This window comes from Megalops cyprinoides, chromosome 20 (assembly GCF_013368585.1).
Source record: "Megalops cyprinoides isolate fMegCyp1 chromosome 20, fMegCyp1.pri, whole genome shotgun sequence".
Taxonomy (NCBI): Eukaryota; Metazoa; Chordata; class Actinopteri; order Elopiformes; family Megalopidae; genus Megalops; species Megalops cyprinoides.
This window is the reverse complement of record NC_050602.1, coordinates 7,327,513-7,399,601: the sequence shown is the minus strand read 5'-3', so window position 1 is coordinate 7,399,601 and position 72,089 is coordinate 7,327,513. Positions and strand designations below refer to the sequence as shown.

General features: G+C 40.9%; 4 protein-coding genes across 4 annotated transcripts; 1 reads left to right on the top strand and 3 right to left on the bottom strand.

Annotated features, from left to right (window-relative positions):
• Positions 1 to 28,243: 28,243 nt before the first annotated feature.
• On the top strand, positions 28,244 to 32,934 carry adipoqa (adiponectin, C1Q and collagen domain containing, a; the record flags this gene model as incomplete). Its single annotated transcript, XM_036554888.1, has 3 exons — positions 28,244 to 28,302; positions 31,272 to 31,486; positions 31,579 to 32,934. Coding segments are annotated over 3 exons (813 nt in total), but the record flags the coding sequence as incomplete, so codon positions are not given.
• Positions 32,935 to 37,847: 4,913 nt separating this feature from the next.
• On the bottom strand, positions 37,848 to 43,692 carry and2 (actinodin2). Its single transcript, XM_036554887.1, is given in 5 exon segments — positions 37,848 to 39,305; positions 40,130 to 40,266; positions 40,707 to 40,837; positions 41,823 to 41,913; positions 43,572 to 43,692. Coding segments are annotated over 5 exon segments (1,938 nt in total).
• A 2,108-nt stretch (positions 43,693 to 45,800) lies between these two features.
• cops9 (COP9 signalosome subunit 9) lies at positions 45,801 to 49,865 on the bottom strand. Its single transcript, XM_036554779.1, has 3 exons — positions 49,697 to 49,865; positions 48,916 to 48,988; positions 45,801 to 46,491 (listed from the first exon to the last, which is right to left on the bottom strand). The coding sequence occupies exons 1-3, from the start codon at positions 49,790 to 49,792 to the stop codon at positions 46,454 to 46,456; spliced, it is 207 nt and encodes a 68-aa protein (XP_036410672.1). The 5' UTR covers positions 49,793 to 49,865; the 3' UTR covers positions 45,801 to 46,453.
• Positions 49,866 to 51,346: 1,481 nt separating this feature from the next.
• otos (otospiralin) lies at positions 51,347 to 53,024 on the bottom strand. Its single transcript, XM_036554886.1, has 3 exons — positions 52,964 to 53,024; positions 52,526 to 52,576; positions 51,347 to 51,534 (listed from the first exon to the last, which is right to left on the bottom strand). Exons 1-3 carry the CDS (start codon positions 53,022 to 53,024, stop codon positions 51,347 to 51,349), a joined length of 300 nt encoding a protein of 99 aa, XP_036410779.1.
• Between the last annotated feature and the right edge of the window lie 19,065 nt (positions 53,025 to 72,089).

Below are 72,089 nucleotides of genomic sequence, written 5' to 3'. Positions count from 1 at the left end.
GTAGGACGTACCAGCACCCTTTTAGTACCCAAAGTGGCTTGACCTTTGACATGGTAAGAGCCAATGAGAAAACCTCACCATGGAAAATGCCGGCTTGAACCTAGGAGATATATGTGCAATGTGGTGAGCCATCAAAGTGTGACCAAGCATCATCGGGTGACCTCGGAGAGGTGTCAGATATCAATCCACTGCTTTAGTAGCAAAAAAGCTTCATAATCTATAGCACCTGTCAAAAAATCCATCAAAAATATAACTTCATAGTATTAACTTCCCAAGCTGCATCATCTGCAAAGGTAAGACAAGTATAACTTGTAACAGAAAATATTTAATGCACACTTTCTTACTCATATTTGCATAATTTTGGCATCAGATAGGTGTTTTGCATTAAAATGAAACTGATCTTAATGTACCTGTCTTATCATGGATTTGCACAACTGAAAAACAAATAGCATGAAATTCAATAGATAAGGTATCAAGAGAGGCTCAAAATTAAGTCAATACTGTGATAACATTATGTGACTTTTTAAGTCACTCAAAAACATTATGCGCTAGATCAAGGCATGAGGCCACATAATGGATAAACTTGTTTGTAAGTCAGATCATGCTGTCCTATATACTTTAGTTCTCAAACTTTCCTTTTGCCATCCAGGCAGGTTCTCATCATGATAGATTTCCATTATATGTTTACCCATCAGAGAACAAACCCACTCCCTTTTTTTGGATTTCTTATTACAAACCTAATTTGGCAGATTGATAGACTCACAGGAACAAGGAAAGACAGTGGAGAATTGAATGGCATCCATAACACTTCTCAAAGAATAAAAGTCATTGATGAAACTTTTAAATGAAAAAAAGTTTTAATTTCAATGATTGTTCAGTGCTGACAAGAAACACGGGTGTCAGAAATTTCAGATAAAAAAGATTTCAAAAGTGATGTCACTGACTGAATTCCCCTCCCTCGTATGCTGACAGACAAGCTAATGTCTGGTGCCCTGGGGGTCCAAATGGGATTGAGTTTTTTTTAACAGCCTTGGAGCAAAAGCAATAGTAACCATCAACTATACAGTCCAAAAGAATGACAGGGTTAGCTTGAGGTCACAAACTGAATCTTTTTGTTTTCATTGATGATCAATACCTACAGTATGTCAGTGTCATTGCTTTTAATAGCTGTTGGAATTATTAGTAGTGTTAGGGGCTGGTATAATGGTCAATGTCTTACTAAACATTGCATCACCAGTTTTCTGCAAATCAATATGTCATAGTTGATGAATACATTCAAATTGACATTGGACTGGTGAAGCCTGTGTTCAGTTCAGCATTTTGGCCAGCCATGTGTCAGTTTCTGTGGTTTCTTCATTAAAATCGTAGCAGGTATGTATGCATTTACTTCCTTAAAGTTTATTAAAAGTAATTGATGTATATACTTCAATAAACTTTTTTCAATGCATCTACTTCAACTTTGGCAAATGTAGGATCTTGGCTGGCCGGTATTCTCAAGACACGTTATGGTGCAGTAAAGAAAACATTTTATATCCAAGAGCTAAATACCCCAAAGTACTTTATGTTAGCAGTGCTTCTCTGGCACGGCAGTAAACTTTAAAAAGGCAGCAACACTTTGACCACAGTCTCCCCCAAGAGGAGCAGCGCCTCCCACCACTGTCTCCGAACGTGGTATGAAAGATCACAGCTTCCTTTTGGGGAATCCTCTCAGCACAGCCTGGGGCATTAAAATCAATGGTTGAATTCTTAAACAAAATTATTTTTTACCCTTGTCAAGTCTCTGCTCCACAGAGAGCACTCTGTCCAGGTTCTAACTCCCTGCTGTTAAAAATAACAACAGTTCAGGTGTTAAACATTCTTTGAGGCTCATGTCTGTGAGCCAGGGACGTGCTTGCTTTTAAGGCCACTTCCACAGGTTTAGGTGAAGTGAGGTCAAAAGATGGCTGCACCAGGTACAGGTGGTTGCCTTGTAACTCTATGCAGCCAGGCCATGGATACACTACATTTAGCGGAAATATGAATGTTTAGAGAACTGACAAGAGAAGGAAGCAGCCTGCATGGCAGAATAACAAGTAAATAGTGATATTCCTTCACAAGCAGAAATTGAACGTATCCATGACTGGTCAGACAAAGTTTGAATGCAAAGGAGAACTACTATGCACTACTAAACTACACCAAGGAGATCATCTTACCATGCCCCTTATCTCAGAGAACAGTCAACATTAAGGCATGGTTGGAAAATCATGAAATCATGAAATCAATCACACATACAAACACACATATATACATAATAGATCCAACACAGCCATACTTTGCCGTGCCTTTTACTGTGAGTATACTATTAGACGAAAAGTATTCCTATCACTAATAGCTCAAAAACAGAAGCAAAAAAAGGGACACTGGTCAGCCTGAACCTAACCCTACAGTATCTGGCATTAAAGTATTGACTATCCATGGTTTCTAGTGTGGCTATATATCTTTGTAGAACATTTCCAGCAGATACAGGTTGATGCATGAAGCAAATTAAAGCACATCCTCTTCAGCCACAATGCAACAAGCTGCAGCCAGCGCCTCTCTGAAAAGATCTCTGAGGGTGGTGGCTCAAGAGTTAAGCAGTAGACACCTTAAGTACAGTTAATTCATCTGCTAATTAGAGTAATGGGTTTATCTATCTATCGAGTGGTGGGAAGCTGGTAATGGGATGCCTTGTCTAATGATTTTCAAGTAGGCGATAAATCAGGGGAGACATGCGCCGCTGCACCCCTGAGTCTCCGCGCTCTCTGCAGAGCGGAGGAGTCCTTCTGCCAGGTCTATTCTCAGCATTTCGGGTTCCATCCATGAATCAAAGGGACTAACTGTAAATTTGCTGGACTCCACCCAGGCGGTAACTCGAAAAGCTCCAGGGCACATGGCTCCTCGATTTTTCATGGCGAGGGGCCAGCTGCACTGGGAGGAGGTGCGAGGCTAGAGGCTCAACATCACAGAGAGATGGTCTCTGCCAAAGGCTGTGGTAAATGCCTGCCATTCAGATGGCACTGGATTTCTCAAATGAAACTGTGTACATGAAAGTATATGTTTACCTCCAATAGGATTCATATTTTTAACAAGTGTGTCTTTGGATGGAACCATTCTCTCCTCTATTAAGGGCCCCTTGGTAGCTGTGTGGAAGACTTGGCATTCAGATCGTCCCTGTCCTTTTGGGGTGCCTTTGGGGGCGGTGTCCTGTATGCCAATGGTGACTGTGTGACGCTTCATTGGGGTGCAGCAGGAGGCTGAAATGTCTGGGTCTTTGGCACAAGGAAACTGTAAGTTCAAATCCCATGTGAGAAGCTGCTGTGCCCCAGAGTGTGGCTTTTTTCCTGCAGTGCTTTAGTAAATACCCTTCGGCATGAAAAGGTACTGTGTGAGATGTGTGCTGCAAATCGTACGTGATGGCGTTAGGAGATAACGGAATGCAATGCACAACCAGCCAGATGTGGCTGTTGCAGCTTTCAAGGAGACAGGGAACTGTTTTGCTGCTTTAATCCATTTTAACATATGGTACACAGAGCATAACAGAGTCTGTGTAACCTCCAACACTAATTCCAACTATAGTGCAGTGATGCTCCACAGAGGTCAAACTCTTCCTGACTCTACGGTAAGACTCTCATCTGTTTCCATTGTGTGCCTGCATGTATATATTTGCTCCCAAGAACACGGATAAATGGAGAATTATCTGACCTATAAGAATGCAACAGATGCCCGGGAGCCAATCATTACACTGGCCCCTCCCCACCGTGCTCCCAGTATCTTTAGGAGATTTCTTCACAGCCCTGTTGATTGTTTTTCCTCAATGTCATGGCCGATTGAATGCCTGTCATGTGTAGGATGCCTTTTAAATTCTCTTTTAAATGTCCTTAATGGGTTAATAAGTTCAAAAAGACCCCTTTAAGGCAAGTCTGAGTCATTAGCTACACCAATCATGAGTCACTTGGTGGGAGGCTTTTGTTTCATATAGCATGTCATAGGAGCAAATGGGGCAGTATGCTGGGAGGTGGCATTTGCAATTGCAGGCCTAATCTCCTACACTCTGTATCTCGAAGTGTATCAATACCTCCTCCTCCATCCCATGGTTACGCAAAGCTATAAACCTTTAAACTACAGATATCCCTCAGTGCAGAGGCCAGGGATGAGCTGAACTCATTCTGACCTTTGTGGATTCGGTCTTGAGCCTTGAAGTCCACACATTCTGCCGGTTACAATTAGAGAAATGCAGCAGAAAGGGACTGCCAAATAAAAGTTGAACTATGGTTGTCATTTAACACCCACAGAGAGGCAGAATCCAAGGCCAGGTCGTGCTCATGGCTGAGCAAGCGTGAGGGAAGACCGAGAAGCTTGGCGAGACACAGGTCGCAGTCACACACACGGCGGGAACAGGGACCAGGGGGAGGATTTACAGGCGATGAAGAGTGCAGCCGGACACGTAATGAGGCGCCTTTCACTCCCGCGTCTTTCATCCCACGTGGCGAGGCTTCATTTTCCCTCCCCGAAAGAAGAGGACACGGGGTACCTCACAGCGGTGGCTCGCCCAGGACAGTGGAGGCACCAGCCTCACTTGGCGCCACGCGGCGGAGGTTGACAGCTCATTTATAACCTCTGCTGTTCACGTTTTGGTCTTAAGAATCGTCGGACACTTGATATTTTATTCCCAGCATTATCGGTCATAGAGAGAAAGGATAAGAGAGGGGTATAATAAGAACGCGTGATGCACACAAAGTTAGAAGGTGAGAGGGTAGGAGTGGGGGAGGTGGGGGAGTGATGTCACCCATCAGAGGACACAAGGGTCACTCCTCCGGTCTCTCACAGCTACCGAAATCTCGAGGTCCCACCATCCGCACGCGGGGTGCGCCGGAGGGGTCCGAAGGTGACTTCAAGATGACTCCCCGCAGCTTGCCTTTGCCGCATGGCGCAGGCCTGTCATGTCCATGCATGGTTTAGCTGTGACGGTGCCGCAGTGCCATTAGCGACAGCTGCACCACGTTTCTGATTATTAATACTGCTGCACAGACACTAGCGTGCCATCTGGCTTAAGTGAGTTTTTCAGATTAGTGTCTGTTTGCCTTTGAAGTTTACGTCTGTTTAACACTGAATTCATTTGCAACAGAGCCACTGCTTACACTTCCTTTATGAAAAAGTGAAATAAATCCAAATTTTATGGATTAATATAGCTATGTAATAAATGTCAAATGTACTGCATAAATATGTCAGTCATATCATTCGGTGACACTCATATATGTATTTTTGACATATATTGTAGAATACATTGCATAAATACTTTAAAACATTTTCAACAATATCTGTGAGAAGTCATATTTTACCATATAGTGACATTATGTTTCCATAACAGCATTTATCAGAGGTATTTACCAGAGGTTTGCCATAACCAAAGGAACGTAATGATCACCACTCGCAAGCACAATTTCACATCATCAAATTACACATACTTAAAACAAATTAATGAAATTAATGCAGGCAGACTGCTTGTTGAATACAGTGCACACATTATTGAATATTAGATAAAGGAAAGAACAGTTCTTTTTTCCAAAAAAGAAAAACTTCCTATAGTGTCCTTCACTGGAGGTGTCGTGAGTGTTTCCATTTTTGCCTCAAGGGCAAAGAGGGTGCATAGTGCAGCTCTCATCACACCTGTTTGTGTGAATCCACTGAGTGAGCAGGGGCTGAGCAAATAAGGAGCAGTGTAACACAGAATGATGAATATTGAATTATATCTATTACATAATGAATGTAACCATAAGCATATACAATCAGTATCATAAATAATGGGCTTCTTTCTGTTCTCGACTGCATTTGTATGTTTAATAATTTCATCACTTTTAGTAACACAATCTTTTTTTGCATCCAAACTGATTGACATGATTTGGGTACCAGTTATTCCGATCACTTCCGGTTGTTATTATCAGAGCTATTCAGCGGGCTTTGTTAGCGTAATTGCTCCCATTAACCGAGATTTAAAAGGGAATTTTCAGCAAAACGTGAACTGTATAAGTCAAGTTTCATTTTTCTGTGTTGCTTTGGGGCTAGGGCATCTGGGGCTGGAGAATTGGTGAAGTATCCCTTTAAACATGCAACGGTGCTACTTCTGAACCTGGTACGATTCCTCTGAGCAGTCAGGGGGTCCCCTCAGTGAGCTTTAGTCTTGCCAGCTATCATCCCAGCCAACAGAACAAGAGGCGTCCTCTTCACAGATGTGTCCCTCCTTTGATGGATTAACACAGCCCCTGTCCCACGGAATGCAACTTCCCAGCATCCTCTGCAGATGGATTTATTTGCCCAGGTCTTCTTCTGCATTGGTTTCTGTAGAGTTTTGTCTCAGTTGTTCCACTGGTCAATTCTTTTTTCCCCTCTAAAGACGCAGCCCTGTTCGCTGGTGTTGAACAGGCGGCTCTTAAGCTCTAATCGATATTCTCTTGGTATTCCTTTGTCTGTACTTAGGGCAGGGGTGGGTGACCAGCCTCCCTTTGTCCTAAATATTTAAAAGTTTCCTTCCTTTTAAAGTTTTAACGGGGCTTAGATTGTGTTTGCAGCTGACCTGCAAAATGGCCCACGGCAAAAAGAACCCCAGAACAATGGAAAAGTCCCTCAGACTCTACCGTCAGCTGAAGCTAAATAATTAAAGGTCGGCCCAGAAGAGGAGGTAAGATCCCACAGCCGTAGCCAGCGGCAGAACAAACAAACTCAGCAGTAACGTCTACCGACGGGGTGGCAGCGTACAGTAAAATGATACATAACCTTGCTGGCTGTCCGCGTTTTGTCTCCCCGAGATCTGGCAGCACAGCGATCCCATCATGCGCATCTGAGGGGTCGATGGTGGCAGATGGGCGATAAGATTTATGGGGTCTTCACCCCTGGAGGAGCGGCGCGGTTTAAGGGGCCATTGTCGGAGATGATGAATGTGTGGGCTGTGCACGTGGTCAGAGGTGGAGGTGTTGGAGGACACCGTGCCAGCAGAAAGCCTGCACTGTCCAGCGTCAAAAGCCCTGGAGTCTTCCCATGGCATCCCATTTAAGAGAGAGTGCCAGCGCTGAGAATGGAAAGGTCCCATGTTTCAAAGCAGCTGGACGCTGCAGTCAAGCCAGGTGCAGATCAGTTCTAACACAAACAAAAACTCCTTTTTTATTATGTTTATTTCATGTCTTACTATTTGTTTCTGACACCGATTCATTCATTTCCGTGTTGTCGATGGTGCTCCTACTATCGCCTCTTTTTAGCACAAACACAACTATGTCGTTTATTGAATGTGAGCGGTTGGACAGACTTCGATAACTTGTCGGAAAGTTTGGGGTTTGTGGGCTCGTAAATTTATGTGGTTCTTAGCTACAGCACACACATGTCGAATGTTATAGGTGTCCAAGATTTATGCCTCTATTACCCTGCTTGCAGCCATTACAAACCCAAGGAGATACAGGGTTGTTCCAGTTGACCTAGCCATTTATTCTGTGTGTTTAAAAGCCTGCTCAAGCATGTATTTTTTTGTACCAATTCTAATATCCACGTCTCCATGTTTCATACTTCCTTAGGCTATTAGCATACAACTCTGCATTTATGACACATTTAAATATGAATCCAATGTATGATGAACATATTTGATTTTACATTTCAAAAAGATATTGCTTATAGCTTCAGAATTTTTAAAACTCAGAACTCTGTGCATGTAAGTAGCCCCTTTTCCCAGGCATGGTTTTGCCATCATGCGGTTTTCTCTTTGTATATTTGTTAGCGGTGGCAGGTGAGTTGAATGCATTCTTGGTTTAGCGTTCTTTCGGCCTCTGTGAGTGTTAGTAAAAATGGCAGGTCAGACCTGGTCGTGAATACAAAGCTGAAACAACTGGCTCTTGAAGAGAGATCAGCATAATATTCTGTCCTCTGACCGGGGCTCCGAGTGACAATGTGCAATAGGCACATGGGTGTAGTTAATTCTTTTATGCCCCTCTGACTACTGCATTTTGTGGAACGTAACGTTTAAAGCGCAAATATGGTGAACTTGGACCCAGTCTCAGATTCCATCATTATGGTCACACCCCGGACTTTTCAAATGCTGTGTAACTGAGAAGTGCTGGGAAGTCAGCAACTAATGATCTGTCAAAACTCATATGCAAGACTGCTTGTTTCTAAAGAATCTGCATCATTGTATTTAAATAAATTGCATTTTTATAGGTATAGGTATTATAAGTATTTTTATAAACTGTAGTCCAGCCACCTCTTAAGTGCAGCTAGACAGCTAACCAGTTTACTAACTGGTTGATTAAATCTGAAGTATGTTAGCCACCTAAGTTATCCAGAGCTGATGCAAAGTTATGTCTATCTTTGTGTGTTTTTCTGGTTTAAAACCGTAGACTTATAAAATAATTATAATAATAGTAATTTTTGTGATTCCTTGCTGACTTGGCAACATGTTGGCAATATGCCTACTATTTCTATTATCTGTCAGTTGGCGTCTGTACATTTTTTTAACTTTATTGTGTTTTTAATGAACAAACAGGTAGCAATTAGATTTTGATATTCTCAACTTGGTTCTGTACCAATACGTGCTGTTAATCTTTGCCAGCTGCAGGGGTTTTCAAGATTATGATTTACCGCGGTTGGTGAGACAATGATGTACTAGAGAAAAGATAAATATCATTTAAGAATACATGTACATATACAACATGTGCATAAAATCTATAAAGTCTGGCTTTTAATGAGGGCACTGAGGTAAAATACCGCTCTAAAAGTTAAAATTGTTGTGACTAAGCAAGAGATTAATGCCCACAACTGTAAGGCTCTCCCAGTCCAGTAACTTGATCACTGCTCCCCGCTACTATTTCACACAAAACCGCATCATTAATTCTGAGGTGCAAAAAGGTTATATCTCTGAATAATTTATCATTCATTCACACACTGTGTTATTATATTACAGCTGTATCTCAGTAAGAGCATGGAGTTTCCCGGAGCAAGTTTTTAAGCATTAGAAAATGAAACCCAAGGTGTGGAAGAAGAATGTGAATGTGAATGCTGATGACTCATGAAGAATCTAAATGACCTTTGCTCTATCTCTTGAAGCTTTGCTCTAGCTCTTGAAGCACAAGGGAAGTGTCTGGTTGGACAACTGCCAACACCATGGTGATTTTCTGTGTACATTTGGCCAATACTTTGCCTTGGTTCAATATTGTAGGACGAAGACCCTGTACAGCAGGCATTGTCATAGAAAATACCCCCTGCAAGCCTCTGCCCTTTAATACAGTATGACCAGCAGACAACATCCACTCTGTACCTGTCTGTTATTTTCTCTACTAATCTATGGGGTGTTTTACCTACTGGTGAATATCCAGTTGAAAAACAACAAAAAGTTTCATTCCTCCCCATCCCTTTGGGAGATAGATGTTTGTTGTCAAATAAACTCTTTTGTACCCTTTTGTGCCCTTTCTTTCTTGGTCAGTAACAGAAAATGGATGAGTCGACACGAAACTCTTACTGAGAGAGGCTGGATATGGTCAAAATAAGGACTGGGCAAAACACCAACTTCCTGTGAGTTTATACAGTGCATCTCCTTCGCATAGAGATGATGGTGCGTCATTCCAAAGACTGCAGTGCCTGTTGGAAATCTGTTTACTTTCTGGGAATTGAAACCCTTGTGACAAGAACCCTGGTCTTTAATCTCTAGATGACAGTGCTGCTTGCATCTTTGTTTCAGGGTGAACATTTAAAATGGCAATGCTAAAGTGTGGAGTAGGAAGGTGGTGTATGGTAACACATTCAATGAAGGGTTCTGCACAATATTCACAGTGGTATTCGTAAGTGGGACATGACACCATAAAATTAACCATTCTGATTTAGTATGGCTAATCTTTTGAGGGTGTCATGTTACACTTATGAACATATTATGTGTTACATGTAAATATTATGCAGTCCTCTTCATTGAAAGTCTTACCATCTTATGATAGTGTTTGTTAAAGGGCATAAGTCTCAAGGAATGTTTATGCGGTGCATATGATGCAGTTATATAGTGTTTATGCTTTTTCAGGCTTTCAGGACCTTGGACAGCCACAAACTCACAGGCTGGCACCGTCCAAGCTGCGGTTGATAGCCAGTCAGCCCTGTTTGATGCCTTTGTCAGGCCTACTATAAAACTAGAGCCTAACGTGCCTATTGGTCAGTGCTACTGAGAGGCAGCACTGATGGAGCCCGATTTCTGCTATGCCACAGGACACCCCCCTTCCCAATGCAGATCAATGTATGAGCTCACTCTCTTCCATTGTTTCAGGGATTTCACCAAATCAAACCCTGTAAACCTGTTAATTTTCCCATTTCGAGGATAATTGTATTTGCATTTTCCCTGCGGAGAAAGCTGTGGGGCTTAGTAATGTCATTACGGAAAGCACGCAGAGAGATTTCCTTTCCCGGACAGGCCGAGTGGCGAAGGGCGGATTGGCTAAGCTGGAGATTTTTCTGCAGACCACAGGAGATTTTATAATGGCTAAACAAATAGCCTTTTAATTAGCCTGCTGAGGCACTTCAAGACAACCAGCACAACCTCTGTGAGTACTGAAAGCACCTCTCAGAGCAGGTTGTACTGACTTTTTTCTTTAAGCACACCAGGAGTGAGTATTTTTGTGAGTGGTATTTTACTGTCATCTATAGTACGTGATGTTGCAATGGCAAATTTGTAAGCAAAAAGCTACTTAACATTTCTGACAAGCTGTGAGTGCATGTTTTAGCAAAGTCAGAGGGTCAAAGATAAATGTTTAATATTGTAAGCATCCTGAGAGAATAGAATGTTCTCCAAGAACAACTGATTGCAACTCTGATTATTAAACAGGCAGGTTGTGTGCCAAGTTTTTAAAATTATCTATCACCTGGAGAAATGGTGAAAGTTCTAACTGACCATTCTGGAACACTATGTTGCGTTACTCCTCGGGCTCATAGGTTATCAACATACTTATTTAAATGAGAAGTTGGATTAAAATCGTGTCACAAAATCGTGTCACAACTATAAAGCAAGCACTTAAAAGAACAAACAAAAGAAAAAAACTCCAGAACTTTTCACCTTCCCCACCCTTCCCCAGAGGTGTGTGTGACTGACAGGACAGTAACCAATAATCACACACCCTGTACAGAGTACAGTAGTGTGACCCTCTCCAGATGGAGGTGGTGAGTGTTACTGCTGGCAGGTCACCTCATTGGGCGAGCTGCAGCTGCACACCCAGAAAGAACAAGGATTAAATTCCATTTAAGTTAGACAGATCTCCGTTATGGGCCTCATCAGAAAGTCTGGCTACTGCCAATAAAGTTACTAAGGCACCTATTGATCTCATTAAACCACAGTATTAAGTCCCTTCCTCCAGATGAAATATGTCCAGATTATTAACACCACATGCATATTTCTGTATGTGATACTGAGCAGACAGGATAGATTTTTGCAGGCATGTTTTTATTTGTTTTGTTTTGTTATTAATATTTTGGAATTTTAAATGCTTTAGCTTTTTTGAGTTAATTTCTCAGTGAACCTGCTTATCCATCTTTAGTCATGGTGTATATATTTTTTTTCCAAAAAACAGGATAGTCAGTGTGATCCAGGGAGTACAGTTTCAACACCACAGGTGCCACCTCGCAGCTAAATCATTTATTAATATTTTATCAATGACACGTCGGCCCTCTTCTGCGCTGAAATCCCCTTCCCCCTTGACTGTTTGAGATGAATGGAGGCATATCAAGGAGATATCAAGATAAACATTAGAGCGGTCCAAGGATGACAGGAAAATGGGAGCCATCCATCAAACCTTGGCTTCTTTTATAACTTGTCAGAGTAATATTGGCGCATCATAATGCCCGGCCTGCCACTGCTTAAGACGCTACCCAGACTGTGGTGGCCAGACCAAGAAGCCGCAGCGATCAGAGGGTAATGTACGCCTCGTGGTGGAACTTGGCCGGCTGCGAACGCCGCTGCAAGAGTGAGTCGTCTTTGGAGAGTTGCCAGGAAAAGAATGACGGCCGTTTTCATCTCTTTCCGAAAATCGCCTTCCTGAACGCCGGCACCCTGCCAAAATGTTTTCAGCCCACACATTTTTACAGACTCCCTTGTTGAAAGCAATGCATTGTGTTGTACTGACATGTAAGCTGTGACTATGTTTTGTTGTTGTTGTTGTTGTTGCCGTTTCTTAAAAAAATAAGATGTTGTGTATGCTGCTAATAAATGTAACTAACTTTACAGCCACTTATACATCTGCAGGTTCAGCAGACATACAATATTCTGTCATCTGCCAGCTGCTTGAAATACCTCAGTGGTAATTGCTCGCTGCTCTATGCATTCTGGGGAAAGAATGCTTTTGTGAATAGTAATTTTCAAGCCCGACCAAGGATCATCCTGCTCAGTGGATTCGGATACGAGGCTTGACCAGCGCTGGTGGTTCAACTTGTTTGCCCACTCTGGGTTTACAGATAACATCTGGAGTTGGGGAGAGACTAGCCTTCGTTGGTTCCCTCTGTGCCTTCACTTTCAGAAGTGGGAGTCGGACTCTTAACGTCTCTCTCTCTCTTTCTTCCCTATGACAGTGCAAATTTCAGGTCCCCATCTGCTCTCCTGAACTCGGATGCCACTCTATCAGCATTCATGTCACACCATGTCAGCTCACCGAAACCAAACAGGAGTCAAGCAAAGTTTTCCCCGGTGGGTCCGGCTATTATCTCAAAAATGTCAAACGTGAACACAATACAGATCTCAGAATTGAAAACTGACAGGCAGATGGGCGATAAGGATCCAGTCAAAACCACCTTCTCCCGAAGGTGGGACTGTCCCTCTGGGCAGAGAGAGACAACTGCCAGCTGACAAATATCTCAGCTGAAATGATGGTTTCTGAAACGGCGGGGGAAGGGGGGAGTCCTGAAATGGGGCCATGGGGAACCGGCTCTGTGTAATTAGGATTCAGCATACAGCGCAGTAAAGTCAGAAAATGAGGACTCAGGATGGATCTGACTCTCTCTAGGGAATGGCGACTCACTGATTGAATGCACTGCCTCGTGATGATTATGTGACATTATTCATCAGCTTGGCTGACGTCCTAAACCAGTAACATTCACTGTGTTCGGGTTTGACACGTTATCCATCGATAGAGCTGGGTGCACTTGAGGACGGGTACCATATTCATGAATGCAATGGCTCTATTTCACCTGTGAGGGATTAAAGGGAATTGCATTTATGCAACACCCTCACGGTCTGTCCCCGGTCTCCATGTATTCAAGAAACTCCTGCTAAAACTTGGTATGCAGTGTTTAATCCCCAGAATACAGTGTAATTTCTCTTCTGTCGAAATTTTTCATCAATCAATTAAATCTTCTTTGATATAGCACTCTTAACACTGAAAATGTTAGCTTTTCACAGAGAAGTTCTCACAGTAATTGTAACAGGCAATCAATATCATTGTCCTCTTGGGAACGACCGGGCCCTGCGAAAGCTTTGCCATGAGCCAGCTGAGATCTGATCTTCCTAGGCTGTTCTCGGTGGTAGTCCACCTGACAGCACAGGCAGTGGAGACCGTGGGTCCGGCCCACCTCGCATGAGTAAATGTTTGGACGGATCTACGCCGTCCTTTGATGGCACTTAAGTAATTTGAACCAGCCGCGGAGGGCAAACAATTCATCAATGCCACGCCACAGCTCACCTTCAATCAGTTATGTAGGACACCGTCGCCCAACAGCTTTCTCTGTGAAGCACGACGCTTGCAGCGGTCGAGGCATCGCTTCAAAGGATCGCATTTTTATGTGCAGGTTTCTTTGTAGATTAGGGCCCTGGAAGACCACATAAAAGTGGGAGGTTGATGGAAGCAGGTCTTGCCAAAGCCTTTCTTTTTGAGTATTGCATCACAACCTGTGTCATATGTTTTATGTATGTCATACATACAGTTTTGCATTTGTTGATTGCTGCCTACCACCTACTGCCTTCACTTCCTTGTACCTTGTACTTGTACATTGTACTTAACCTTCAATCTCAGGCTAGTCCATTGGTGATTGGTGGTGGTAAAATCCTGAAATGTTTATCTAGAGATAAGCAACTTATCCATTCCTCCCAAAAATATGCTATCAGTGAATCATCATAGGAATGTAATCTAAACTGCTCACTCCAGGAAGAGGCAAGATGCAGTGCAAAATAATTCTGAGCTGTCAAACACTTCAAAGTACATTCACTGATTGAGAATGCATGTGTTTGACTTCAAGTAAAACTCTTAAAATAAGCAGCTAAGAGACACACTGCATTAATTAACTTTAATCATTTTTCTTTGCTTTTAATCTTACCCAGCAAGCAAGACGAATATGATTGCTCTCCTAGTCAGCTCTTCCATTGTTTTTTCATGCTTAGATGTGGAAAAATTAAGATGCATGCCTTTTATTAGCCAGTGTGACGTGGAGCAATACATCACGCTGAGGGCTTTTTCCCTGTGCTAAGCCTTTTGTAGGAGGAGGGTTCACACGTGACTATTTACAGAAAATGTAATTCAACCAGTCATTAAAATAAGTAGAAATGGCTCTTTTCCAAATTGGCTCTGCTTGATCACATTGCAGCCAGGAAGAGACACCTCCAATTGCCTGACATTTTTGTTTTCAAAGTGTAATTAAGTGAAATTCATAATGCGCAGAATTTACTCTTGTTTATTCTACCAGTAGGTCCGAGTTTGTACTTACTTCGGAGATGACCTGGTGGTTTCTACGTAAGGGGGGGGGGGGGGACCATTCAAAGAGACATCGATATGTACTATCTCAGATCAAACGTCACATCAAATAATGGTTATCTGTTATTATCTGTTATACTGTTATTACCTGACAACAAAGGCACCCTCTTCATTGAAATTCCCCATTAGTGAGTCTGGCTTTGCAAAGCTGGCACAGGTACGAGAAGTCACTGTCCTCGGGGAAGGAGACCAGACAGCGGGTTGGAGTCCAGATGGACTTAAAACAACTTTGATGTTCCTGGACGTACCAGAATTAAAGCCAGCCGAGAGGATGGATTTTACCATAATTATGAAATGTGTTTTTTCTTCCACCGGAGAGTCCTATTAATTTAGTTACAAGGAGGAAACCAAAGTCATCAAACACGTAGTAAAGCACTACAGCCCAGTGGCAGATTGCAATGGAGCGCTTGAAAATCATTTCCCTGGTAATGTGAGTCTGTCGAACAGCGTGTGAGCTGTTCTGGGGCACTGCTGCTGCATGTGTTGCTCAACGGTCTGTTCTCTGAGAACTGACCAGTGGTTTAGCTCCCATTTATCATTTATTGTGTACATCCACCTGGAGCTCCAGGTTCACTCAAACATTTCTGGCAGAGGTTAGTCAGTATTTGGAGACAAACCACAGGTAAAAGCGCTTTGTGGGATTTACCCAAGCAAACGAGTAGTCTCCGCAAGGTTGATTTATACATGTTTGGGAAGATCCAACCAAGCTCTTGCCGTGCATTGCATTCTGCAACAGAGCCAATCAGGGTGTTTTTTGATGTTCAGCCTTGAGTCTCCAGCACAACCCAACAGTGATTATGCACAATTCCTTTACTTGAATGGGAGTAGTGTACTGTGACCGCCAACTAAAAAGGGAAACTGTTACATTCATCCAAGGCAACAGGACACGGAAAGTTTCCTTTGCCTGTCTAAGCATAGCGGAAAAAAGAGAACAACATGTGTTTTGAAGTCCCAATGCATTTCTTTTTCTTGTTAAGGAGGGTTTCGCTATGCACGAAATTCGCAGATAATTTCAGGCTAGGAAAACGCGCATTGAACAAGAGTTGCAGAGAAACATGCTCTGTGTGACACGGTAGGTTAACTAATACATCAGAAGAGGTTTACCTTGAACATGTTATCCATTTTTGTCCACGGAAGATTAATACAAAAGTAAGTCCCCCTGCTTGTAGCCTCAAGCTAGATTTATAACATCATTTATGTTAACCGCATTTCAGCAGCCAGAGCATTGATGTTTGCCGGTGTCATGAAAATGGATTACTAAGAAAATTACACTCTGAGGAGATTCCTGTTCAGTTTTTTTGGCCATCTGCTAAATGCAGCTGCCCCACCAGGAGCGCATTATATGACTAGGAAACAAAGCCGTTTAATTTCTCAAAGAACTCCTTGAAAGGTGTTGCGCTCAGCAGTGATTCTCGGCTCAGACTAATCACATCTTTCTGAGAGATATGGCCTCTATATTTCCAAGCTTTTCGACATTTCACAGTTCTTCTAGAACCTCAAGTGCTATCATACCCACTGTGGGCACATACCTGTTCAGGTATCAGGGGATTAATTTGCAGCATGAGGGAAATAATATTGGGTAAACCGCAAAGATAATAGTTTTGGCGGTTTGTCTCCTCAGTTTTATGGTCAGCATCTCTCGACGGGGCTAGACTCCAGGATCAATATAACTTTTAATTTTTAGGGTATTGAGGTGTTCTGAAAGTAAAGCAGCATTAGTTTTTTTTAATCCTGTACAGCTATCGCTGCCTGTCCGCCCTCCAGTGTTAGCAGTGAAGAAAACTGAGACCTCAGTTCTGCAGTTGTAGATAAGCTTAATTGGTTCCTGGAATAAAACCCACGCTCTCGCTATCATTAAAACTCCCCTAATGTCACACGCGTTTCATTCTCTGCGGGAAATGAAGGGCCATGGCATTAATATCAGGTGGGTTTACATCTAACAGTTCGTAATTGCTGTCTGGAAAGGGGTCCCGATGAGCCCACAAGGATAGCTTTAGTCTGGGTTCTGGTGCGAGAGTGCATGCCAAAAAGCAGCTCTCCTTGTATAAGGCGCATCGTATGTCATACAAAGCTTATCAACTGTGTGATCAATGAGTTGGTCATGCCACCAGGGTAACCTTTCAGAACTGCTGGCTGGCCTAACACATAGACAGCTGAGGGGCTGCTGCTGAATGCTGCAAAATGCCAGGAAGCCATGGTTTGTTCTTCTTTCACGCCTTGGAGGGTATCATAACAGATACTTCTGATGTTTGTTTCTCTGTAAGGCATAGATCTTTCACCACCTATTTAGGCCATACCTGTCTAAATCAGACATTCCAAAGCCACTACCAAAGTGACAAAGGTGCTTATGAATGCATGAATCTGAACGGAGATTTCATGAACAAAGACAGATTTTATGACTATCTTGTTGATTGCTTGAAATATATTGAATTTGACTGCATCAAAAATGTGGCCCTGAGTCTTTGTCAGAATTTGGCCAAAAGCATTTCATGTGAGACAATTTGTTACATTCTTTATTTTTTAATTCCTTTTTTTTCATTGAGGTACTCACTACTGTAAACCAGTAGGTGTGTAAACTTGTAACGAAGAAATTACTGATGTACCTCTTTTTTCCACTAGGTGGAGCTATAATTTTGTGACGATTTATACCCGTTAAAAGGACCAACACAGTGCAAGAATAGAATTAATTGATCCTACACTGATCTTCATTTTAAACGTGAGGAATTTATTTTGAGAAATTGCTACATTTCTACACTTGCAAACCCTTCTCTGAAAACTTGTGACATACACAATGCTATTGATGGAGAACATATACTGTACTGTATATTGCTGTAGATTACACCTAAATTGGTACATACAACTAATCTCAATTTGAAACTCTCAAAAAAACCCATTCAAGGGTAATCCTGAACCAGACCATAACCCTTTAAATAAGTACACTAATTATGAAAGGTGTACTCATGCAAGATCTATGTAGTACATGCTTGTAGTTCATTTAGAATTTGCGTGTTTGTTGCTTTTAAGTACAGCGTGTACATATAGCCTATGAATAAGGGCCCTGTATGAAATTATAACAGTATTGTTTCAGAGGTGGACTACCCCAAGAAGGTCATAGCACATTGTAGCGTGGTGAAGTCCTATTAAATCTGACCTTCGGAAACAGTGACATTATCAGTCCTGACTGTACATGTAGATTCATGAAGAGTCCCTCTGTGATCACAATCTGTTGGCAGTATTAAGTGGAGTTACAGGCATAGTCTAGCAGCAGAATTAATAGTACGAACATGACAAGAATAGGCTATCTAATGATGAATGGCATGTTTTCTGAAAAGAAATGTGTGTGTGTGTGTGTGTGTGTGTGTGTGTGTGTGCACGTGTATTTTCTCTTTTCAGAAAACATACCATTTAGATAGCCTATCCTTGTCACACGCGCATGTGTATGTATGTATCATATATCATCCATAATTTTCAAAATGATTTTTTCATTGCATGACAGTCATCAACATTTCACTTGGTTAGGCAAGGCCTGGCATTTTGAATTTGGCTGTTTGATTATTAACATGCTGTTAAGCATTGATGGCATTCTGTGACTTGTGTGTTTTTTCAAAATTTGGAAGAATCTTTCCTCAAGGTATTTGTGATTCTGCCCTAATCCTTTTCCCAGAACTGGTGCTCCGAAATACCCACTCACATCTTTAATACCAACCACAATTTACAACAGCTTACACTGACCAAATTCCTATCAGGAAAACACACTCTCAACAAAGTCTGTCTTGCTCAATGAGCAGGTTAGTCCTGCCAGGTGCTATAAGGAAAACGGACTACACAGCTGAGATGTGTATCTATGCAACCTGAGTCCATCCTGCTGGTAAGCCTCCAGCTGTTTTTAAACCTTTATTTCCCCTGTTACTCAGAAAGCCCCTGCTGTCACATACATTACAGTGCATTTTTGCTGTCTGCTGCAGTGTTAGAAACTGACCAACAGGGTAATAATTCAACAAGCAAAGAGCACCGAGTGCTTCTCTTTGAAAAAGGATTACTGTACCTTCGCAATTACCTAGAATCTAGGTCCTAGATGGTTATTCAGCTGGGAGCAGCAACATTACTTTGAGTTCACAACTTTTTTCTGAAACTTCCTCCTGTGGAAAGTGTTTAGGTATGCATGGCAAATCAATGACCAAGTCCCTTACAAGGAATGATATTGGCAGTAGTTTTTTATCCTGGTCATGAAAAGCAGTCCACAGAAAAATGCTGTTGTGTTGTACTCATTTACATTTACATTTATTCATTTGGCAGACACTTTTATCCAAAGTGATTTACAGGTGAGGCAGAGTACAACACAAGTGAAAGCCATACATGGACTCACAATATTAGCAGTGCTGCATGACCAAGTTTCAATAGTTGGCTAGACAAGGTACAAGCTAGCTGGGAGAGACACAAATGCGTTAAACCATTTTTTTAAGGAAAACAGAGTTTAGGAGTATTCAGTTAAGGTTCAGTTAAGTTAAGGCCTAAGTAAGGTACAGCAGTAAAGCATTGTCTAAAACAATAAAAAATAAAAAAAAACGTCTTAGCTGTCGAGATGCAGACTGATGAGGCTATAAGCAAAGAGCTGAAACAAGTTAGTACAGTCAGACCATAGGGGCTCCCAACCAAAAGGTTGCTGCTGTTGTGCTGTTGCAAAGTACTTAACCCACAATTGCCTCAGTAAATGTTAGGCTGTACAAATTGATAAAATTGTTTACTATATGTATGTGAAGTTACTCTGGATAAGGGTGTCTGCTAAATGACAGCTTTGTAATGTGCCCCCAAAAAGTCAGTTTCTCCAAGTTTCTCTGTTTAAGCTGTCCTGTACCCTTGTGAAACTGTATCACAGGTATAAGAGCACTTAGACATTTTGAAATCTTTATAAGTGGAATGCACAGACACTTTTGAGCACTGCACCATTATTTTTTCTTTAAAGTTGTGGCCTTTTGCAATTAGTTTTCTAAACTAAAACCTGAAAACTTCTCTATTCTGCATGTCCTGAAAGCAGTGAGAGCTATGGGATGACCTTTCTCAGGGAACAGAAAGAATAAAAGACAACATCTGCCAGACATCCCGTGGTTTAATCTTTTTAAATATGAATCTTGTTAGCTCCAGCCACCCCCTTCAAAAAGACAGCACTGATTAAGAGGGCATACAGATTTAACACATAAATAATCAGTCACACCAAATAATATCATATCATAAAATATCATAAAAGTCATCCTCTGCAACTGTGAAATGATCTTCATAAGAGAGAGAAGGAGGTGCCCACACACAAACAGGAACATACCCTTACGCATGCATAGACAGACTTACATAATAAACATTAAACGAGACATAAATTATTCATTTGTTGTGTGAATTATGATAAACAAGTGAACATTTCTTTCCTGTCTGCTGCCAGTCTCAAAACTCTTTCCTCCCATAGTCCTTTGTGTTGCACTAAGTATAACCCATAATGAAGACAACATCATGAGGTAACTCATTATTAGCTTTTTCCAGACTGCTTTGGTATACTTTTCAAAACAAATTGTGACAATTGTAAGACTAACATCCAATTGAGCTGTCAAATTTTCACCCAACATTCGTAATCATCAGTTCAGTTGCTTAAATACCACTGTCCTTTTTTCAAATAGTAATTGTTGTTTGGGCAAAATGTTCACTTATTAGTGTATTGTTACAGCTAGCAGCCATTCTTCTTATGAACATGCAGTGGAATGGCATTTATAATAATTACAGTGCAAAAGATGTGTGGAACGAGCAGTAATTGCAATTTACACGTTAAATATACAGTCCTGGTGCCAGCTCAAGCATTTGCAGCAGCTTAAGTTCAGCTCTCAGCACATTGTCATGACAGAGACCTGTGGCATTTCAAGCATGGCATTAATATTTCAGTATCTGTGCATCTGATTGCCTCACCCTGTTGCATGCACCTTTATAAGTCATTTTGGATAAGATCATCTGCTAAATGTAAAATAGCCACTGAAATCATGGTTGTTGGTGTGGTCATTTACCAAGGGCATACTGTGACGTGATCTGAAACAAAGTCAGAGCAACAAAAACTGACCATGTTGTCAGGAGAGTACGATGCATTTTATAGTTCTTTTTTTTTGATGGTTTTGGTTTTTATGATTCCTTTCATTACTCAGGACCAGACTAAAGGCAGATAAGATAAGTCAACAAATACACACACACAGCAGGCAAGAGGGCAAATGGCCTACCACCATAAATACCCCTAAATCAGTTACCACAGGTTAAGTACCTGTTTAAAATAAGCAGCCATTGCTTTAAGATTGCAAGAAGTTACCTAAAACCCAGTCAGATACTTAAAACCTCAAACTAATGATTGCCTGTTTGGATTCACATTTGATTTTACCAGATAAAAGCAGAAGTAGGGCGTGGTACACCTGCTTTGTGTATTGGTAAGCATTAATCTGCCCCTCAGATGTAGAATCCTTGACTAAACAGTCATGTTTGGTTTAATCTGAAAGAGGTTCAGGTGCCAAATACTTCTAATATAATATTAAATAACTCTGCCTTTTCAGCCAATCTTAAAGTTACTTCTTAAAAACAGTAACATCCAGATAGACCACAACTGTAGAGGGTTGCCTTTTCCCCCTGTTCTCCCCTCCCTGAGCACAATCAGTGTGTGTGTGTGTGTGTGTGTATATATATATATGTGTGTGTTTCTTTCTGTGTATCTACATCGGATCACCTACCCTTTTATACCCCACAGTTAATTGTACCCTCATGTCGTGGGAAAAATGTTGGAAAACCCAATGCTGTGTGATAACGTATATTTCTCAATATAGCAGCAAAACCACCATTTTGCCAGTTCCATTCGGCCAACTCTCTCCTCTCAACCCATGCCTATTAATGTTTGGTGTCATTGTGATGCTCATGAAGAGCTGAATGTAAAAATGAGAATCTCAAAAATATATCTGGTATTTCAGATGTTTGGGTCTAAAGCACAAAATTAAGTCAAGAAGAAACTTTCAGGCACACGCCCACCATAACATTAATTATGCGTGGCTCAGGGAGGTGGAGAGAGCTTCTTCTTAAGTCAGGCCTAGAACAGGCCTCGATGCTCAGTCATCCGCTCAGTCATCCAATACGCTCAGTTTTTGCCTGTGCTCTGTTCATGGCTCAGTTTTTGTCTGCACAGCTTGGCTCAGTTTTTGCTTGCGCTCCGCTCAATCCACTCAGTTTCTCCTGCAACTTTTAGGATTTTTCCTTTTGGAGTTTTGCTGCTACAGTGAGTGGTTCCTGTGTTCTTCCTCGGGAGAGATAAACTATTGGCTTGGGTAATTTTCTCTTCATGCATTCCTTCATCCATTCTGTGATCCATCCATGTTCTTGTTTTGTTAATGTCTTTATGTAATTTAATGTCTGTTAAGGTAGTGGACCGGGTCTGTAGCCCAGACTCTGAATTTTGCCTTTGTTTTAGTGTAACTGCTCAATAAACCTTTTTAATTTATTCCAGTTGTGATTGTATATTTCTGGCAAAGGCTGATCCACCAGACTGCTCATTTCCTATCAACAAATTCAGTGATTTAATTGATAATTTATATAATAATTATTAAATTACATTTTTAAATTATTTTTTATGTTGGTTAAGTGAGGGGTTTTAATAATTGGCTTCATTTGTGTTTGGTATTCAGAGAGCCGGATGATAAACAAGGGCATTAATTTCTGAGACCTCTGGGTTCAGACCATTTAATTTTTATTAAATTCTCACTTCCCCAAAAATGTCATAAACCAAGGCTTGTGATTGGCAGCAGCTGGACACCAAGGTTACAGCATGGATGTCAGCTGTTACCTTGCCTGAACATTCTGCACTGAGAACCTGTAAGTTAAGTGCACACAGTATTAGATAACACTGCATAATGTATGGGAAGTATTACAGTGGTTGCTGAAAAACTGTGTATAGTAGTGTGTTTGTGATATATGCAAATATATGAAATTTGTACTAAGAAGAAATGCAGAGTTTGAAGTTCCAAATGAAGATTTGGGAGGAGAATTTTCATATAGCTCCTATGCAATTAACAAACCAATCCCATCCACAAGTATCCCATTCACCACTTCCACTTCCTGTTTACAGCATCTTTCCTCCACCCCATCTTCACCTTTTTTCCTGTTTATGATGTTCAAATGGGGTGGAGTCATCAACCTTGGCCCTTGGCTTGGCGCAATTCTTTCATCAGACTCCAAGCCAAATATAAGTACTGCTACACCCACAGCAACAGCAACCTTAAGGCTTTGATTGTGTGGAAATTCATATCTACCGAAATCTATTTGGTATCATTTAGGAGAAATGAGGACAGAACAGTTTGCAGTTTGGATAATAACTAGAGCTTGTTTATAGTTTGTTTATATTGGTATTGTTCCCATTCACTTTCTCTGAAATGCCCTTCAGTCATTTTCAGATGGAAAACATGTTGGTGTTCTGAGATTACTTTGGATTTATTTATTGTTTGATTACAACTTCTGTCAAGGTTACATTCGTGTTGTTTAGTTTGACAAATAAAACTGGCAAGATTTTGTGATTTGGTTCGTTTTTTCTTTTGATTATTACTTCTCAAATTGGATTGAAAGCTTGAGCTGTGTACATGCTGGAGGATTTGCTGCTGAACCGGAGAGTTCTGTTTTTTGTGTTTTATGCTTTGTCACCTTTTGAAAACTTCTCAGAGCAACTGAGAATAACTAAAAAGGCAGCAATTACAGCTAACACCAACCAGTAGGACGTCTGAAAAGGGACAAGCGTCATGTGCAGCTGTACTGTGACGACCCACCCAGCATCATCTTACCAAAGGTGTAGATGTCATAGTCCTTTGCTCAGTTGAGCCTTTTGATCATGATCCTTTTGCACATCAGGGGTGGTAATTTCCCATGTGCACTGCTTGTTGTAGACATTTTAGTAGTAATGACAGAGGTCAGAGAGCTACATGACAACAGGAACTTGCACGCTAATCTTTTCAAAAGGGTGATCATGAGAAACCTTTGAAACTAGAGATACGAGCTTTTAAAGGCAAAGGTTAAGATGTAATGCAAGGAAGATGCTTGGTTGGATGTACCTAGCACTCCCCAGTCATCCTAGTAGGGGCCATTTACTCTCTAGTCTGTGTTACTTATGATAAAACAACTCCACCAGAGTTTTCACTTTTACATAATCACTTTTTCCCAGAAAAATAACCTGTTACAAGTAGGTACGCATGTTAAATGATAATTATATTGAGAATTTTGAATCAAAGGACAGCCATAGTTTCCTGTTAAAGTACATAAAAGGAGATATGTTCACTTTTCATCAAATTTTACTGTCATGGAATGTAGAAAAGGGCCACATGTTTATGTCTCTGTCTTGGTCTTTGTCTTTGTTTGCGCACCACCCCCATCTCTCACAGGCACTTGTTTACGACTCAGCTGAAACCTGGCCAAACCGGTCCTGCTGCTCCCCTTATCAGCAGGACCCCCACAGGGAACTCGAGGCACAGGCGCACCCCCAAGGACGGCCCCCAGGTCACCATTTGCCCTCGGACCTGCCCGTATCCTTTGGCCACCAATCAGGGCCTCAATAGGGCCGGGGATACGGGACAAGATAAAGGTGGTAGTGACCTCCCCCACCTCAGTACCACAACAATATCTGGGAGGTGAAGAACTGGGGAGACCAAGCCTTTGGGGACCAAACATTGTGCTGTTGTTGTGTGCGTCTGTGCCAAAGGAACCACACACCCATACACCACAAACCCTTGTATCCATCCATTCAAAATCCCCAATAAACAACTGAACCTGGAACCTGACTCCTGTGTCCTGACCGACACCCCACTGTGACAGCAAAGTAGCCTGAACCCAGTACGGGTGAAACTGCCCCCTCAGTTTCATGGAAACTAGACTGCAGTATCTTCCCACGGTAAAGTGGTAAAACAGTGCCACCCTCTGGTCACATCGGGGCTGCCGTTTAAACTCGAGATTGAAACTTCAGCCAGGGTCATTACAATTGGCTCTAGCAGTATGTGCCTGGGAGTTAACTGTCTGAAGAGTTGTTTTGTTTCCCACGTCAGTACTTAGGCCTTCAGGTCTGACAGCGTTGAACCAGAGAGCATCATCGTGCCCATCTGAAAGAACAAGCTCACAGAGTGAGTGAATTATGTCTGATCAGAGTTATAGTCAAAGTGAGGATTAACAGGGCCATGATTAACAGGTCACATGAACATTCTCAAAATTACCAGTAGGAATGTTGCATTACATTCTATTGGATCACATTAGATTACATCAGTTTTTTTTTTTTTTTACAGAAAAAAATTACCTCAAAACCAGGATACAGGTTTAAAGATGCTTCTCTGTGAGTGTTTATTTAAAATTAAGGTTCAAAGATCAGTTTTTTGTCAGTATTTTTATAATGAACGAAAAAGGGGTTTTGCTTTGCCAGTGTTGGATTATTCTTTAATTTAGAAAGGTGCTGACGTCCAGTAGACAAAAAACACAAAATCCAACCAAAAATGCCATCTGACATTCAGCAGTTAGATGACAATCATGTTGTTGTAAATCATTAATTAGCAGCTATACAGTACATATTAGTTACTTTATTAGAGGTGTATGCATTCCCACTAAGAAGTGTCACCCCCTTATACTACAGTATACCTTGCAGCCTGCATGTTTGTTTGTCTTGCCAAATTACCTACTTCTGCCCCCGGCGCTGAGTTTCCCAAAGACCCTGAGTACATTACAACAGCATGCATCTTAAATGGTGCCAGCTGTTCCTCCAGGAAATGTATCGGGAAATAATTGTCCTAGTCCTTCCCTGAGAATGCTCCATCCCTCGCTATTATGATTCAGAGTGGGACCCGTGCTTTCAGCTGACACGCCAGCTCCTCTCTGCTGAGACTGCGACTTCTGTTCTCAAAATTGGATGCAGCACCAAATTTGTTGACAGCCTTTTAGATTTTTACATTCTTCCCGACTTCCTCAGAGAGGAAGTGGGTGACAGGTTCATTCCAGACAGGCCCATGCTTTTCTGTGACAGTCAGCATGGTGTACAGAGCAGTCAGTATGAGCCAGTAGGTTTCCCCAGATGATATACCTGAAAGTACACCTCAATATACTAAAACAGTAGCCAAAAACACCTATTGAAGGTTTATTCTTTTATCTCAACCTCTCCCATCTCTCCCCCCATGTGACTATCATTCTTATTTTTACAATTATAATGATGTATTCACATTTGTTTTGGGACACATCCCACAGGAGGCATAAAAACTCTGGCATTCTACACTGGCATCGGAAGGAATTTAGCTTGGTTTCTTTCAGGTTTTTGCAGCCAAATTTGACATACAGCTTTCCTGGATATCTGGGGCAGATCTGGTTCCAAAGGGATGTTGACAGTGAGTCCATTTGTCTCTGTTAAACTGACAGTCCCTATGTGGAGATAAAATCAATGTTGCTTGAAGCAGCATTATGGTTGCCATTGTGTCTTTTTTATCACCTACATGAACCAGTTTAAGTAAAGCTTTTCTATTGATGATTCCTATTTGGGAATGTGATCAATGTTGTTAAAATGTCCTAGTGGTGCTTTATTAATTAGTCTCAATTTAGGTGAAACTGTTATACTAAAAAGCATATGTGAAAGTCTTCCACCTTGTGCACAGCATCCTATTGGGCACTCTTGGACTCCACATAAGTAGTATTACCCTCCATTGTTTACTGACAAAGGTGCCCGAACACATTATAATCCCAAATATTTTTATCAGTCTAGTATAGTGTAAAGGGAAATTACATATGTGAAAACGTAAGGGTATTGTCTGCTATTTTGTGTTCACATGGTGTACTCTGTTTGGACTTGAGCTGACTTGGATGTAGTGTTATAGTGGAATATTTGTCATACTGACCTTGAAAGCTTAGTCTCTTTCTTACTTTGTGGTTATAAAGATTGTTCCATGATACCTAAATGCAACTTGTGATTTGTGTATTGGCTGATCCTTAATAGCCCCCTGTCTTCCTTTATATACCACTTGTATGATTTTTTTCTCTGTCCTTGGTTTGCTGCTGAGCTTTATACTTTAAGTGCCTGTTGAGTTGGGGTCAGGTGTGACTGCCTTAGTGGTTAAGCATGCCATTGACTGATGTGCGCTATTTGTAAAACCGATCTCACACTACAGGAAATTTATGGTTTGAACTGGCAAATACCCAGATCACAGCCACAGGCAACTGTCACACTGAACAAGCGAAAGCCAAAATTATCTGCCAAGTTTTTTGTGAGGACCAGCATCATCACTCAAGCTGTGTTATGGGCATGTGTTTGAGCCAGCAAATATCGGGATGAATCAGAGATAAAGACGACATACTTTAATCAACTTAAGGGAAGAGCTTACTTCAAGAAGATATATGAACATTTTTATTACAGTGAACTTGATAACCTATTGCAGTAATCTGTTTCTATTAGTGTTAAATTACCACCTCATGCTTCCCATGAAAATCAGTGTTGTCAAAGTGTTCATCTGGCTCTCTTTGAGCCAGTTCAGCTGCTGTTTCATCAATGATTGCCTGTGAAATTGAAATTACTTGATGCCTGGGTTCAAAAACAATTCCAGAAGCCATCACATTTTGTAGTTTTGATATAATGTAATATCATGTATTAATGTAACAGAAGAACAAATTCATGTATTTTTAGATACTCTCATCCACAGTATATTAAAAGATTAACATGGCATGCACGGTAAATTGGTATTATACATCTCTCTGCGCTTTTGGGCACATATAAGGGATGTAGCCAGTGGACTTCCGCAGTTTTTGGCCTTTCAAGATCATACACCTTCACCCAGGTGACCCAGCTGAGGCTGATCAGACTTCAGCTTGTGTCCAACTAGCATTTAGCTGTCACTCATGGAGCACACTTCCTCATCCACAGCCATCCTGAGGCTTTCTCAGCTGCTTCAGTGCTGTTAGTCATGTCTGTCCCTCTGCTATCCTCTTTGATGTCCAAATGCTCTTGTGATACATCTTCAGAAGCCTGTAATGTAAATGCATGCATCTTTTTGTTTGCAGTACTTATTTGCCTTGAAGAAGTCCTTATCCAAAACCACTGACATTTTACAGAGTATTTTTCATGTATTTTACAAGCACTGATGTCTAACAATCATTTCCTTTTTGTGAATGGACTATTTGTCATCTGTTGATCCATGTAACACAACCACTCCTTCTCTGTCACTCCCAAGACACACTAATGAGGTGGTGTGAGGAAAGGGCGTCGCTGTAAATGGTGTCCCTTGCCCATTAAAACGTGAGCAGGCTGGCAGGCCTGTGGTTGGCTGCAACCAAAGGAGGACACAGCCGCGCGGGTGGACAGCGAGTGGCCTCCGTGTGAGTGGGGCGTAATTCCTTTCGGGCGGGGTTAAATATAGCATGGAGGACGGGGCGGTGGCGAGGGGTTTGGATGGCCCGCAAGGACATTCACTGCACGCCACTGACTTGCTGCTGACTGGAGGCTCGTATCCTGCGCCGCTGGACGCACACGAGCGGAGAGCAGGTAAGAGGGTCTCCCTCTCTCCTTTGTCCTGGAGGACTCCTTTCAGGATTATGTCAAACCACCATTGGCCTGTAAACAATGGCCTGTAAGACAAGTGCATTCTCAGGTGATCTGATGGGACATCTATGCAAGGTGCTATAAACCATGTTTTATGTCAGAAATGGGAATATTGTGTTTTAATTATAGCACGGACACAGGGAAAAATACATGTCATTAATACAGGTCAATGTGCTTTGAAGGTAGCTAAAGAGAGTTTTCATGCTTCTTCCTGTGCAATTATATGGTATTTGTGGGTAGGTGGCTTTGCCAAAACTTTAATGCACACTGTCTATCCTGACCCTGATTAAAGAATAACCTTATGGGAAGGGACTTCAATATTCACTGTTTCTCCAATTTTGATGACAGCTGATGTTTCTTGGTTAATTAGCTCACCTTCACTTTAACCTCAGTACCCTGTAGTGAATGTTATAGTTCACAGCAGTCATCTGTTTAAAAATAACATAATGTTTACTTAATGAGCAGCTCTCAGGCTAAATCGAGTTCTGACGGACAGGGGGGGCTTCTACTTTGCAGACGATCTTGCAGATATAGATATGATTGCTGTTTGTAAAAGGTTTATAACACCTAAAAAGTAGCCTATTCATCATTTTTGAGGAGAAAAAGATTTTCTACCAGCACCATCCCAGAGAAAAATGCCTTTAATATGCATACCGTAAAAAAGACAAAGGATTGTGACCTTCGACATTGACCTTGAATTATATTGACTTGGACAGATCAAAAAAACAGATCAATATTTTTAATATCACTTTCAAAGGTGTGTTTGTTGTGTACTAGCAATGACATCATTATTTTAAATTTATATATGAGGGCATGTTTTGAAATATATATTGAGGGCATTATTTAAATTTAAGAAAGAAAAAACTATGAGATTTATTCTAAACCCCAGAGTAAAGTCCTAGATCTGAAAATAAAAAACTCACCTGAATATCTGCTATACTTTACATTTGGCACTCCCATACAGCTGGTTTTCAGTCTGCAGCTCATAATTCATAAAAAAAAAAAAACTTTTTTTTTTTGGTAGGATGTGTGTTCATCCAGTTCACCCAAGACCATGCTTAAGGTTCAAGGAGAGTTAATTGTCATTACGTCATATTCCAGTGGAAGCTATGGTTAATGTGTTATGGCTGATTCTGTTTATTTGTTTTTATGAATGATTTACAATAGGGTTAGTTAGAATAAGGCAAGCCACTTATCTGATGCATAATGATGCAGTTGGACCCAAAAGATTTTAAGTCACAGGCCCAAAAAGAGAACCACCATAAAAATCTCTGAAATGGTCACACCAAAGAAAAAGGCAGAAAGGGTTAGCCTACTCCATTGATAATTCATGCAAAGATACCTATATCTAGAAAAGGGTCATAATATTAATGTGTACTCCACAATTATAATTTATGTGTTATTTTCCTGTCAGTCACTTTGATATCTGCTCAAAGGACAGGGAAAGACAGAAATGGGAAGGTGTAGCCATTTTTATTGTACTGTGGATCAGAAAGATCTTCCTGTAATAAGTAAAGGGTGCTGGCATAAGTGTTTGTTTCAGGTCGCTGCACCTCTACTGTATCTCGTTGCATGTTTCAACAGTTTGTCAAATCTGCTTTTAAAAGTTTTCATAATCAACGTATGTATACAAGAAGCCACTGAAATCAAAGGGGTGACACAGATATGATTACTGCAGGATTCAAAAACAGCTCCACATGAACTCCACGTGAAAATCTTACTCTTATGACACACTAACACGGAAAGTTATCCACTTCCAGTAACCACAATTCTCAGATACATGGCCTGTTTTGTAAACTAACAATTGGGTTTTCAGTTTAAGAAAATTTCTTTAAATATGAAAAGAAAAGGGATCAAAGACTGCAAAAGATGGCAAAAACTTCTCAAAACAAGATTCAAGAACTTTATTGCAAGCACAACGAAATTGTAATTGTGTCAACCTCCAACGGTGTATTTATATTTAGTCCTCACACACATTTACAAAGAAATAAGAAATATAAAATATTGTCAATAAAAAAGTACAAAATCTAAACAAGTAAGTACAAAATATAAACAATATAACGTATAAAATACAATTAACGATAAATACTACTAACGAGGGTGTAAAGGCACCAGCAGCAAAGGTGCAGTAAAGGTGTGGTGTAAGTACTGCACATACTCCAAGTAAGTAAATAGATAGATAAATATTGCACATACTCCAATGATAGCAGCACAGATATCTGAGTTCAATAGTGTCACACCTTTTGAGAAGAAACTGTTTTTCAGTCTATTTGTACGTGTGCGGATTGTTCTGAAGCACCTGCCTGAGGGGCTTAAACAGATGGTGTCCAGGGTGTGTAATGTCTTTTATGATGTTCTTGGCCCTCTTCACATAGCGAGTGCTGTGAAGATGTTCAATAGCCTTCATAAGGAAGGCTATATAGGAAATATAGGAAATGTAGTTGTCTTTCTTTTATTTTATTACTTTTGGTACCCCAACTTGCTTGAGGGGACTAGCTTAATTGAATGTTCTCCCTACTCCCCTAGGAAAGCATCTTATTGAGTTATTGTGTACTGAATGCTGTTATTGTACAGTACAACCTTGTTTGCTCAAAGACTTATTTATAGATTTGGCAATCTTTCAAGAAACCATCACTGTAACTAAACACTGTATGAGTAATAGTGATCCATCTTCTTGCTCATTATTTCTGTTGTATTGTCATAACTCACAGCGGCAGTGCAAGTCCCTCAAACTCCCCCTCAATCTGTCCAGTCCATTCTTCTCCTCACTCTACTGTCAATCACCCAGATTTACACATTTTATTATTGAATGAAATACCAAGCAGAGGAGATGTGAAGGGTGTCCACTCTCCCTGCAGTTGCAGAGGTCAAAGGTCAGTCACCATGAATCTCCTGTGGACACTGGTGCTCAGCCTGCTGCTGGCAGGGCGGCTGGGCCTTACTCAGGCCGAGGCAGAGGAGGTGGCGGAGCCGGAGGGGCCCGTGACAGACGTCGGCAAGCCTGATGGTAGGGAGCCCTGCGCCAGGTGGATGGGAGGGGTACCGGGCACCCCGGGGCATAGTGGACACCCGGGGCGGGACGGCAGAGACGGGCACGACGGTCCGAAAGGCGAGAAAGGAGATAGAGGTGAGACAGCGTGATTTTTATTCCTGTGTTTTTATCTTAATAGGGGAGAGAGGCTCACATCTCTACTCATGGGTCTGTGTGTGTGAGTGCAGGTGAACCCGGGGAGAAGGGAGAGCCGGGCGCGAAAGGGGACGACGGCCCCCCAGGGCCTCGGGGTTTCCCGGGCAACCCGGGGCTGAAGGGCGAGCGGGGCGAGAGCGCCCTGGCGTACCACTCGGCCTTCAGCGTGGGCCTGGTCAGCCCCGTGGGCGCCACCGAGGTGCCCATCCGCTTCAGCAAGATCTTCCACAACGAGCAGCGGCACTATGACGACGTCAGCGGCAAGTTCCGTTGTGCCATCCCCGGCGCCTACTTCTTCACCTACCACCTGACCGTCTACCCCAAGGACGCCCGGGTCGGCCTGTACAGGAACGACAAGGCCCTCATGTTCACCTTCGACCAGTTCCAGGAGAACAACCTGGACCAGGCCTCCGGCTCCATCATCCTACGCCTGGAAGCTGGGGACGAGGTCTGGCTGCAGGTCTTTGGAGAGGACAAGCACGGAGGGATATATGCCGATAACACCAATGACTCCACCTTCTCCGGATTCCTCCTGTACCCCGACATCCCAGAAAGCCGACGGAGGCGTTAATCTTAGTGAGGCATGTCATCGTTTTCAAATGGCTTCTTAACATTCTGTGTGCTTTCTATCTAAACAGCCCTGAACATAATCTTCAAACAGTGTTCTTTGTCTTCTAACATTGTTTGTGTGTATGATATTTAAGTGGAAGGTGATTATGTGCTATATTATAAGTGTATTATGTATAATTTGTGCTTGAAATTAATTAAACTGAATGGAAAAAAGAGATAAATGTTTGACTAAGAGCCGTGGGGGAAGCACACCAGTGCATTTAGCCTTGTTAAGATTTGGTCCAACAGGTATTCAGTAGCTCATAAAACAACAGTGATTTTTCATAGAGGAATGTTTAGGCTTCAGGCAAAACTTATCCGCAAGTGCTGATCTAGTACCAGTTTTGCCATCTAGCTTATAATGGTTAAGGTTAGAATTACAGTTGTGGAATGTAGTCCTGGATCAGAACTTACGGTAACTTCTGCCTCAAGTAGTGCTTAGCTGGCAGCCACTGCCCCATTCCTACCCCACCCCTCGACACTTGAGTGTCCAGTTCCATATAAGCCCTTTAGCTAGATGCTGGCCACTTTTCAAACTGCCAGTTGTTGCATTGCATATTCAGTTTTTTATAACTGTATTTTTGTTTTGATTACCATGGTTACAGAGAAGCATAGCACATTCTTATCACACCTGCCTTGTTGTGTAGATTCTCACAATGGCAAATTCTCAAATCAAGCTTTGTTGTGTTAATAGCTGTTGCTGTTTCCATCTGTCCAATAGCTGCATCAAATCACATAAATGAAACCTCCATATCTCAATAAAGGTGTTACAGCTGTTACTGTGTAGATGGTTTTAATGTATGTGACCAGCTTCTGACAGCAGATATTAGACATGATTGTAAAGTGATATAACTTTACCAATGCATGTTTGTTTGGCTGTACAGGGGATTAGAAGTAGGTCCAGTCTGGTCAATAGACTAGCCAAACACTCTGAATACAGTATTTCATCCAGTCGCAAACCAAATAGAAGGGCTCTGCCCTTGCAAAGCCTGAGAAGCAAAGCTTTCAATATGAACCAGATTCTTGCAATGAGACTGGAGCTCAGTATCATTGAGACTGGAGCTCAGCATCATTCAGGCTGTGTTGGAGTTAAAGGAGACTGAGAGCAAGGAATAGTTGTGTCAGTTGTAAATATACCAGCAAGAAGACTCTGAGTGTGTCAACATGTCATTCCGCTCCTAGTTGCTGATGGTCAGTATTGCTGGACCTGAAGGACATTGAGAGCCATGCTTAATTTTCTTTTACCTTTATCTTACTAAGCTCTAGGTGCTTTAACATATCCTCAGGTATTTATGCCTTTTGTTTCTCCATTTTTGCCCTCTTTATGCAAGCCTCTTTTTGAAATGGCCAGAAGCATATATTAGGCTCTCTCACCAGGACAGCCACTGCATTTGAACACAGTGTGCTGGGACGCAGCGAACACAATCCCCTGATACACTCACTGGCTGGAGCTGTGTTTCACCCTACAAATTGCCCAGCACACTACAGTGAGCCAAACGCCAATTAGAACATCATCGGAGCAGACTGCAATCTTTAATAATACCAATTTACTGATGATTTTGGAATTCAGAATAGAATTTCTTTCAAAGTTGCCTGTTATTGCTTTGTTAGGCTGTAGGTGGCAGCAAAGCATGACTTTATAAAGGCCCTTCAAGCCAGTTTCCTGGGAAAGATTTCATTTCCAGCCTACACCCTTTGAGTAGACATTTGATCTCATGACAAGGTTACGCCCCACCCTTATAATTATGAATGGAGAACACGCCAAAATTGATCTTCATATTAACAGTTGGAAGCATTTATGATTTAAACATGCAAGTAGTAAGCATGCATGTTGAAAACATGTTACCAATTGTCGTGCTCCCCACACAAGTGCACTGTTCTTGTCAATCAAAACCAATACCCTGCTGTCGGGCTCTGTCATTCACTGTTGTCAATACTAGCCAAAGCATTTAATCCCATGACTTGTCATTATCTTGCCAACCCGCGACCAAGCCCAGCAATTTGATATTGGCCACTTTCTAATGCAGTGTGCCAAGGTTCTGATAAACCACAGCAACTGTCATTTGCTCCATGTGAGGTCAAAACACAGCATCTGCCAAGTTCAGAATTTGGCAAGTTGTTGGTCCCTCCTGTCAATTGGCCAGACAGCTAGCAAACTGCTCTGGGCCATGTAGTAAACGATGCCAGTCCATTTGGAAAGGATGCCACTTCATAACACCAAGGAAATTGCAGTGCTCTTCTCTCCTTGAATATCTGTCTTGCTTCTCCCACCTTTGGTCCTCTGTCTATTGCCCAGACATATAAACAGCTACAGTCTGTTGCCACCATGCTTACTTTCCTTTACGAATACTGCTTCATGACACTGTGATACAGTACGTTGCATTTGCTTTCCACAGTAGACAAAATATAATGTATACTGATTATATAAAACTTAATATCAGGGGTGTTTGATTAGTATGTATCATGTACACTTGGAAAGATTACCAGTTATGTAATCTCATATATAGATAGATATAGATTACAGATAGCAGATAGGATAGATTATACTACCACAATACACCATCACTCCATGTATTCACATACAAGGTTGTCCTTTATTCTTAAGCGTCAAACTAGAGCCTGGCGTACTACAAGCCAATCCTTTGTAGGCTGTTAGGTTTCTTCCTTGCCAGCTGCTACTGGTTAGCTGTTCACATACTCACATTCAACACAACAGCTGTTGTTCCTCTCACAATTTTACTGCGATTCCAACTGTCAACGTGACGAGAGAAAATATATAGTGAACTATCCATACATATAACCAGTGAGTTTCCAAAAGTATGTATCATAGATATAAGGCTAGCAACAGCAATCTCTGATTAGGATGGCACGTATGCAGTCCAGTTATGGGTTGACAGGGTATACCCACTATGACTCTGCCCCTTTTTGGGATTAGAGTAGGCTGTGCTCTACGAATCCAGCCAACAAGCTAACCAAATTTTAGTGGTCATTCATGAAGCTAAGTAGCTAGTTAATTGACGAGCGCTGAAGAAGGCGCTCTAGATTATGCAGTTGCTGTTTGTGTTGATAAGAAATTGAGTGAGTCAGTCTAACAGATAGTTGGGTTATTTCATCTGCATGCTCACAAGTTCGCCATTCTGACTTCCAGGAAAAAAAAAGTACAAGAACCTATTAAAACGACACGATTTCACTTTTAAGACTACTTCAATGTCCCTCATTACCACTTTGATCAATATGCTCCCAATTTCTCTACCATCCGCATTAAAATACAAATGAACCGTTTTCCCAAAACCTGCTAATGCCGAAAAGCAAACCCAAAACAGATCAAGGCCAATTTTGAAATTCAAAATAAAATTTGCAGCCTGCAAGGTTTCGTGTTTGCGATCATATTACACCCGTTCCTACTCACGTAATGATTGTCGATTTGATTGACTTGCACCCTGACGAAGCTTTCGGTAACGCAAGGTACAATAGGTACTGATCTCGTCTACATTTTTCCGGATGTAAAACTCTGGTGGACTGTTCTTAGATCGTTAGCTAGCTAGCTATAAAGATCTAAGTTTATTTTCCACGGGTTACCATAGCTTTAAGTACCCCCAAAAAAACCCGCGAGGAATGGACAGAATTTACTAGGCGACACCTGCAATTAGGAAATGCTTCCCTAAGCTTCCAGATACGTGTGCAGTTGAGGAAGGTGATCATTAGGGCCCCTGTCTCGAGTTCGTGCTGCGCTTTAAAACTGTCAGCACCCGAGCGCTCACGAAGGCGCTCAGCACTGCTCCATAGTCCATATATATATTTGCCACATTTGATCTTGTCGGTCTTTTCGGTCTTCAGTATTCTATATAGCATTAAGTTGAAACCTGCGTTTCTGTCGAATATCGTACTGTTGCATAAACTAAGACTTCTTTTTATCATTACGATTAACAGTATTTGTTCACAGGAACATGAAATTAACCATTAACCAGTAACCAGATATTTATTTTTTAACTAAAAATCCCCCGTGTTCCTCTGTGAACACTGAGCATAGGCATTTCTTTTGATTCTGCAAAATGGTTTTTCTCATGTCCTGTGACTCTGCTCTTACCGCAGAGGTTGAGAACCCTGGAGATCGCTTTTAGTGGGCTGAATAGGCATGTCTGTTCCGCTACATGAAAGGCACATATGTGTGGGGCAGCACTTTTAACATCTGGCTCCTGTTTCCTTTCTGCGCTGTGTGGAGCTACAGTCTGGTGTTGTACACCTCCCTGCCAGCCTGGTACCTCTGACTTGTGAAAGGGCCTACATTTAGAGTGGGGCTCTCTGTCAAAGCCCACACATCTGCTCGGTTGAGAATCTCTTCCAAGAAGCCATTTTCTTTCCAAGCTCCATTAGACAACCTGAGAAGATATGCAGAAGGAAATCATTTTCCTTGATCTCAGCCCATACACTGTCCTGTTACCTGTATTGTGAAACTTGGTGAGCTAGTCTGCACAAACTCGCTCATTAAAGTGTAATAATAATGATAATAATGAGAGTGGATGGAGATTTTCAATAGACATCTAAAAACAGCAAGGTCAATCCCAATATCTTTGGGAGGATCTTGACAAGGCACTGAATGAATCAGTAATGTCTGTAGGTTTAATTTCACTCAGCATTACCCCAGGGACAATGTCTCAGTGAAAGTTCATCTGGCATCAGCTCTTCAATAGTATTGTCATGATCGTATGCGAAATTTAATGCAATGTTAATTAGTGTAATTGTGTTGTGATCTGTATGTGATCTGTTTTTACCATTGAGCCTAGAAGAAAAGCAATGGCTAATTTGACATTTATATATATATAAATAATTGATTATTTTTTGGAGTTTTAATCATATGTTACAGAATATATGACACCTTTTATAAAATGAATTCTGCAGATTGGACATCTGAAAGTGGATGTATGGATTATGCCTTAATGTGTGCCATATAACATGTTGACATATGTTGATAAGTATATTCCTAATATCTCGGATTCCACATTCTTCCATTGCACACTATATATTATATACTGTAAGATGACTTTGTTATACAGAAGAGACTGATATCTTTTTCAAAGCTTTTTATTTCTAACATTCAAAAAGAAAAATCTTAACATACATTATGAATGACAAACAAACACTAAAGCAGTCTTTGAGGTTTGTAAATGCAAATTTAAGCAAGAGCCGAGAAAATGAAATTAAATATTAATCAGAAAGGCTTCCATCACAACAGGAAATTAAGTGGACAATATACAACTGAGGAAAATGTATTGCAGACAGGCAGTTCCAGATTAAACCATATTCAAGTGTTCTATCTCTAATTTTTTTTAAAAAACTCACAAGAATTAAAAGGCTCATGACGACAGACATTGTTTTTAATGGTCACAGATGGGTTTCACATGGTCTCCTTTGAGGCCAGAGGACCTATGGGAATGTTCGTTGTGTGGGTGTTCCCCCCCACACATCCGGCAGCAATGGTGTGCCTTCAGGTATTGTGGCTGAAGGGATTGGGTTCACTGACGCAGACGGGCCGTCAGAGCCCAGGCCTCCTGCTTTTGCAGCACAGGACTGTGTTCTCGACGACACCGCCAGGCGTCTTTTGATCAGTGTGTGATTTGCGTGCTACGTGTGTGTATGCGTTTGTGTCACACACACATTGCACAGTTCCTGCTCTCTCGTTCGCCATGCGTCCTTACTTCTTCTTGTAACCCCCGGCATAGGCACGGAGGTCCAGGGGGGAGTCATATCTGTTGTACTGGTCTGTGTACCCTCTCAGGAAGTCTTCGAAGCTGGGGACGGCGTGGTCCGGTGCTGCGTAGCTGGCGTAGGGGTCCCCCTGCCCACTCTGGAAGGGGTCGTGGCCCGGGGCCTCCTCCTGGGGGGCAGGCTCGTCCTTGTGCTCCTCCGTCACTTTGTTCTCCTGGGGTGCCTCGTCGGCAGCCGTGGGCTCAGCCCGGCGCAGGCGGCAGTTGTAGTCATACTCGGGGTCGCAGTCGGGGTGGGGCTCAATCACACCATTTCGGACAGAGCCAGTGGCGGGGGCGTCACCAGCCTGGGCGGCAAACTTCCCACAGGTGGGGTCGTAGGGGTGGCAATCAGCCTTGGGGCCCTCAGCGGTGGAGGCGGCAGGGGCGTCGCCCTTGGAGCCCGGGGGGTAGCACTCCTCGTCATAGAACAGGTAGCAGTCGTGACCCTCCTTCGTCTTCCCCCGGATGCCGAGATGGTGGCGCGTCTGGGCCTGGGGCAGGGGCAGGGGTGGTTTCATCAGGGCGGCAGCGGCTCCCAGGATGCAGTAGGGGTCATAGCGAGGGTCGCAGGCCAGGTTGGGGGTGGGCTCGTCCTTGGGGGTGTACTCTAAAACGGGCTTGGTGAGGCTGGCCAGCTTCATGGCGGTCAGGGGATTGCAGTTGTCGTCAAAGAGCGGGTTGCACCTCTGTTCCTTGGGGGCCTCCTTGGCCTTGGCAGCAGACTGGGGAGCAGGAGCCGGGGCCGGCAGGCAGAAAGGGTCGTGGTCAGGGTCACAGGTGGGGAACAGGTGGTACAGGCCTGATGGGGCCTTGGCCACCAGCTTGGGCCGGCAGTAGGGGTCCTTTGTTGGGTCGCAGCCAAGGTGTGCGTAAGATGGGGCAGGGCCGGGGGCAGGCCTGTAGCCATATGCGGCGCGGAGGTGGTACTGCAGGCACTCGACGTCGGTAGGGTTGCAGATGCGAAGGAGCTCAGCACGCTGCTCGGCCGACAGGAACGGTTTGAGGATCGGGGCATAGTAGTAATAACCCAGCGGGGCCTTACCAGGCAGTGGAAGCAGGGGAGTCAGGATAGGGATGGGACTTTCAACAGGGGCAGGGGCTTTGGCAGGAGCTGGGGCCGGGGCCGGCTCAGCAACAGGATCTTTGGCCATCATTCTGGCGTACAGGCAGAAGGGATCTCTAAACGGGTCGCAGATGGCCTTCAGAGGGATATCTTTAGGCATCACAATCTTGGCTTTGGGTTTGCTGGTGTGCTCAGCAAGGCATTCGGGATCGTCGGAGTCGGCACAGGCCTTGTAAATCTCTGACAAGTGATGGAGGTAGTGGTTGAAGGAAGGAGCCCCCTCGTCCACCCTGTGTTTGTTCTGAAGATACCCGAGGTACACACGGTCAAGGTCCTCCACCTGGTGACACGAAGAAGCATACATGAGTCAAAGTTTCCAGCACCAGGCCGTCAAGCACACTGAAACGCTCGCTGTTTTTGTGAAGCCAGCAGGGGCACCTTTCACAATGCAAGCACAAAAAAGTAACACATTGTCAGAGTGTTTCAGGTAAAAGGAGAAACAGATACAGTAAAAACATAGGAGGCTACATGCTCTGAAATATAGTCTGTTGTCATGGCATCACTCTAGCCCACCATTTGTATGCCTTTATCAGGGCTGATCACTGCACAGTCACATGGGTACTGGTATTTTCTAATAACTCACAAATGGCATCAGTAATCAGTCGCCATCTGTGTGATTAACTGTATGCCAAAAGCAGGACTCTCTACCTCTAATCCTTAGAGGCTAAAAGGTACTTAGGTTTCAGTTCCCCAGAGGTACAATAACATCAATTCATTGTTTAATTGGATTAAAATTATCCCCTTTCCTCCCCTTTATTGAACTGCACAAAAAATCAGAGAGCATAACTATACAGAACTGTAGCCTAAAATCTGCTGGACTACATTTCATAAAGGACTGCACTTTGGAGAACCCTGGAGTACAGTCCTGCTGATAGAGGGCAGTTGCAGTGCTGATGTTCTGCAGTGGCACTGCTGGTGGACTAAAATCACCATGCTGACCATCTGCCATCACAGTGTCTATCGACTAACATCACAGCTCTGATGTCCTTTTGTCACTGTGCTGATGCTGAAATTGGTGCTGGTGGACTAAAATCACAACGCTGGTGTTCTGCAATCGCTGTTCTGATGAACTGAAAACACAGTGCTGATGAGTGATGCACTCACCCCCTCCTGGTTCCCTGTGTTCATGAAGTGCTTGTACCAGTCCCAGAAATCCGGGAGTCGTCTGTACCAGCTGATATTCCTCCTGTTCCGGGTCAGTTTCTTCAGGGCAGATGAGTCGGCAGGCTTTTCCTCAGCATCTCCCACTGTGACCCACAGTAAGAGGCATATTTACAGGAACACTCGCCTCATTTATGGGATGGGTCCCCAAATCAAACAATAACAATCCAGATCTTCTGGTGATGGAAATTCTGGCTAAAGTTGGTATCTAGAGCACCGTTGTGTATTTGTGACTTTTAAGTAGTAAAAATGATCATATAAATCTATGAATTTTTTTTAATAATCTATGAATGGTCTATCTAACAGAGGCTGAGACATGAAGTGAAGTATGTTTCTGTCAAAGCCCTGTTATTGGCTGACAAACATCAAGTATATTTTGTCAGGAAAGCAGTAATAATATCAGTGGTGCCCACAGACAAGTAACCCCACAACAAAGTGAAGAGTCACTGTAAGTTCAAATGGGGAGATTTTACTCTGCAGTCCACAGTGACTGATTTAATAAAAAAGGGGGTATATTTACCGTCTCCTTTTTGCCGCTCCCCCACTGGACCGGCCCCCAGAAAGTCTGCGAGGGACATTAAAAGCAGGATCCGTCAGTACCAGATGTTGGACGTTTCAAACTGAGAAAAATGCTTACCTGCTAATAAGCTCCTTAGAGCGCACAGCAGGCATTTTCCATGTCAGGGCAGATGCAGGCAGTGCCGTGCAGATTAATCTTCAAACACTATATTACAGCGCTTTGAACAGGTCAGTGGGGGATGCCTGCTACTGAGGCCTACTGAAGGAACAACTATAAAATTACAAAGAGCCAGCAATGTGCCCAAAGGCAGGCACAATTACCACTGCATCGTAAAAAAAATAGGGGGAAAAAAATTAAGTATGCTGCAAAATATGTTCCATGCTCCTGCATCACCACCAGTGATTCCATCACTGAAGACATTTATTGCACAGGGAAGAGTACGGTTAAGACATGTCAGAAAGGTGCTCTACTTTAAAAAGAAAGCATAGTGGCCCATTTGAAATGGTGTCATTTGGACAGCAGACTATTTCTGTCAATTAGTCCAATAAAGAAAAAAGGTGGTGGTGAGCTTTAGTATTTTAAAGGCAATGAACACTCTCTCACAATGAGTTGATTAAATGTTTTCCTTCATTTCCTTTTTGCATTTTCTTTTTCAACAAGAAGTGTTAATTTGCACATTTTGGGGGGATGGTGGTGGTAGGGACTTCTGTATGTTGGATGTAATTTCATCTTCCCTTGTTTTTCACAGAAGATGAATTCCGGAATACGTTTGTTTCTAGTTACAGAATGTTCTTCATGGTTGTTAATTAAACATATATGTCTTTTCGCCTTATGGGTGTATTTAGAGAATGGATAGCTAGTGTATGTGTAAGTATGTGTGTCTGCTCTACTGTTGTGTGACCACTGCCTTGTATGCAAACGTCTATGCGTGCGCTTATGTATTAGTGTGCTGTGTGCGCACGTGTTTAAGTGAGGCTTATGATTGTTTTAACATTTCTAATGTCATTAGTGTAATTTTGTAATTTAAATAATCTAACGGAAGAATTATATTGCTTATTATATCCATGTGTTTGGCTGAATCAGGCGGAAAATATTGGGGGGAAAGATTAGACTCACCTGGTAATAACGCCGTTGCAAGCAGCAATCCCGTGATCATGCAGGAAAACGCTGGTCTTCCTGCTCGCGCCATTTCCAACTTGCCCGGTTTCTAAAAACAAAAAGACGTTTAACACTAACGGTTTCATTCAAGTAGGTAAGCCTTATTTATTCCTAGAGGTTATTCCTAGAGGAATTACATTAAGTGGTGTTCAAATAAACGTAACCACAAACATAATATTGGATCACAGCAGTTTTGATTGACTCCAGAAAAAAATGCGTCAGCTGCGTTCTCCAACCGTACCTTTGGCGCTCTCCTTTCAGCACCAACCAGGGAACGTTATGGCTTTGAGTCGCACATATTTCTCACTAGCGTATGGAGTTAATATAACTTCAAAGCAGGACGTCTGTTTTCAATGATTTGAAAGCCATGGCGGTTTAGAATTGTTTTAATTGGACCTGTAGTTAAGGCTTGGACACACCAAGGTCGTTAACCGCTATACATTCAGCTAACGGCGAAGTGTCCATTGCTTTCACTTATACTAACCTGATCTGACCGACACGAGAGAGGCAGCGCCTAAACATTAACAACAACCGATTGAAACAATTAACATTGTCCTTGTGCGTTTCCGCTATTATTTCACATGTCTACCATTTTAAAAGTTTTTCTTAAATAGGAGAATGACAGACTGACCATAAAGCGAACTATAAACCTACCAATAACCAATAAGTTGGGTGGCTTTTACCAAACATTCACAAAATTATTGAAAATACACTTTATATCCTATTAAACTCGCACATAAAAAATACAAACGTGTCATACTTCAAACTCAGATTTTGATTAGTAAATAATTTACAGGAAGCAGTGCTGACATAATTTAAAAGAATATATATGACTATTGGACAGCAGGTGGCAGGTTTCAATCTCAAATTAAATTGTATCTCTTGGAAAATGTTTGCTTTGTTTTGTTTTTTCCGCAGGAAAAATGTTATCTGTGGAATAGAAATGATGTGACGTTGACATACAATTGTCAGTGTCATTTACCCAACTCTTAACTGAAATGATCACATGACCAAGTGAGCGTTAATTATCTTATGACCTCCTTACCTCATACCATAAATCTGTAATCTTTTTGCTGTAAGTTTTTATCTTAAAATGTTGTCATATGTTAACTCTATCCATTCCAGTTTGGCAGGCATGCTAAGTTCCCCTTCTCAGTCAGCCACGAATTAAACATTTTGTCAAAGATTCGAAGCAGTTTACAGAATTCCCTGATGGTTGCATTTCATTATTTGTTTCCTTAATCCAATACAACTTGCATTTCATATACTATCACATATTCTGATAAAAGCAACGACAGTGAACTGCAACACTGGTGTCCTGCTTTGCGGTCCCTCTTATCACCACTTACAACTCTCCATAGTGCATGAGGACTGATTCTGTAAATATTGATCATCAAAGGAATGCTGACAAGCGATGCAAATATTAAACCAATTTCATTTTATACCACTTGCAGCCTCATCAATATTAGTTTTAGTCACATTGAATCTTGCCCTTACCTGTGACTCAGCTGAAGTTCTCAGCTCCTGGAGCCTCTATGAGTGTTAAGGACCAACTGTCAGAGTGAGAAGCCTGTAAGGGTACAGGCTGGGGGGGTTCTGTCTGCTGAGCCCTACCTTTGTGCTCCCCTCCGAACCCACTGTGTCACAGCCAAGGAGGACAACGTTTTTAAACAGCACCTTGATAATTAAAAACAAAAGGCGTGTCACCTGGCTGGGCCATGCTGTTAGCCGTGCTGTGATTGGCTCTTGAGCGCCCTGAGGACTGACCAATGGGGGTCCTGTAATTAGGGTACTGAGCAGCACGACTCAGCAGCACGAAAAAAATCATAAAACCAATACTTCGGAAATTAATAGGGTGTAATTTACACATGCCACGTTTGAAAAGGATCTGGACTTGGAGGGGTACCTAAGCACTCCCAGTAATGCGCCCAGTACCTCCAAGGGGTGCTGACATTTTAAACACATGTTAGCTCCTGCAAAATCCCCAAAAACATGGTTTTAGGGCAAATGTTAACAAAGTAACATCTGCAGGCCTCCACCATAAGGAATTTAATAATCTGTGCAAATATTTGTCCAAACATTTTGTGCCCCAGCATGTTATACAGAAACAACAAAATTATTAGTGAGCACTGTTTTTTGCCACAGCAGCACAGCAGGATCTTTAGATCGTACTTCATGTTATTTCTGTCATTTCTAAAGAAGAGTGCTAAACAACAAAATAAACAAAATAGATACCAAATTTGGGCCCGCATTTATCTGTACATGTACTGAGTAACAACTTGAAATGTTTTTAATCTTAAGGATCAGCAAACTGAATTATGTAATGTACATGCTTTCTGAAAAGCTTTTTAAATTTGTTATTCAAAAAGACAAAGTGCATTGTGAGTACACTGATTATGGGCCTTAATGCCACACTCACCAACACCACATTAATGTAAGACTTTTGCTGTGGCAGCTACATTGTGAATTTCCAGAACACACCTTTTAAACTGAATATGCTGAACATACAGAATGATGATTTCCCATTGAGCAGAGCTACACAATATGTTGTAAGTCTCATAGCTGACCATAAGTGACAACTCAAAACCACAGTTTGCCAAAATTCTATGTGTCAAGGACCCCAAAGAATAGAGTAAGTACTGGTGTGACTACATTAATCATTCAATGCTGCGAAGTTGACAGTACAGAGATGCTGAAAAATGAAAAGAAATATGAACTTAAGGAAGTTTTGCTTTTGTCCACAACTCAACATTATAGGTGCATTTTGTATTAAAATAAATTTGATCATTGAGCAGAAAGTAAGTGACATCCATTTTTGTATTATATTTCTGTAGTATATTTGTTGTTAAGGTCAATTTGGTTTTCGGGATCAAATGCATTGTTTAGTGTTGACCATTTTTCCATAGAGATTCTAACTAAATGCTGTGATGTCAGACCAAAAACCCGAGTTAGAATGTCCCCTTTAGAATGGGTGGAATTTTATCCGGCAGGGGTGTTGACCACTGAAAACCTGCCAAAGAGACTCAGCTGTCTGCGTCTTGCCAAAATCATACACAGCCAGGTACACAAGACTACTGTGCATGCTTCAGACCAGAAGATATGGAGCTTAACATTCTAGCACAGGTGATGTGAACTTTTGTCGTTTTCACACAAGTCTGAAATGTCCACATAAAACCAAACCAAAAGATAGGGTTTTATGAGGGCTTCCCTGCCTTTATTAGTTCTCCCATCTCTGGAAACGATCTGCCTAATAAAATGAGCCCCTGCAGTCACTGATCTTTTACAAACTCTGGCTGGAAGAAAAATCAGACAGCAAGACAAGGACAATGATTCCGTTTGCTTCCCCCGCAGTTTGGGCTGTTAGCGACTTCAATCTGCAAGTTGCATTTTTCTTAACATACAAGCCTGTATGAAAGAATACAAACAGACATGCTTTTGTGGCGGTTATATGGTAACTTAGGTGAATCCGCTTCTGTTTCTTGTGCTGAAAGTTACTTCGGATAAGAAAGTCGGCTAAATGAATATCTTGTAATGTAACTTCGGCTGGAAGCATTTTCTTTCCCATGGATAACACACTACCGTAGCTATTAAATAACATTTTTGAATAGCAAATCATGTCCACATAAGTGTTTTACTCTTGCAAGAAGGGAATTTGTGCTAATCAAGAAATAATTATCAAAAATGCCATGAAACTAAAGTATGTACTACACACACCACCACTCCAAATGCGATAAATGTCACACTCCCACCTGCAACTGCTGTCAGACGGGAACTGTATTCTGGTTCTCTGCTGACCATTTTTCTGCTGAGCTTCAGAAGATCCAAGTAGTTTTTCCCATGCTTGGTTACCATATATGAGGTGAAAACATATAATGACAAACACCAGCTGAAGATTAATGGTTGTAAATCATGATAGCTTTGTTAATTGTCACTGCTGTCCAGCATGAAACGTAGGCTGGGAGATTTGCTGCATTTCAGAAGGACATCTACAGTATAATTCACTGTTTCAGTGCATACATAGAACAGATAACATCTATTTCTGTGATAAAAGAACAAAATACAATAAAGGCATTTTTCTAGATACATCAAATGAGAAACTATGTGTTATGACCCTTAATATGCATGGTTTTATACTTTTATTCATATCATTTGAAATAATTTAAGCAATTTTGTGCTGAGGATCCATTAATCATTTACCATCTGCAGTGTGTTTAAGTACAACTTAAACAAGCATTCTGAAATCTCACATATAATTATACTCAAAAAAAATACAGCTAACAGGTGTTCAGGAGTGCCCATAAACCTGCAATCTAGGTCAGAGGCCTGGACATGAACATAAGTTGTAATTTTAACATACCACAGCATGGAATGTAAGAGATTTTTAGAATTTAGCAACATCTGGAGCCAAAAGTCTAAGAATTCCTTGAAACACAAAATGTATTCAATAGGAATAAACGCAACACAGGTTATTCGTGATCAACTGCTTGTCTGAGTCAAACCACCACCTCAAAATATTCAGTTTCATAAACATAATGAACACATTTATTTTTCCTGAGTTTATATACAAATTTCTCCAAGGTGTACATCTTTCACTGGATGTCGTCATCATCGAAGAGGTCTTCAAAATCTGCAAAAATAAACAAAAAGGTTAAACACAGAACAGAACAGTATTTTGACAACACTGCAATGAGAGGTGACATATTCCTAAGTAAGTTTCAAACACCAACTTGTTCACAGGTGAAATTGACCCAGTATATGCATTCTGGATGAGTGTAGTGACCACGCAAAACATGCTGCTTTCTGCAATAAACATTCCATCTGTGCGTCTAACAGAAAAATCAATATTTACATTGATCTGATAATCAAATATTCTACGGTTCCTGAGATTTAATATTTAAATCTTTAAAGCATGCTTCCACCCCCCACCCCCCAAGAACACAGTCAGAAACATCACTGCTTCATGTATAAATCATTATTCAACGCAAAAAGATCTGCAGACAGGAAGTTTAGCAGCATCAATTACTTGTTATTTTATGCAAGCCTTTCTTTCATCACTAATGATGTGACAGCAAAGAAGAAAAAAGCAGATGTCTGACATTTTTTGTTAATGAACAAGCATCTGACCCAAATAACCGATTATGGATTATCAATCTCAACTCCGAATATTGGAATAATGGAATGTTTGGTCGCACCCTTGGCCTGCAGAAGGTGGGCGTGGCCAGAGGAGCGGCAGTGGACCTTACGAGTGTGTGGCTGGGAGGCTGCAGGAGCTGGGCGTGGCCAGGGAGTCAACACAGGCCCTTATGAGAGTCTGGCCAGGCATGTCGCTACTTCTTCAGGCGCTTTATCTGCCTGCTACACTTCTCCCCTTTCCTGGTACCCCACACTAAAATGTGCTCTGATCCAACAGGAAACATGTTCTGCTCCGCGAGCCTCTAAAAACGAATGAACTAGCACAAAGCCGGGAGCCATGCTGAGCTGGAGTCTAACAAGCTCTTGTAAAACGGTTTACAGTTATTTTTTCCCCCCACGCTCCTCTTTATGGGTCATCCCCTTAAAACCAGAGGTAGCTTTTTCAAAGCAAATGCACTGAGGGTGGGAGGGGACAAACATTGTTCGACATGGAAAAACAAAGTTGAAGAAAATGAAAGACTTTAGCACAATAAGCACATGTACAGTGCATGTTCTTTACAGTAGGCAGTAAACACACACACACACACACACACAAAACACATGATAACTACAGTCAACCCTGCTGATGTTGTGCAGTTCCTTGTTTACTGTCCGGGGATAGACAGAACATAATTTTCCTTCAATAAAATAAAATGGGACCCATTTTCAGCTAGTTCCCCCCCTTAGCCTCTGCCACAAATGAATGTTAAGAGCCCTGGAGTGTTTCATCAAATCTAAATGGTTGTTTCAGTGCCCATACTCAACACTGATACGACAAGTCACACAAGGTGTGTTCCACTGGTTTGAACAGCAACAACCCCCATTACAGCATGGATGTATCACATCAGGCAAAGCTTGAGGCAGCCCCTGAGAGGGTGCCAATTCAGACACCAAATTTTTGTGGGTTCACTCCCCTGCCAGGTCATGCCAAAGAATGTTTTTTTAAAAAATGTGCCCACTACTTCTGCTTGGCCCACAGCATCAGCAGAAAATACCTGTAGTGATAGGAGACTGACACTTCATACTACCATGTGTAATAAGGAACTGCCTGATTTTAGGGAATTATGGTGAGCAAGGCCTTACTGTTGTTATGCACTAGTCAGTGACTGCCATCACATGGTAGGTCCACCCATTACGGGATTTGTTACGTCTCCCATCACCAATGGATTATGGGTAATGGCCTTGTGACAGACTGGCATCCTTTCCAGGGGTGTATTGTACTTGTGCATCAGCTCCTTCACACCACAAAAACCAGGATAAGCTCAAAGCCTACGAGACATCCTGCCTCAGAGACGCCTCCCGTTAATCTCCACAGTGTAGCAGCTGACCCCATAAAGAGGGGGGGGAAAAAGAAAGAAAGGCCTTTGACATTTTTTCACACACAATGAAACCGAAGGCGTGCTGCTGCTCGGCGCAGCAGATGGGAAACAGTTTCACCAGTTACTGATGTTTGATGTTATGTGGCCCCAGGGGCAGGTATCACACCATATCATAAAACTCACTCTGCGCAAAATAACCAGGAGAGAGGAACGGGGTGGAGGAGTGGGACGGGGAGATCAGAGCACTTCTGAGGCATGTAAAAAGGCTTCCTGTTGCGCCTAATGTACCGGGAGGGTGCGAATCCCCAAGGTTAAAAAACAGGCATGTGCTGATACGTTAACCGGAAAAACTGCCACATCGTGCATCATTACATACAACTCAGTAACGCACATGATATAGATCCCAAGGAGACAAAAACACATTTTCGTTTCTTTTTCATCTTGAAACACTGATGTGGGAGCGCGTGTATCAAAGCACCGCTTTGGACATTTATAACAACGTGACGGTTTTGTTTTGTTTTGTTTCCTATTACTTTACATCCCGTTTGTTTTCCGCTCACCGTTGAAGAAGTCTGCGTGAACTGCCTTTTCGTTTGCAGCCAAGTCCATCAGGAGTCCGGTGCTTCCCCCTGCCTGCGAGACACGAAAGCATCGGGATAGAGCGTCAGCAGAAAACCGCACGTAGGGAAACATCACCAGATTCGCTATCATACACAGCTAGCGTTACGTTATATTTGTGCTCATCATTGGTGGCTACATTAACAGCTAGTTTCTACTGATATATCGAGAAGCGTAGCTGATCACATTCACTATACATTACTGCACCGCCAGCTTACTAGCTGATTACCGATAAGCTGCTTTGGTCTTTCTGAAACAGGTGTTACTTCTATGACATTGAAAATGAATTGGGCATTGCGAATTGTTTCTTCGAAAATTTACTGACTGAAGCTAAGCGCATATTCGTGTGTTTGATGACCACAGTTATTTAAGTAATCTGGGTTTGGTTTTTCTTTACTGCTACGTTAGAGATTGTTATCGGCTAGCTAAGTAGTCCATCCCCCAAAGATAGCTACATTAGATCTAGGTGTTTTAGCTCGTAATCTGACACAGGCCTTGCTAGGGAGTTAACTGGCTACGTACGGAGTGTTTTGGATCATTAAGTCTTTACCTAAGGCCAGATGGCTAGCAGTGGTTTAGTTTCTAGTTTCTTGCTGGCCGTCAAGATCACTATCTCCATGTAGCATGCACATTAAAGTAAGGAGAGTTAACTTCGCTAACAGAGCTGTTAACTTTACTACACACTTAGCTAACATTTTAACATTTCATGTTAAAATCACAAACCTCGTCCAGGTCTACGTAAGGTCCCGCTCCTTCGGGAAACATCTCATCTACCGCCGGCTTCATAGTGGTCGAGTTTGATTGATCTTTGAGTGGCATAAATAAACAAACTCCGTCCGATATGCTGCGAATCGTTGCCTTTTCCGGTTTAGGTTACGCGTAAATGTGTCCGACGGGGAACTCTCAGGAAAAGAGCCTTCTTCTTGTTTAATGGCGGTTCGCACAACTACTTATAAGTGCTATAGCGCCATCTACTGAGCTGGAGAGGGAATCGGAATAATCGAAGTGTCTGTAGGCTTGTCAGTATCCCTTTTGGCCATAGGAAGAAAGCCTATCCATTGTCATCCATATGGCGAAGAGTCAAGCTGCTGACAGTTCAAGCCCTGCTCAATGTCCTTAAAACTGTTTGTAGTTGCTGCCTTTCATTTGCATGGCCTTGGCAATGTACTGTATAAGGACATGGTCCATTGTTTTAAATTCCTCACAGTAGTGGATGTTTAACATTGAAATATCAACAGTTATTTGATTTCCCTTGTTCAATTCATAGCCAAGTCATCAGGACTACCTTTTATCTGCTAAACTCCCCGAAATCTTCTTGACATTATGGCATGCTGAATGCTTTATAGGCCTTTGCCTTTGCTGTTACTTCCCAAGAAGTCATGCTACCTTCCCATAACACTGCTGCTAATGTGAAGTTTAGCTTCTGTCAGGCTCAGAGGAACAGCAGTATCTAATGTTACGCTGGCCAGTAACAGAGCTCTTTTTTGCAATTCATTTGCTCCTTCAGCATGCTCTGTGGTCCAAGTGGGGTACTGTTGAAATTCAATTTATTGCCCTAGTCTTTAGGCAATGAATGAGTGTTTATTTTTTTCTCCTCGATTTAGCACTTTAATATTGTCACCTAGACTGTATCATAAGCACATAAGCAAAACTCACACAGTTTTTTAAAGCATGAAACTGGATGTGTTAGAACAGGGAGGGTCACCCTCTAGCACTCAGAGCCAAACCGCCTTACCTGCTAATGTGAGACTGTTTGCATTTCTCCTCTATTTCAAATATTTCATATTTCATAATAATTTCATAATTAACATAACTAGTGTGTGGACTGGATGCATTTGAAGGGTGTCCTAAGCTTTTTTATGTAGTGCTGCTTAGCCAATGAAACCAAATCATTAAGCAAACACACTATGCAGATTCTTTCCAAACTTTATTGATTGCGCACATCCTTAACATATCATAATATTACACTGAGGATCATGCTTCTGCATTTCTAACAGCTCGTTATAAGAACAAATAAATGGAGAGAAATGTAAAATTATTTTGTAGCTTGTTTGATTCTAATGCTATGCTTTCATTCTAAATAATAAAGGTTTACATTTAGAGAGATAATATTAATTAAAGATCATTTATTTTAACTTCATCTGTTTCTTCTACCACAAAATGTGTCAGTGGTGTTCACTGGAGATCACTGGCTCATTGGTTTCTGGTCTCAGGTTCCAACTGGTACTAATGCAGGTCTTTAATTGCTTAATGGAAGCCCTTGATTAGATGGGACCATATATCACCTGATTTGTCAATCAGTCGTCATTTGAAATGAATCTCTAAATCTCTCAGGACCTGGAGTGGACACCACTGCTCTTTGTCGTATTCTTTTTAATGCTCGTGGCCCTGGGAAACCTCGTAGCCTAAAGTGTCTCCGAGGTGCTGGTGAGCGAAGAAGGCCCTGGCCATCTCGTTGATGTGGTGGTAGGCCCCGATGCTGCGGAAGTACTCCACGTATCTCCAGAAGTCAGTGGTGGAGTAGGGCCAGTAGGGCACAGGTGGTGGCTCATCGTATGGAACTAGAGGCGAACCATAATACAGTTGTTCACTCAATATCTCTCTCTCTCTACAACATATGTAGTAATTTGAGATTTCAGACAAATATATGGCATGCATCACAATATATATCAATTATTGCAACTGATACACGTGATTCAAAAATTAAGTTTGTGATATACTGTATAGTTATATGTTTATATATTCTACAAAATACACCTGCAGGAGGCTATGATAATGATACCATGCAACAGATTGTTCTTTTAATAGTGTACAAATCCTCATTTTAGCTTTTAGCCTAGCAATGGCTCAAATGGGTTTCTGTGGTAGCACCTCCCCTGCAGTATTGGCAGTAGAGCTCCCAGCAGGTTCCAAGGGTTCCGCTCATGCGCCTTGGCTGCAGTTTGGTCCCAGAGGTTCTCAGTGGGACTGGAGTCAGCTGATAACCCTATTACATTCCACTTCAGATATCCCCTTCACACTACCTGCACTTTCAATTGGCCTTATACTGTTATACCACACCTCTGCTTGCACTATATCAACAGATTGCTTGGTTGTTTAACAACAGAGTGAAGTGTGGCTTAGTGGTTAATGAACTGGGCTTGTAATCAAGAAATTGTTGATTTAATTCTCATGTGGGACACATCCTAAATTGCTTAAATAAATATCGGACTGTAAGGACTGAAAGTAAATTGTCACTCTGGATTCTGTTAAGCAAATATCATGTACAAGTATAACTGTATGTGAAGTTAAATAGCATATAGTGGTGTACTCCATGCATACATTCAATCTTAATGAGTGATATATACACTGACATAAGTGTTATAATTGAAGGGCTATACTTTTATGCCACAGTGTACTGTAAAATTATTTGTATAACCATATTGTCTAATAAATGGTTTTGTCACATGCAGTATTCTTTTTACAAGTCTACATTGCCTTACAAAATAGAAAGCATAAGTGCATCTCCAATTAGTTGATTGAATTAAATACAATGGTACTGAAGCCTTTTACCTCCTTCTGGAATAACTCTGGCATCTGGAAATGAGTAGAGACAGAAGAAGACTTTTTAAACATTCAGAGCTCCTCTTTCACAAAGAACTGATTCAGGTGATGCAAATGGAGTTCTTCCCAGGGGATTCTCAAAAATGTGTGGAAACACACTCCTTCATAAATGTTGTGCTACATCGTATTTATGCTTCAATATTTAACATTAGTGAAGTCGTAACATAGGCTGATTACAGATGTCAAGACATACAATTAATTTTTTTTTTTTTTTTTTTGGTTGGTGCAATATTATTTTCTTTTGTTTTTCTCACACAGACAGGACTCATTTGGTGTTGAATTATACGAATACACTCAATTCACTAATGTTAGGTTTTGATTGGATTTTTTATATTATCATATAATATTTTAAAACTTGAGAGAGTGCAGAAGGATTAAACTACTTACTGCTGAAGTGACTGAGAAGAATGCACCCAAAAATAATTCCAAAAAAGACCAGCGGCTTCATCGTTCCTAAAGGAAAAAACAGGGAAAAAATCCTAAATGATCCCACAAAGTGATCCAATAGCAAGATGCCGAGTCTGTGATTTAATTGAGAAATACTAATGCGACCAATGCGGAATTTTCTCGAAATCTCCCTCAGTAAAAATCGGACTGCACGTTTTGAAATGAGTGCCTGTATCTTATTGCATTACCTGCTTTGCTGCCTTCCAGAGGTGAAAGAAATGGACCTTATTTAGCATGCAGAGCTGAATGGGTCCTTGTGTGTCCTGCAGGAATGTTTAAACTGGACCCCAAAACACAGGAAAGGGACGTCACGTTGGTCCCCCCCACCAGCGCCCCCTCCCTATCCACAGACAGGTTACCATCTGACAGCCTCACTTCATTTCACAGCTGGTCTGAAGCAACAGGCTACCAGTGCACTTTCTGCTTGTTGTTGGCCATATATAATTAGTAAGTCACAAAGGCCATGGTGTGATAAAACCACATTTATTCACTAAGGGGTCGATTCAGACTTAGGGACGCTAAGCGCATTTTTCTCACTTGCATGGGATTATGTGGGATTGGTTTCTTTGATTCAGACTTAATTTATGCACCTGCATATCTCTTAAAATGGGTGGTACAAAGCTGCACGCTGTGAAAAAATGTAAACTGCCTTGGAAAACCACACCTTCCTGTCCAGAGCCTGGCAGCCAAGTTATTAGTTTTCCTTATAGTATGCAGTCACTGCGCTGATACTCCCAGGAAAAAAAGTAGTTCTGGAACCAATATGAACCTTTTCAATACTTCTGCATAAAATATGAAACATCAGTAGGATAACAAATGTTTTATTTTTAAAAAGGAAAAACACCTTTCTCACACATCAAAGGCAATAGATATTATGGAGATGTAGGGAGTGCAGGGGCATTTTATAATGGCATCTGTGTGCAGGAGCATCCCGCAGAAGAACTGGCTGAAGCACCTGGGCACTGATGGAGAGGAGGCTGTCCCCATTTTAAACTTGGAAAACAATGAGACATACCCTTATTTCAAGCAACTCATTCTGGTCAAGCACCACATCTCCTACAGAGAAGCTTAAGACACTCATATCTGAATGTGCTTAGTAGTAACAGAGGCACACAGCTCTTCTCAGAGGCTCTTATGCAGGGTTTACAGCCGCATAGTTTAAATTCTGAATCAGAATGTTGAAGTGTATTATTGGAAGACTTACAAAATAAAATGAATACAGAATATGAGTAATATATCTTTATTATCACAGCCAGGACAGTCAACAAATGCGTTTTACTTTAATTTAATCTGAACTGTAAAATCAGTTTTACATCACATTAATAGCAATTACATTTCATCTTAAAGCATTACAGAAAAACAATACAAAGAGTATGGGGGCTAATAAGGCTTGACTTTATATTACATGAGTTTTAAAGTATGACTGACATGAGACCAGCTAGGAGAGATGAGAGTACTTTCACGCCAAACATAGATCATCAGAAAAAATTCCCAAGTATGAATGGTCTGAGCAAGGTTCATTCGTCACACATTCATACATTCACATATTGATCACACACTAGATGTCCAAAAAAGAAGAGTCTGATAACATGCTCCTGCTTCACCTGTACATGTACAGAATTATTTCACATTTTCAAACAGATGGTTTGTGATGTGGTCATATGGAGCAACAAAAGTTACACCATTTGTCCTAAGCCTGAAATGGATCTGATTTATACCACAATATGTTTCAGTACACTTAAAATACCTCCTTGTGATCATCAGTGCAGGTTTGGGGGGTCTTTTGTAAACCGGGTGTATGTTTTGGTCTGACATTCTGCAATAATACCCCAATGAATGAACATCATGCACTGACATATACACAGTATAACTTTGTTGGCATAACTGTCCTCCATTTGTGTTAAAAACTTCAGCCAGTGCTGGTGTAGATGACTGTAGATTGCTCAGGAACACTCTCCGGTTGTGCTGAAAGAAGTGAAATTTTCTCTGGGATGTAATTTAGTTGCGTTTCTGTAGGAATAATGCATATAGATTGCATTACTTTACCAATTATTCAATATGGTATTTTAAACAGTGATGATTAATGTGTTTTGGAAGGTGTTTAAAATGTGTTCTTTAATATTTACCCTGACTACCTATGTTCCACTTGATTTCATTGTTTCTCTTCTTGCAGAGGCATACTGATGTTCCAATGAGGAATAAGGCCAGTGTTACAGCCCCCAAAAATAGTATCCAATTCCTATGAACTGAGAGGGGGAGAGAAAAAAGGTATGTCCTTACCTTTTAATTAACATTAATGAATTAAGGATGTCAAAGTCCTTGTGCACCAAATATAAGTTGGACACTGTGGTTCTTTGACATGTGTAGTAATGGAACTCAACAGCATACGCAAGGTCTCATGAGCACTTTGCAGTAACAGACATCAAAGCAAAACACTTGTTTTGTACCCTTGTTTAACTGATAACTGCATGTCCTTACATATTACAAATGGGGGTTGATATGACAGTAAAATTCAAACATTTTACAACTTTTTTTCTTTTTTATTAAAAGCCCCCTTCAGGAAGTATTTGACTTCACCTTTTGTTCCTGGCATGGAGCACACTGCCAGGCTCACAGGGTCACTGTTGGCTCTGCTGACAGGATTCTGGGCTGTGCAGGTGTATGATATGGACTCGGATGGAAGGAATGAGTTTATCTCCATCATTTGGCCAAGATGCACACAGCTGTCATTGCCACAAGGGGGCAGTGTTTCCCAGCTGTAGGTCACTTCACTGCCCTGACTGCTGGAGCAGCTCAGACTGATGTTGTTCCCCAGACACTCAACTGTGATGCTGGGACTCGATACAGACTCTGCAATGGATATGGTCTTAACATTAATTGCAGTTAACAGTTTTAATTAATTATTAATCAACAGTCAATCATCAATCAACCCTCTCAGTGAATCCTTGGAGTATAGATATGAAAATGGAAAATAAATTATACTGTCCACTGGTAATAACATTCTGTTTTCTGTGCCACCTGAACACAATAATTTCTATTGTGACTGACTACCATAGGAAGAATAATAATACTGCAGTTCCAAATACTTCCAAACAATGCAAGACCTGCATTGTACATACTTACCAAAAACCTGCAGGTGAAAGTCTGAGAGCTTTGGTGGTTTCAAGTCTCCTGAGCTGGACACTATTTTAGTCTGATAAAGGCCAGAATCTGACAGACATAATGTGTTCAGACATATTGAACCATTATGAAAGATGCTGACTCTGTCCTTATATTGGTTGTGAAAGTGAGAGTATTTTGTTCCAGAATACCATGTAAATAAAGAAATGGATCTAAAAATCAGGTTGACTCTGTAGCTGTGGTCCCCCTCAGGTGAGGCAGGAAACAGGACGCTCTCCCCCACTGTCACATTGGTGATGGAACCAGCAGCTGCCACTGCCAGCCCCTCACTCCCCCCACACAGGAACCCTGGAACACACAGAGATGGGGGTTATACACACTGGAGCACAGCACAGAGATGGGGGTTATACACACTGGAGCACAGCACAGAGATGGGGGTTATACACACTGGAACACAGCACACAGATGGGGGTTATACACACTGGAACACAGCACAGAGATGGGGGTTATACACACTGGGACACAGCACACAGATGGGGGTTATACACACTGGAACACAGCACAGAGATGGGGGTTATACACACTGGAGCACAGCACAGAGATGGGGGTTATACACACTGGAACACAGCACACAGATGGGGGTTATACACACTGGAACACAGCACAGAGATGGGGGTTATACACACTGGGACACAGCACAGAGATGGGGGTTATACACACTGGAACACAGCACACAGATGGGGGTTATACACACTGGAACACAGCACAGAGATGGGGGTTATACACACTGGAGCACAGCACAGAGATGGGGGTTATACACACTGGACCACAGGACAAAGATGATGCTTATTCAACGTGGTACAGTGTGTTCATAAAGAAGACATTTTAGCATGATTACCTGCTGTGAGAGGGAACATAAGTATGACAAGAAACCTGAAATTATTGCCATTCTGTTTGTTCTGCAGTGAAGCCATTCTGTTAAAAAACATAAACATTAAACATTAACAGCAGTAACATCCACTGTGATTTTCAAATACTGTGTTGGTAAACCACTAACATTTAAATCTGAGCCCAACTGAAATAATAATGATCATTTAGACAATTCCTGGATTTTAACAGACTCCATCAATGTGAGATCATCAGTGTTTTCCTCACTATACTTTAAGAGACAAAGTGCTTACATGCTGCTAAAGACTAATTACAGCACAATATAAGCAATCAGTCCATTGGGGTGGAGGTGTGATCACATAGCATATCTCATATTACTCAGTTTAAGTTGGTGATGCAGCAGGGTTTATTTCTGAAATAAAACACACAGAGAAGTCAATATGCTACAGGGTAGGCATGTGTTCTCTTTTGCTCACTTTTACTGCAGACTATAACATGTTAGGAGTGCACACAGTCATTTTCAGGCAGTGGTAATGGCTTTAGTCTGCTTTAAGTATAAGTAAAGTTCAGACTTTTATTATATCCATTACATTCTCTGTAGTACAAAAGTCTCTTGATATATAAAAAACCCCACCCTTTTACCAAATAAAGGTACTAATTCCACACAGAAAGGTTGGTCAACAGGCCTTGTTCTTTGTGTGCATTTTCACTACATGCAAAACCTGTACCATTTAAATTGGTACAAAGTTTTATTAAAATGCCCGTAAGTTATTGTTTTCAATAGTTTATCACTCTAGGTAGAAACACATTATTTGTGACATGTCAAATATTAAGCCTAAAAAAGAACACTAGTATAATACACAGTGGCCTACATAAAATCATCCGTAACACACAGATTAGGATTAAGAAGAATAAAAAACGTTATTTATTAAACTGTAAAAAATCACACGTCTAACTGCATAATTGACAGAAATCAGCATGAGCCAAAAATAAAGCAAAAAGTTAAAAGTGATGGATCTGATGTCATAATGTAAACAAAAAAGGGTAGTTTTGATCAAAAAACACATTTATTATAACACTAATGGAAATTTTATTTCAATGTTAAATTTCTTCAATAATAACAAATAAAAATGTGTACTATATAAATTGTTTGTTTTTTTTTTTTGGTTACTGTCATTTTAGAAATTTAAGGCACTAACCTTACAATTGCTCCATACTCTGAAGACTGAACTGGCCAGCAGGCTTGTGTGCTTGAAGGCTTCTGCAACAGTGTAGGTGCTGCTTTCTTGTGTGGTATATGGGGGTGTGATGTTGTCTGTACAACGGTGTCTTCTCAGTTGGGTTTGACATGCAAAAGTAACAAACAAACAACTTAACAAAGAACTTAAGTTTGGTTTCACAATGCATGCACACTTGTTTTATTCAGCATATCTTATTTTGATAATAATAAAATTTAACTGACATGATTAGTAGCTAATAGTTTCACAGTTCTTCTCACAGTGACTGTATGTTCAGTATTACCTTGAAAATAATCTGGAGACTTTTTAGTTATGCTATAATAAATAAACTGGAGGTTTAGAATGGGGTTCAGTATTGAGACATATTCACACTGATACTTATTCATACAATCTTACTCAGGAATGCAGTGAGAAGATCTTTCAAAACTTCAGCCAGAAAGTAAAGTTAAAGGAGACAGGTTTGAGTAGGTATGGTTTGTGGTTTTGCTGTTGTTGCTTTTGTTCACAGGACGCATGCCTCATGCATATTTGCGAGCACCAGCATCATCATTATCACTTATTGGGTGCACTGCACTCGCTTCTCCCTCAAACCCACAGGCTTCTTCTAAACTGAAGCCTGGTGTGAGAAACCTCATAATTTTCCGCCCGTGTCCAGCAGTTATACAGTAGCTGCAGCCCACCGCTGTTTCTGAACTGAAGCGACCGCTGTGCTCTCTCTGTGCGAATGACATTTTCCTTCACCACCTGCAAGTGAGATGTCTGTAAGAACCCTGTCATTATTTCATCGTACGTTTGCTCTTTAACAGGCATTAAAATAAATGAATAATTTGAACCCTTGAGAAGTGAACCCATGAGAAAGTGTTTAGTCAGTGGGTTTAATGAGTGGCTTATTTATAAATGCCCACATGTCTAACTGAATACTTTCCCTGTGTTCTTTTTCACAGACCACACAAGATGCCATCTGACAAAGACATGTGGATCAAACAGTCTGTGACCACGATAGCATGAACATACAAAATGTTTTAAAGCAATATTTGCACATTATTTCAAATGCCTTGAAAGAGAGCAGTCAAACTACAGGTCCTCAACACATTTAATTGCAGTCTTCAAATAACACATTCAAAATATTAAAAAGAGAGTATGATTTTAAAAGATCACAGATGCAGACCCTACAATCTATTTTTACAATATTTGTAACAGTATCAATTGCATAGACGTGCTCTAATCATGATGGAAAATTTGCCATTCAAACACTGAACCACATTTCTGAGATTTGGCTTTGATATGGTCTATATGGAGGAAAATCACTGTAAAAACTATATGACAAACTGAACACATATTGAAAGTCTGGGCTTGTATATTTCCATGTTGGTTTGGAAATTAAAAACACCACATGAAGCATTGATGTCTCTGTCATTGTGCTAACCTGTAATGTATGCAAGCAGGATTTAATGCCTTTCCAAATTATTTCCACTCACCTGTCTCAAGTTTCTCATACTTACCCAGGGGATAAAGTTAAATTATTAAGAATGCATCATTAGACCTTATTTAGTGGCATCCGTCTTGCTAAGTGAATTTATGTCTTTGGCTTTTGTTAAAGTTAGACATGTATTATCCCGGTTATTACAGGTTTTTGCATGGAATTCCAGTTCCAGCAGTATTCTGAAGAATAATAATAATAACAATAACCACCATACTAAAAAGTATGTAGATAAATATCAATACATTTTGGGAAGAATTGCGTATAATGAACAGAAACTATGAGTAAAATATTTGTTTAGAATTATTTTTTAATTAGAGAGCTGCTTAACACAGGGAACCTAACCAGTAAATCATGTATAATGTCCATACATGTTCTCATCAGTGTAATTAAACTAAATCGTATGTTCATCATCCATTATCAATATATTTTATGATATACTATTACATTCTAATTGTCTGAATATGTTTATGACAGCAAAAAAAGATTTTTGATCTATCCATTTTTATCTTCAAAAATGCCACCTGACCTCCTTCTTCCTTCAGTAATTATAAGTGGGTCAGATGTCTGTGTGAAACGGGGGTGAAAATGTAACCTCTGTAGCTGCTTTGTTATTTTTGTGGGTGTTGTGCTGTTGTTGATTAGGTTTATTTGTGCAACTCAGATTTCAATATTATGCATTATAAGTATTTCATTTGTATAGGTTGGATGACCATTTGCATAAAAGAAGTTTGCCCAGGTAAATAAAGACATTTAATTCCATTTTGCGCTTGTCTGTTAGTGTAGTAGTCAGCAACTGGTTAACCATGGAGACCGTGTAAACTCAATACAGCATATATGCTCTACACACAATGAAAACTTCCTGAGTAAGTTTATATCATCATCCTCTGCATAATTACGTATGTCTATAAAAGGAAAATGTACTCTAGATGTTATTACATTACATTAAAATAAGAAAATAGGTAAGCTTATTATTATTGCTATATTACAAGGTGATACAGAGCAAAGAACTGATCTAAAAACTTTGAATACCCACCCCACCTACACCCCCCTCCCCCTTCAAAAATGTAGGTTGGTTTGTGTAGGTGTTTTGGTTTTGTCTGTGAAGAGCATCACATTTGCTGTAAAACCCACAGTAGTATTCACATGCACTAGTGTATTAAATGACCACAAAATGTTCCATCTGACCCTGAAGGCCCTGAAGATTGTTTTTGTTTGTGCATGAACCAAAACAGCACCCTGCAACAGCTCTCTAAAGCCTTATGCATGGAAACCAGAGGTGAGTCAGAAGTGTTATTACAGAACAAGACAAAAATGCTTTGCAACCAAAGGACAATCAATTTGTCACTTTATTTTGCCATACAAAGCGAATAAATAAAATGTTTACAGGACATATACAAAATGGAAACCAAGACAGAGTGTCAAGATTCCTTTTTCCTCATAGTTTGAATGCCCCTGAAAGATGTGGTTTTTGTTCTTTGGAAATCTGCAAACAAACTGATGAAAATCAATTAAATTTAGAAATTTTGAAAAATTACTTCCTTGGGTCTACAAGCAAAACGAAATCTGAAAGCTTTATTGCATCAACCCTTCAAAAAAGGAACTATGAATTAAAAATACAGTGCATTCAATTAATAAAAATTACTGCCAGATGAATCAGCAGCATATAGGAATCAAAAACACGAAGACAGAATTATGCCAATGCTAACAGTATTTAAATACTCAGTTTGTAAGAATGAATTATGTTCAATGGCCCATAGTAAGTGAACATAAATCCATTTAGAAATTGAATGCAATAAATATTGTATCTGTCAATCTCATGCAGTACCTAATTTCTAAAGCACCACAGTCTTTAAGACAACCACAAAGAAACAGCTGAGAAACTGGACTTTTCAGAGTCTACAAAGTCTAACATTCTAAACTGCAGGCAGAGAATCACAAGAAACAGAGAAAAACAACCAGCAGACACCTGGCAAGTGTGACCTGCTCATGGAACAATGGTCACACACCTGCCACTGGATGAACATCTGCACTCAGATGAGGAATGGTGCTGGTTCTGGTGCTGATTTTTATTTCACTTCTTTTCTCATTCCACTGATTAGCTCATAAACATGTTTCAGCAAATTTCAAGTTTTGTACATAGCCCTGTTAAACTTGGCTCCCAAGTGGCTCAGAAAGCAAAAGTGCTTGTTTTAAGCACAGATTGACCCCTATGGCCAGGGCTCAAGCTCAGCTGTGTCATTTGCCAACAATGGCCAGGTGGCCACAGTGCTGCCAGGGAAGGAGGTGGGTAGGCTGACCAGGGTCTCCTCATCACACTGTCCTGCGCTGAGTGCTCAGATAAGCAGCAGGGAAATTCGGTAATCTTTAACTCAATATCTGCCACTTAGTGCAATGTGGGGCGTGTAGTGGGGGAAAAAAGTTCTGGCAAGCATTTATTTTGGAATTGTATTTGCCTTGCCCCATGCATGAGTACAGAAGTTGTCATGCTGAGATGAGCCTAATGTACAACTGGTGATTCCAAAAGGTGTATATATTCTAAAAATACATAAAAATCTCTTGAAACACAGTATAACAAGTGGTATTAAGTAATTGCTACTGATTGCCTTTGTATTTGTCTGACTGCAGAGCATTTGAAAAAAGTATTAATGCCGCCAGTCTGTTAGCTGCCTGTCACCCACACATTCACAGCATGTTAGCTGCTGCTAAGGTTCACTGCACATGGCTGGGTCACATACACTGGCTCAATGAAGGGTGCTGGTGACGGTTCCTCTTCTCTGATTGGTAGTTCCATTTCAGCTAAAATAGTAAACACTTCACAAATTAATCACGATTGCTTCACTGATTATAACTTACACTCAATAAAATATCATTCTTCATAATATGTCTGTCAGTTTTGGTGGAGATTAATAATACTTACTTTGATTTCTTTCCCTTTCACCTCTGTTACTGTTTTTCCTCTTGTAGAGACATACACATGCTGCGATGATGAATAAGATTAGCAACAGGACACACAGGACTGGAACCCATCCACCACCTGAGAGACAAATTACAGGTCACAACACTGTTCAATTCCAGCGCTTCATTGATAAATCTTTCTGTTTATTCTTATGCTTCATTACTCTTCATAATAATAATTAATTTCTTCAAAAATGTGTCACCCTCTTTTTTCAACATTTGAGAGGTAAATACATTCATTATATCTCAATATTTACTGCTGTTAGTTATTGCAAAAACAGAAAATATTTGGTGAAGAAAGGAAAGTAAATATGCAGATATTTTCATTTTTCCATAATAAGGTATTTATTTTTGGTGGCTCTTCTCCCCTCTTTGTCCAAACTGCCTCTTCCTTTTATGTTGTTTTCAAGTTACCCCATTAGAAACACAAGCTCATCCAAGGTCTAAATTAAACTACAACTATCCACAGATCAAGATCTAATGTTTCCCACCCCTGTTTGAAAGACATGTTTTGGTGTTGTAGATTTTGATTTGCAATTGCTGTAGTATGCTGCCCCTTGCAAGTGTTTGACTTCACCTTTTGTTCTTCGCATGGAGCACACTGCCAGGCTCACTGGGTCACTGGTGGCTCTGCTGACAGGATTCTTGGCTGTGCAGGTGTATGATATGGACTCAGAGGGAAGGAAGGAGTTTATCTCCATCATTTGGCCCAGGTGCACGTAGCTAGTGTTGGGACATGGGAAAAGGGCTTCCCAGCTGTAGGTCACTTCACTGCCCTGACTGCTGAAGCAGCTCAGACTGATGTTGTTCCCCAGACAGTCAACTGTGATGTTGGGAATAGATACAGGCTCTGCCACAGAAATGATGGAAACATCCTGTGTAATCCATTAAATGTAGTTTATCACATGAAACTACAGCTCAGCATATACAAAAGTAATGTTGTGGTATATGTTTCAAAATACTGGTATCTATCAGATACTGCTAAAGGTTTATACATTAAAACACTGCTAAAAGTATTAATTAACAGGTTTATACATTAAAACACTGCTAAAAGTATTAATTAACAGTCAGTCAATGCAATGAGTGAGTCTTTGGAGTGAAAATCTGAAAGTCAAACATCAAACTATTCTATCCATTGGTCATACAGTTCTGTGTTTTCTGTGGCAACCAAATACAATATTTATTACTATGACTAACATACTAAAAGGAGTAATGCAGTTCCTAACATCTTGAAACAACCTGCACAACTTACCAAAAACCTGCAGGTGAAAGTCTGAGTATTTTGATGATTTAAAGTCTCCTGATTTGTACACTATTTCCATCTGATAAAGGCCAGAATCTGACAGCAGTACTGTTTTCAGCCATATTGAGCCATTATCAGCTATGCTGGCTCTGTCCTTATAAGAGTCATAAATATCACAGTATTTTGTGTCAGAAATCCATGTAACTATAGAAATGGATCTATAAATCAGGTCAACTATGTAACTGTGGTTCCCCTCAGGTGAGGCAGGAAACAGGACGCTCTCCCCCACTGTCACATTGGTGATGGAACCAGCAGCTGCCACTACCAGCCCCTCACTCCCCCCACACAGAAACCCTGGAACACACAGAGATAGGGGTTATACACACTGGAACAGCACAGAGATGGGGGTTATACACACTGGAACACAGCACAGAGATGGGGGTTATACACACTGGAACACAGCACAGAGATGGGGGTTATACACACTGGAGCACAGCACAGAGATGGGGGTTATACACACTGGAACACAGCACAGAGATGAGGGTTATACACACTGGAGCACAGCACAGAGATGGGGGTGTCGATGGACTCTTAAGCGAAGTTACATTGCATATGCATAGGTATTTTATCCACATGCAGTCAGATGAAAGAATGATGTCAATATTTTAAAATGTAAAAATTACCCATTAAATGAAGGAGTGTATTTACAGCAGAGACCCATCTAGATAACTTCAGATGTTCACTATGTTTGTTCATTCTTTATAATGAGGAAAACATCCTGCAAGAAAAATCACATTAGCTGCCACATTCAAACACAGACACACACTCACCCCATCTTGGTTAGATACATAGCACTATGGAGTAAATATTTACAGTATAACGCCAGTGCGTGCTTCACACGCACAAGATATAATAAGTGTAAACGTACAGACTATGAAATATAAATGAAAAATGAAATATAATAACAAGTTGTCACAATGACTGTCACTGGGTATAAGAATGGAAAACATTTGAATCTTTAAACTACAAATATTTATTTAAGAGGACATATTTGTACCATCAGATAGGTTATTAACTCAATTAGAGGCTCCAAATGACAATGGGGCATTCTAAATACATAGCTACTTGTAAATCACACTTTAAACTTGTTTAACATATCTGTATGTGAGCAATTGCATGTGAGCATTGAAAAAATCAGAATTTTGTACGGCAATGTGAGGTTTAGTAACAAAGGGAATTCTGAGAGAAACAATTGACACCAAAGGTTAAGGGATGCTGAAGTGAGAGAAAACAAGGTCTATGAAACTGCCGATTCAATTCCAGTAAAACTAAAGCATTCAGCACCAGGGACAGATCAACCTTGTTCCTCTTCACCAACATTATGCAAATTATTACAGGAAATTAATCATTTATGTTTGTCTTGTCTTATAATATTGATATTAATGTACTGTATGTACATGCATTCTCATGAAAAAATTTATGAGGGATGAAGAAATTATAATAGTGTACATGTGCCACATGTAAAGGGCACACTTTTCTCAATGTATTAAACTGAAAAAGAAAACCTTGGAACACTTCCTGTGAAGGAAACATGGGTTCAATCTCTTCAGTGGGACCTCTAATGGGAACACCACAGCCCAATATGTATGTGCAATTTTCCTATGTGCACACTGGTGCTAATACAGCCAATCAGGCTGCAGCAAAAGCCCAGAAACACTTCATAAGACACTGCATCCACTGCTTCCAAGCTCATATGTTTTGGTTAAAGGGGGTCATCCTGGCTGTACAAAAGCACCCCCCCCCCCCCCCCATACACTGATACACTTTGCTTTCTTTTTTGCCAGAGCTCAATAGGCATGTGCCATACTAACTTGTATCTTGTCTGCCCAACTATTGAAACTTGTGGGCACCTCAGGCACCTCATACGTTTTGGTTAAAGGGGGTCCTCCTGGCTGCACAAATGCACATGTATTGTGTGCACCTCAGGCACCTCGTACGTAGGACCGAGGGACAAGTGAACAATTATCGTGCACAATCTCAATACGATTGAAATCCTACTGTAGAACAAAGCGTTATTGCAATTTAGCAGCCAATCATTTAACTACCTGATTTATACATTGCTTCAGTTTCCTTCGTATACTGAATATAAACATAACACTATATTTTTCCGACTCTGCAACATCATACCAACAGCAAATGATTGCTGGGTTATACCTGCGAGTCAACTGATTCTGTCAATAATGATTTCAGGATTCATTTAATCACTACCTGTTGACTTACGTTTTTTCCATATTTCCATTGATCTGTTGTAGGCTACAATACAGAGATTGAAGATGGACATACAGTACATTTACAAAGAGCAAACTATAAATAACGTAAGCCACTTGGGAATTTTGAATGTTTTAACCATAATTCTCCGTTTAAATACCAAAAGTTGCTTTGGAATTGACTTCTTTTAAAAGAGCGATTAAAGATACTTAGAGATTACTGCTCCTGCAACAAATTCATGTCCTCCCACCTATCCATTTCAGGTGTGAGCTGTTGTATGCAAGGTGTATGTTTACTTGATCCAGCCGATGAACGCCTGTTATGTTAAAAATTCGGAGGGATTACACACAGTTAGCCAAGAAGGTACGTGGTCGTGTTGCAACCGAAGTCGAATGCACGACTTCAGTTGCAACAGCACTGTCAGTTCACTGCAGCCTAAATGAAGTGTTTGTCGTTACCCCCAGACGCATGTCTGCGATAAATGGACAGTGAACAATTTAAACGAAGACAAGCGGATCCGCTTAACTTTGACGAAAAGTGTAGCCATTTGGTCGTGCTTTTTGTAGTAGAAACCTATGAAGAAAATGCAACGTATTTGCAGTATTTGCAACGTGCCAAATTGTGGAACGTGTTTCACGACATACGAGGAAGATTCCGAAATCGAAAAGGTTCGAAGAATGGCGTGACTTTCCACTGCATGTTATCATAGTACACTGCTGTGGACTATTTAGAATAATTGTTCAAATGCAAAAACAGCAACATTCGTCATTGTTAATTCAATACAATGTGAATCTGTTTCACGTAATCAGCGTTTTGTTGTGGAGACGTGTGCAGTGGAAAGTGACTAGCTGCTCCAGTCATTTTTAAAATCATGGTGCAATTATCTTGATCTGACTGAGTAACAGTAAATCATGATGGAACAGGAAAAATGTATTGCATCCCTTTTTTATTTAAAACCCAACAAATGTACCTTCACCAACATTCTGAGCTGTAATTAATAGAATATTACTCTCCTTTTTTGCATTCCTTCATTATGTAATGGCATGTGCTAGTAGACTGCTGGAACTGTATTTCTGCAGTGTCTAACATGATTTTGATACCTGTATTCAACTGAAGTCTTGTTACTCAGTATAACTAATACAAAAACTTTTTCTGGCCAAGTCTGCAACATAAAAATAGAAACCAGAGCCTGTACATTTCTGGGAGGAGGTTGTATATTCACACTGCTTTGTCTCTATAGAAAGAAAATAGCACCAACCCCTACATGCGCAAGCCATTAACACAGATATTATAACATTGGCATCAATTGTCTGACAACTATATTAATTTGTACGGCACTACACTTGTTAAATCAACAAAAGTCTTTAAGTCTTTTTAAAGTTTTTTTCCCTCATCTTTTCACAGGGATTGTGAAAGAAGTTACCAGAGTGTAAAATGTTCAATTCTAACGTATTCCAGCAATGGAATAGTACACTTACCCCATAATATGGTTTGGCTGTGCTTCAGAATGGGAGACGGATCATTCTGCAAGTATAATACAGGTCAAATGCATAGGTGCCTCTTTCATGTGGTGAGCCGTGGGTGGGTCCTGTTCAAGCTGCACCATTGTTAAGACACGTAGATGTTTCCACAGCTTCCATATGCATGGAAGCCAATTGCTTGAACTTTTGATTAGGATTAAACATGCTTTTGATATACAGTGTTCTGACCAAAATAACCATGCTGGTAGCTATATGATTCTGTTAAAGTGGTCTCATTATATGGATTGAATTTTGTGGGTTTTTTTATATAAAAAAAGGTATGGTTGCTGAAACAAAGTCTGTAGAACAAAATTCAAACTATGTATTAGAGGTATATAATGTTATGTGTGTGAAGACAGCAGGAAGAGGTAAATGTCCAAGTGTACAGCTCAGTCTGTAATAATTGTATGTAACTATAAATAATAACCAACACTGAAACTAAGTACAAAGGACTCATTTGTTCATTCTATTGTTCAATAATCTCTCATTTTATGATTCTTTAATTAGTTAACTCATTTATTTACTCATTTTGGCCACCTGTCCTTTCACTCATTCCTTTAAGCATATAAAAGTACAGTTTGAAAATACAATCATTCATTCACTCAGACATTTGTTGACCCATTCATTTACTCATGCATACATTCAATATCATTGCATCAATGTATAAACATTGCTTATGTTCAAAGTTTCCACTTATACAGTGCCCTCCAAAGGTATGTTAATGGTAGCCTTGATTTCAGCCCATCTTTTCATCTGGGGAGATTGCATTTGGAGCAAGAAGGCATACACCAGCATGAAAACCAGAGAACTGACTATGACAGAAAAACAGCTAATCTGTAAGAAGAGACAACAAAAAAGTCATTAAGAACGATAGCACAGGAAATGGCTATATCAATTACAGCAGTTTGGAAAGTTGTGTAACAGGTGACATTCCCCAGTTATCACACTATTGATGGCCGTGCTCTCCCATTGGCACTGTCTTGCAGGCAGGTAGGACAGCATTGGATAAAAAGTTATGGAGCATGAAGCACTGTCCCCCTAGTGAAGGAGAGAACTTTTCTGACACAATGAACCATTTGAATCAATTGCTGCAAGATAGACTCACTGTGTCAAAGTGCTCGAAGCTAACACACTAACAGTGACATCTGCTGGTACAGGGCAGTCAAGGCAAGGCGCTCTCTCGTTCTGAAAACACAGGTCTCCTGTCCTCAGTGATGTGATATATTTTACGATAAAATATTTTTTAAATGATATCCAGTTACATTTTAGAACATAAACAGTTCATGAGGTTCACCACATACACATTGATTTGTGAGAGTGAGCTTGAATCCCCATCTAACTTCTCTTGATTATGATACAACCACTGATTAGAATAGGTGGATTTGTGAATACAGACTTCTATCAAATACTTGAAGTGTCATTGAAACATCATGAGTATGAATATAATTGGCTGTGTTGACACAAATGAACTTCTACTCCCACTAGAGTGTAAATCAAGTAGGCCTGTAATCTTGGTTTGAGGTGAACATGGGTGTTAAAACATTACATGTAACTTTTAGCAAGACCTCTGGCTCTAAGTCAATGAAACTTAGTGATATGAACATAATTATATGCCAGTGCTACATCACAATAGTTGACTTTTGGTGATTATTTTCAATTAAATGAAGTTACATTTTTACATTTACAGCTGACCCTCCCACATCGCAGCTTTCCACATCGCAGCTTCGGGATCAGGATTTTTTGGGGAGCTTTGATGCCTTGTGTGAGAAACCGCGTAGCACTGCAGACGCTTTTATCCAAAGTGACTTACAAAGTGAGGTACAATACAACACAAGCGAAAAACCATACAGAGTCAACAATATTAGATGCACTGCATAACAAAGTTCAAAAGGTTGGCTACGCAAGGTACAAACTAGCAGGTAAAGCAGGTAAGTGCATTAAATATTAGAGTAGTATTATAGTTTAGTAGCAGTTTTAGTCATGAGAAGTTACTTTAGGGGAGAAGTGTGTCAGGTGCTCAGATGAGAGCAGAAGAGCTGTTTCTTCAGATGTTTCTTGAAGACAGAGAGGGACTTGAGGAGGGAACGGATGAGGTGTGGAAGTTCATTCCACCATCGGGGGACAACGGCGGAGAAAGTCCTATATAGTGATTTAACGCCACGATGCACCGGGATCACACCAGGCCTGTTTGGTGGCAGAGCGTAGCAGTCGGGAGGGAACATAGGGTCGCAGCAGTGAGTTCAGGTACTTATGAGCAGTTTTGTTGGTCACCCTGTACGCAAGCATCAAGGCCTTGAACATGATGCGGGCAGCTACAGGGAGCCAGTGATACCAACAGAGGTGTAACATGAGCCCTTTTTGGTTGGTTGAAAACTAGACATGTAACCATGTTCTGTATCAACTGCAGAGGTTTAATAGTGCAAGCTGGTAGGCCAGCCAAGAGAGCATTGCATTTGCAGTAGTCCAGTGCCTGGACAACGAGCTGCACAGCATACTCAGATATGTAGGGCCTGATTTTTCTGATGTTGTATAGCGTGAATCTGTATGATCTGGTAGTTATAGCAATGTGGTTGGTAAATTTTAGCTGGTCATCAATCACTAGAGTTAGAGTCAATTGCTAAAGTTAGACTAGTGCCACATCTCTGGTTTTAGAAGAAGTTAAATAACACAAAATTAGCCTTCAAATACAAAAGCTGCTGACAGCCATATGAATTTGCATTAATTCAATTAATTCAAAGTGGGGTATGCAATACATAGGCTAAGTGAAATAAGTGTTGTGCAGTTCTCGAATGAATGAACCTTTTTAAACTAACCTTTTCGGTATACTGGATGTACTGGTTCACTATATTCTAAAATATTCGTTCATTTGACTCACCAGTCAGTACTCAGTACAGTACACTGAATAACACTTCTATAATACACATCATTTTTTTATTTAAATGTTCATGTTTCTTGTTGCATCATCTTAATGTATGTATGATACTAAAACAGATGAATATGGACTGATTATGAGCACAAGCATTATTACAAGGTAATATAAGGGAAGGAATTGATTATGTTGCCCTGAAATAACTCCCTCTAAAATAATATGTATGGAAACCCAAAGGGAGTCATAAGTTACTGTTATTTGAGAAATACAAAAAATTCTTTAAAAATTAAGAAAATCACTGTCACTTTACTTTGTTAGAAAGTTAGCAAAAACATTGTACAAGCACAAAAGTGAGAAAGCCAACATAAAATGTAAGTATTAGTTTGTCTCTATAGCAGACAGTCTATATATTGTCTCAATGCATCTGAAATTGTTAAAGATATTGTTACTTGCAAACGTATGGAAAATGAAAACTGGGGTGTTGAATTAACATAAATAAATTAACATGAAATTTGTATCAAACACATAGAAAGTATTATCAAACTGCTCCTCAAAATTTGGTTAGGAGCATAGGAGCAGGAGTTTGATAATTAAAGAAACCAAATGGTCTGCAAGCCAGCCATTTAAAGGTTGTAATATATAATATTACTTACAGGTATTCTTATAAACATTTTCTGCAATCATTTAATTTAACAGTACAGAGGATGAACGTCTGCACTCAGAAGGAATGGTGCTGGATCTTTATTTCACTGCAGCTTCTCCTTCCACTGACTAGCTCACAAATATGTTTTGGCAAATTTCATGTTTTCAATTCAATTCAATTTTATTTGTATAGTGCTTTTTACAACACAAGTTGTCACAAAGCAGCTTTACATTGTTCCCAGGCCTGAGACCCCCTGAGAGCAAGCCTAAGGCAACAGTGGCAAGGAAAAACTCCCTAATAGGAAGAAACCTTGAGCAGAACCTGGCTCAGAGGGGGAGCCCATCTGCTTCTGGCCGGCACTGGGCAGATAGAATTACAGAGAATACTTAAAGTTGTATAATGTCCTTTAACACATTTGAGTTAGACAAACCGTAGTAATTAACAACAGAGTAATTATAAAATGTAATCCTAGCATGTCTGGTTCTTGGCATGCAGTTGGCTTGATAGGCAGGGCAGCGAGGTAGCTGAGCTAGAAATCGGGATGTGACGCTTGAGCTACAGCTCCAGGCAGGACAAGGGACAGGAAACAAAATGAAAACAGTGATTAGTGGATATTAATTGCAGAAATGAAAACATAAAAGCATAAAGGCAAGGGGGAGCAGAGGGAGGAAGAGAGATGCATGTGTGTAATAAGGAAAAATCCTGGCAGATAAGCACTATGGCAGCATACCTAGGAGACGAGAGGCAAGGGGGCCAGCATGATCATGAGGGTGACCCTAAGACAGTCAAAACCAGACCACAGCCGGATCAGCTGAGCACAGAGTAACCAGGTGTCACAA

Bases quoted from the DNA above. Each gene is read 5' to 3' on its own strand.
- cops9 (XM_036554779.1), bottom strand. From the start codon at position 49,792: ATGCCACTCAAAGATCAATCAAACTCGACCACTATGAAGCCGGCGGTA. The intron at 48,989-49,696 runs GTTTGTGATTTT...CGTGTCTCGCAG, and splicing joins CTTACGTAGACCTGGACGAG to GCAGGGGGAAGCACCGGACT. The intron at 46,492-48,915 runs GTGAGCGGAAAA...TTATTTTTGCAG, and splicing joins TCACGCAGACTTCTTCAACG to ATTTTGAAGACCTCTTCGAT.
- otos (XM_036554886.1), bottom strand. From the start codon at position 53,024: ATGAAGCCGCTGGTCTTTTTTGGAATTATTTTTGGGTGCATTCTTCTC. The intron at 52,577-52,963 runs GTAAGTAGTTTA...ATGTTTAAAAAG, and splicing joins TCTTCTCAGTCACTTCAGCA to TCTTCTTCTGTCTCTACTCA. The intron at 51,535-52,525 runs GTAAAAGGCTTC...GTTCGCCTCTAG, and splicing joins CAGAGTTATTCCAGAAGGAG to TTCCATACGATGAGCCACCA.